This window comes from Lutra lutra, chromosome 7 (genome assembly GCF_902655055.1).
Source record: "Lutra lutra chromosome 7, mLutLut1.2, whole genome shotgun sequence".
In the NCBI taxonomy this organism is placed as follows: Eukaryota; Metazoa; Chordata; class Mammalia; order Carnivora; family Mustelidae; genus Lutra; species Lutra lutra.
The window spans coordinates 123,015,780-123,087,868 of NC_062284.1; positions in this window are offsets into that span (position 1 = coordinate 123,015,780).

Here is a 72,089-nt window from a genome sequence, read left to right on the forward strand (position 1 = left end):
ATGATGTAAAATATTAGATTTTAAACTCTTTATGGTCCAGCAATTTAAAGCTCTTATGTTGTCCTACTCTCAGGAATCTGATATACACATTTCTGTTTATAGAGGTGTTCTATTTGGGACATAAAGAAGTCAGAAGGATTTTCAATATGGGTTTATGCATGCAAACACTGGAATAATATATGAGCAAAGTAATTTTCCCTGCTAGTCATGAGTTTGAGGGAGAAAAGCTCCTCTAAGAATTTTGTAGTTGTTCCCAAAGATGCTGTGTCATCTACTGGAAGTAGGATGAGTTTTAACATAACACAAATTTTGACTCAGAGTTACCTCAGTGAGCATCTTGGTTAATTGACATCAATGATATGAAGTTTTTTAACTACCTCTGGCACATAGAACAATGATAGTGATCGTCATAATAATTTTACAATCAAGAAGTGATTTATCTCTACTGAAAGCAATTTGTTTTGCAGAAAATTAAGATTGTAACCATTCTGAAAAGTCAGGTCCCCAAAACCAACATTTGATATTCATGACATCTCTGTAAAATAGATATTTTGTGCCTATGTTTTATAAAACAAAGTGATTCTTTGGAATCCCAGATCTTAGATAGCAGAACCAACTAGACTGAGGTCTCCTACTTCTTAGTTTTTCTTGTATGTTAGGTATATCCTCAAAAATTTTTATAATAAATAGGTTATCATATTTATCTTTAGAAGCTAAACAATATAATAGTGTAGGAATTTAGCTATCTAACCAATGTAAAGGCAATATGCTGTAGTTTTATTTGTACTTATACAGAAATATAAAGTAAAACCAAATGCTTAACAATCAGACAAAAACTTTCATATTACTAGTTAACCGCAGGTTAATTAAAAAAAAAAAATGAAGCCAGTGAGGTGGTAGCCAAAATCTATATTGGCAGTGATGTTTATATTGGTGAGAGGTTCTGAGAATATTTGCTTGTGTAATCCCATGTCTTAGGGAAAGAAGTATTCTCTGTGGCTTTTATTGGACTTCCCTTTTTAAAAAAACATTAAATTTCCTCAAATTGATTAAGATTGCCTCATTAAAGTACTGGAACCGCAGATTTTCTAAGGGTCATTCAGTCCTAACAATGTATCATTATTTTACTAAACTAATACCTAAGAGAATGTTGGATAGCTTTTGAGTTATTTACTTCTTATAAAAAGGAAAACATGAAATGCAAACATGAATTCAAGTGTTTATTTTAAAAAAATTAGCTTAAAAATTATGTATTGTTTGAAGATCAGTAAAAACAGAAAACTTAATAAGAAGCATGGAATGCTACTCAAGTGGCTCTCATTTATGTAGTTATACTGTATAAAATTGCTTTTCACTTCAGCATCATTTTGTTCATCTAAATTTATTATTATTCTTTGTTTGTAGAATTCATGAATTCGATCTTTCTTCCAACTGTGAGTTAGGACCTTTCTGTTAAACTCATTGTCTCAGTTCAAAATCGGAATGATATTCCCATGTTATTTTGCATTCAAGACTTGCAGGAACCAGACTGCATTAAAAAGGACATAGTGGTGTAAAACTAAGACATAATTATGCTGCTAATAATGGTGCATGCAATAATACTATTAATGATATATGCAGGGTAGCATTTGGAAGCAACATTCCAGATGCAGAAAAGCAGATAGCATGACTCTTTAACCTTGTGATGATTAGCAAGTCCGAGGACAAAATCTTTCACAAGCTGCCAGCTCTGATCTTTAAATGGAGAGTCATTTATGTGGCATCAACAAGTGATGACTGTGGTTTTGCTTTCTACTGGGAAGGATGAAAGGGTTGTGCTTAGCTTGTTGATTAAATCAACAAAGAAACCTGCCTCTTAGAATTCAAAACACTCAAATACAAGCAATCTCACACGCATCCCTAAGTATCCAGAGTCACTTCTTCATGGAGGAAAAAAAAAGTATATGGTGTTTTGTTTGTTTGTTTTTTTTTTTAAACATAAAGTAATGATTAAGTGGACTAGGGAAGCATTATTTCGACAAATAATAGACTAGATGCTTAATTTTGGTGCTTTTTGCAATAAGCCACATTCACATTATAATTTTTGTTTCCATGTTCTCTGTTAAGTTGGATTCTAGAGTGTTTAAATGAGGCTGATGTAGACTAATTTCCCTGCAGGGGTCTGTGGCTTTGGCTTAATTTCCAATGGGACATACTTTATCTGATTACATGTATTTCTTTTGCATTTAAAGAAAACATGGAATCTTTCACTTCCTGTTTTGTTGTATTGCAAATCTCTGAACAGCCATAGAAGGCCTACTTAGAGCTGGCTGGTTGTGATGCATGTGAGTTAATACCTGTAATCATAGGCATTCTGAGACCTTTCAGCGTAAGATGCAATTATTAAGGTTGATTTGAAATGAAAATCATGAGAAATATTTTAAGCACACTGCATGATTTCTCAGAATTGAGAATAAAGTGAGTTTGTAAGTTCCAAAACCTATTGGAAAAAAAAAAAATAAAGGAGAATATACCTTTTAACTATTACCCTAAAATAATTATAATGATAATTACAAAAATTACAAAACCCCAACTCTCTGTATTCTTTGCATATAAGACATAAAAGAGGATGAATTTCTGGTGAGGTTGGAGCTTACCTACTCTGTAGACAAAAATATATATATATATATCTATATATAGATATATATATATATGGAAAAGGAAAAATAAATTACATATTTGAGATTTTCTAAAATGTATTATGTACTATTCTTATTTCTTAATTTATATTTATTAACACTGTGTTCTGCTGTAATATTATTAAGACTTGTATGCTGTATTTATTCATAGGCTCTGTCATTCAAAAACCACATTAGTTAAATGCATTGCTCTCAGCACTGGGGATATAATGGTGACCCAGGTAACATGGATTCATCCTCCTGATCCTGTACTCTAGTAGGAGGTTGGATATTAATTATATAAATTTAGTAATCATATATCTTTAGTAATCACATATATGATTAATAACAAAGAAACAAAAAAGTTTGATTTCTCTGTTTTTGAAATAGCTTGTCCATTATTCACGTTTTTTTTCTTTCCTGCCTATAGTGTGTCTTTTTCCTCTGAATTTTAAGATGGGATTCTTCTGTGCTTAGACAGATAGAAAGCAAAGGTTCTAGGCAGGTTTTGCTAGGCAATGAAAGTAAAACATAAACCCAATTGTGTTACTGTCATATATAAGAACACTCACGAGTTTTCCATTATTCTCAGTATATATTCAAAATTCTTAATGTAGATCATAAGGGCTTCACGATGTGGACCCAGCTTCTTTTTCCAGATTCAGTTTTCAACAATTCTTGTATTCTGTGCTTCCAATTTACTGACTTGCTTTCATCTATTGGTGTGCTTTGCTCTCTTGTCATTTAATGATCTTTGACCATAATCTTCTTTTGCTGAAATTCTTCCACTATTCCACATCCCTACCCTCTCCTCACCTTACAAGTTCCCTCTTTTCCTTCCTGGCTTTCTGTTTCCTTTATCCTTCATATCCTCAGATCACGATCTTAATGTCACATTTTTCATAAAGCCTTTGACTCAGCCCCTGTTGTTCATGTCCAGTTAGTGGGTTCTCCTGTGGGTTTCCTTGCACCTGATTACTAAGCTTTCATGGTCTCTTCAACTTACACAGCACTATTACCACTACTAGATTGAAAGTTATATGGATAGAAGTACCAAATCTTGTTCAAAGTCCTACCTCCATCCTTTGTCATGTGCTTAGCAATAATGGCACTCAATAAACTGCTTATAGGATTGAAATGTCAGACAATCTCAGATGATACTCTCTTATTTATAGTTTCCAATGCCAAGCAGAGGTAGATATTAAATTAATATTTATTGAATGTAGGAATAGACAAGTCTATTGGGAGTAAGGATCTTTGGGAGTTCTCTTAGAATAATTTATAAGAAATCTGGTGCCTATTCTTCTGTGGTGGTCAGAAACTTGGGTACATTTTTTATATATCTCTGCATTCCAGGCTATGTTATATTATAGATGGGGAAGAAAGGGGATATAGGAAGAAAACTTGATTTTTTTCATACTTATTAATGACACATATTTGATGTATGATTTTGCAAATGTTAAGCTCATGTAATCTTCAGAATAGCCCTGTGAGGTAGGAGCTCAGTTTTATAGGTGAAGACATTAAGGTCCAGTTAGATTAAATGGCATAGCTGGGATTCTTATCCATATTCTCTCACTAAAAATGCAGAACCTCTTTCTGCTGTGTCAAACTGCTGGCTAACTGTGTTTCTTAAAGACAAAGCCATTGTAGAACATTGGCAACAGTGAGGATATTTTCCATTAAGAAAGTTGGTGATCACAATATTTATTCTTCCAATCCAGGAGCATGGAACATTTTTCCATTTCTTTGTGTCTTCCTCGATTTCTTTCATGAGTACTTTATAGTTTTCTGAGTATAGATTCTTAGTCTCTTTGGTTAGGTTTATTCCTATGTATCTTATAGTTTTGGGTGCAATTGTAAATGGGATGGACTCCTTAATTTCTCTTTCTTCTGTCTTGTTGTTGGTGTAGAGAAATGCAACTGATTTCTGTGCATTGATTTTATATCCTGACACTTTACTGAATTCCTGTACAAGTTCTAGCAGTTTTGGAGTGGAGTCTTTTGGGTTTTCCACAAATAGTATCATATCATCTGCGAAGAGTGATAGTTTGACTTCTTCTTTGCCAATTTGGATGCCTTTAATTTCCTTTTGTTGTCTGATTGCTGAGGCTAGGACTTCTAGTACTATGTTGAATAGCAGTGGTGATAACGGACATCCCTGCCGTGTTCCTGACCTTAGCGGAAAAGCTTTCAGTTTTTCTCCATTGAGAATGATATTTGCGGTGGGTTTTTCATAGATGGCTTTGATAATATTGAGGTATGTGCCGTCTATCCCTACACTTTGAAGAGTTTTGATCAGGAAGGGATGCTGTACTTTGTCAAATGCTTTTTCAGCATCTATGGAGAGTATCATATGGTTCTTGTTCTTTCTTTTATTAATGTGTTGTATCACATTGATTGATTTGCGGATGTTGAACCAGCCTTGCAGCCCTGGAATAAATCCCACTTGGTCGTGGTGAATAATCCTTTTAATGTACTGTTGAATCCTATTGGCTAGTATTTTGGCGAGAATTTTTGCATCTGTGTTCATCAAGGATATGGGTCTGTAGTTCTCTTTTTTGTTGGGATCCTTGTCTGGTTTTGGGATCAAGGTGATGCTGGCCTCATAAAATGAGTTTGGAAGTTTTCCTTCTATTGCTATTTTTTGGAACAGTTTCAGGAGAATAGGAATTAGTTCTTCTTTAAATGTTTGGTAGAATTCCCCCAGGAAGCCGTCTGGCCCTGGGCTTTTGTTTGTTTGGAGATTTTTGATGACTGTTTCAATCTCCTTACTGGTTATGGGTCTGTTCAGGCTTTCCATTTCTTCCTGGTTCAGTTGTGGTAGTTTATATGTCTCTAGGAATGCATCCATTTCTTCCAGATTGTCAAATTTGTTGGCGTAGAGTTGCTCATAGTATGTTCTTATAATTGTCTGTATTTCTTTGGTGTTTGTTGTGATCTCTCCTCTTTCAGCAATCTACACATTTAGTGCAATTCCTATCAAAGTAACATCCATTTTTTTCAAAGAAATGGAACAAATAATCCTAAAATTTATATGGAACCAGAAAAGACCTCGAATAGCCAAAGGAATATTGAAAAAGAAAGCCAAAGTTGGTGGCATCACAATTCCGGACTTCAAGCTCTATTACAAAGCTGTCATCATCAAGACAGCATGGTACTGGCACAAAAACAGACACATAGATCAATGGAACAGAATAGAGAGCCCAGAAATGGACCCTCAACTCTATGGTCAACTCATCTTCGACAAAGCAGGAAAAAATGTCCAATGGAACAAAGACAGCCTCTTCAATAAATGGTGTTGGGAAAATTGGACAGCCACATGCAGAAAAATGAAATTGGATCATTTCCTTACACCACACACGAAAATAGACTCAAAATGGATGAAGGAACTCAATGTGAGAAAGGAATCCATCAAAATCCTCGAGGAGAACACAGGCAGCAACCTCTTCGACCTCAGCCGCAGCAACATCTTCCTAGGAACATCACCAAAGGCAAGGGAAGCAAGGGCAAAAATGAACTTTTGGGATTTCATCAAGATCAAAACCTTTTGCACAGCAAAGGAAACAGTGAACAAAACCAAAAGACAACTGACAGAATGGGAGAAGATATTTGCAAATGACATATCAGATAAAGGGCTAGTGTCCAAAATCTATAAAGAACTTAGCAAACTCAACACCCAAAGAACAAAGAATCCAATCAAGAAATGGGCAGAGGACATGAACAGACATTTCTGCAAAGAAGACATCCAGATGGCCAACAGACACATGAAAAAGTGCTCCATATCACTCGGCATCAGGGAAATACAAATCAAAACCACAATGAGATATCACCTCACACCAGTCAGAATGGCTAAAATTAACAAGTCAGGAAATGACAGATGCTGGCGAGGATGCGGAGAAAGGGGAACCCTCCTACACTGTTGGTGGGAATGCAAGCTGGTGCAACCACTCTGGAAAACAGCATGGAGGTTCCTCAAAATGTTGAAAATAGAACTACCCTATGACCCTGCAATTGCACTGCTGGGTATTTACCCTAAAGATACAAACATAGTGATCCGAAGGGGCACATGCACCCAAATGTTTATAGCAGCAATGTCTACAATAGCCAAACTATGGAAAGAACCTAGATGTCCATCTACAGACGAATGGATAAAGAAGATGTGGTATATATACACAATGGAATACTATGCAGCCATCAAAAGAAATGAAATCTTGCCATTTGCGACGACGTGGATGGAACTAGAGGGTATCATGCTTAGCGAAATCAGTCAATCGGAGAAAGACAACTATCATATGATCTCCCTGATATGAGGGAGAGGAGATGCAACATGGGGGGTTGAGGGGGTAGGAGAAGAGTAATTGAAACAAGATGGGATTGGGAGGGAGACAAACCATAAGTGACTCTTAATCTCACAAAACAAACTGAGGGTTGATGGGGGGAGGGGGTTGGGAGAGGGGGTGGAGTTATGGATATTGGGGAGGGTATGTGCTATGGTGAGTGTTGTGAAGTGTGTAAACCTGGCGATTCGCAGACCTGTACCCCTGGGGATAAAAATATATGTTTATAAAGCTGTAAAAAAAAAAAAAAAAGAAAGTTGGTGATCAGAGAATAGTCTTAAGAATAAAATTTAATGATGTATTTTAGTGTACCGTGGTTGTCTTAGTCCGTTCAGACGGTTATAACAAAATACCATGGACTGGATGGCTTATAAACAAAAATATGTCTCACAGTTCTGATGACTGGGTAGTTCAGGATCCGTGTGCCAGAAGATTTGGTATCTGGAGAGGGGTTGTTTCCTGACTCACCCATGATGGTCTTCTCATTGTAACTTCACATGACAGAAGGGAGAAAGAACTCTCTGTGGTCTCCTTTATGAAGATAATAATCCTATTCATTAGGGCCCTGCTCTCATGACTTAATCACCTCCCCACTGCCTCACTCCCAAATATCATCTTAATAGGAGTCAGTATTCAACACACGGATTCTGAGGAGACCCGAACACTGAGTCTATGCCCGTGGTCATTTGAGATTCTGTGATGGAGAAGGTTAAGGAGCTCTCCCAAACTATCACAACATGAAAAGAGCAATGGGTTCAGAGTTGGAAAACCAAAGTTCCAGTCTCAGTTGTACATGTTCTAGTAACTTCCATGAGCTCTTTTCTGTAGTTTCTCAATGATAATTATTAATGGACTTGTGTGTGTGTGTGTGTCCCAAGTAAATTCCTGGTACGTAGGAGCTGAAGGGAACTCGTGTGAGTATTATCTGACCCCTGCATCATGCCTAATTTCTGTTGAACGAAGTAAAATTCTGAAAAGTCCAATTCTTACAGAAGCTATTCTCCATGTCCCAATTACATAGGCAGGTGTTCAGATCCCAGGTTACTACTTGGAGAAGCACAGAAACTGAGTTAAGTGACTTTGTTAAAGCCCAGAGCTTTCACCAGGGCAGGATGAATTCCCGAAAAATTTTGCATACTTTCCCAAGATTTCCCCACTGTGCTTTAAAAAAAAATAAATAAATAAAACAAAAAATGGTTTCTAGTCTGAAACATTAAGAAAGTAAATGCATTTTATTTGGGACAGAAATATTAAAAGTGTAGTTGATCTATATCACATCACTTGGGGGTATGGATGTTTTAAAGACTTTGCCAGCTAAGGAAGGAAGGAAGAGAGAGGAAGGAAGGAAGGAAGGAAGGAAGGAAGAAGGAAAGGAAGGAAGGAAGAAAGAAAAGAAAGAAAGGAAGGAAGCACTGCATTCAAACAATCAGCTACAGGTTCTTCCTTCCCAAAGGCCATTTTAGAGATAGAACTGTCTTTCATAGGCATCCTGAAAATTACTAGCCCCATAATCTAACAAGTACTCTTAGTAAATGCAGAGTTTTCTTTGGACACTGTAGGAGCTTTAGATATCAATAAAACTGATATGTCAGAATGAAAGTTACCTTTCTAGATAAAAGGACCCCACAGTCCCGTATCTCAATCTTTTGGATGCAAAGCAGAGTAAGGAAAGTCATGCTATATTTGAACATCTTCAAAACTACTAAGGAATTCCAGCATCCTTTAATGGCTGCTGGATATGAAGGCTAAAAAAGAAAAAAAAATAATAATAACCACTAACCTGAAAACTCAGAAGGCCTTTTTTACTAGATTTTGAAAAATTTTTCAATAGATTTTCTATGAATGCCAGGCCTGAGTAAGCAGAGGGCAACATGTTTCACTCCTTCTGTACAACATGCTTGGTTTTATTTCATTCAGTGTAAGAAATGAAATGACAGAAGCTAGAGCAATATGGGTTTCCCAATACCTTGTTTCATCAGAGAGGAATACGTTCAGTTAACAATAAGAAAGACGTGGATACTTTGCACGCTAGAAATGCTGTGGCCCAAGGCTGCTGTGCTGGACGTCGCATTGCCAGAGTTTGCAGGCTTAGAGTACACTGGGAGGAGAAAAGGGTAGCAAAGGAGTCTTGTAGCAGAACAGGAGTCTCTTATCGGTGGCCTCTTTGTTTCTTATCTAATTTTACTGCTACTTGATACCAAATAATAAAGACTTTAAAACTTTTAAAGCTACTGGGGTATCGATACTTAGACTTTCCTGTCATTCTCAAGACCTTTCCGTGTCTAAGCTTGCGAAACATGGCATTGGGGATTTGGGAAGCTTTTTTCCCTAGCCTTCTGCCATCCTTTTGTGAAGGTTTTCAGTCTGATCCAAAGTGAGCGGTTATTTTTGGTATCAACCCTCTCTTTCCAAAGTAACTTTCTAAAGATTTTAAATGTAAATGAATCACATGGGCTGACATAAGCATATAGATTACATTTTTGTCCAAAATAAATAACACAAATGAGATTAAAGGATAAAAGTGTTTGGTTTACATTTAATGTGGATGACATCTGGTCCAAAATGCTTAAAACTAATCCCAGCCACCAGCCATCTGACAAATTCTCACAAGTTCTTCTCTCTTAATTCAAAATTTCCCTTTATTGGCACGAACTTTGGAAACAACTCTTTGGAATGAATTTCTATGAACGGTTTGGCGTGTTTGTGAATGGTGTCTAGTGAATGGGGAAACTATATGAGTATAATACACTGCACCTGTTATGAACAGGCTTAAAAATATCACCAAGAACAGCATGTGATATAAAAAGGCAATTTTACTGAATAGGACTGAATCTGGATAAGAGATATTAATATTTACAATAAGGAAAACTTGAATCAAGCAGGTGTTAGTATATTAAATGGAGCTAATTCATCCACATGTAGCAATAGATCATCTTGGAATGTATCAATTCAGATAAAATGGAGTCTTTTCCTAAGGCCAGAAGCCAATTAATGCCCTATGGTTGGATTTTAGATCTAATATTGCCAAATAATTCTGGTAGCGTTTGTAAATAAATGAGAATAGTTAACTTTTATTTTCTTTCTTTTTTTAAAAAGATTTTATTTATTTATTTGACAGAGATCACAAGTAGGCAGAGAGGCAGGCAGAGAGAGAGGAGGAAGCAGGCTCCCCACTGAGCAGAGAGCCTGATGCAGGGCTCAATCCCAGGACCCTGAGATCATGACCTGAGAAGAAGGCAGAGGCTTAACCCACTGAGCCACCCAGGCATCCCCTAACTTTTATTTTCAATTAAGGATAGGTGATTGATATATTCCACAGGAAATGAATACATCAGCAGGATTCTGCCCCATGGCTATGTTACATGGTGTCTTCTATGTTGTTCTAAAGTAAAGACGTGATGAAGATGCATTCTGTTGAAAGCTTAAAACCCTTTTATATGATACAGCATTTATCACTTATAGATATTGAGGTGCAGCTCCAAAGGAAAATGATTTACTTGTGGACAATTTCACTGTGTCCTAGTTGACCCTGATTTCTAAATGTTCTTCAGATCACTGCCCTTCTCTCTATCACTTCCACTGTATGAACTCAGTCTTTGAATCATTTCAAAAAAATTACACCAATAGCTTTCCTTTTCAAGCCTACCAAAATACTCTTTCTGAAATCAAATTGTGTCCCTGCCTGTATTACATCCTTCAATGGCTCCTCCAGTGTCTCTGGGGTAATATCTGGACTTTTTACCCTTTGATTTTTGGACAATAATGTACCCTTAAAGACTCTGTATTCTAATCCCAACAACCTGTGAAGAACCTGTGAATATGTAATTAGACCAAAAAAAAAAAAAAAAAGTGACAATGAGACATGAGACCAGGGTTTGGAGTGATGCACTTTAAAGATGGAGGAGGAAAGAAACAGACTCCAAGGAATGCAGGAGGCAAGGAAATAAATTTTCTTCTGACACCTTCAGAAAAAATGAAGCCTAGCTTACATCTTGATTTTAGACTTCTGACCTCCAGAACTGTAAAATCATAAATTCATGTAGTTTTAAGCCACTAATTTGGGAGTAATTTGTTGCAGCATCAATAGGAAACTAATACAATGCCTAACGGCTGGTGCATAATAAGTGTTTGATAATTAATATAGAAAATAATATTCATAAAGTCTTGTTTCTTTATGTGTTTTGCATCCATCATTGTGTATTGGATGGTAATCTTGTGACCAGGATTACAATGATATAGATTTCCATCATTGGGAAAATATGCTTCCGAATTGCAATGTGAATATTTGATATGGAAAAGTCTAGATTTTTTATTCTCCACCGAGGTGTACAAATCTAATCAGTGCCATGCTGTGGTTAAGGACACACCCTCTGGAGTCGGTCTTCAATTCAAATCCTGGCTCCACTGCTAACTGACTATATGACACAACACGAAATTTTTAACCAAATTATATCTCAGTTTCCTTATCTACTTAATTCCTACTTAAGGATTTTGTAAAGAGTAAGTGAAATAAAATATATAAAGAACATGGACATGTGTCTGGCCTATGTTAAGTACTTAATAAATTTTAACCGTTATCATTAGTGTTGTTATTATTATATGTTAGGATTTGTTCTATAAGACTCTCATTACATATATAAATATATTGAAACCTTTTGTTTGTTAAAAGTGTTAAGAGCTCACTTGGACTTGCTCAGCAAACACTTCAACTGGGTTTGCTCTCATGTAATGTCTTGGCAGTTGCTTGTATGTAAGTCATATTCTGATACATTTTTTCAGAAATAAAAGGTATATCAGTTTAACTTTTACAATTTACCAGTTGCATGCAGCAAAACAGAAATATTTTCTCAGTAATTTATTTATAGTTTTTGTGGTTTGAATTATTCAAAGAAGAAAAATTTCGGTAAATACTCAACCTAGCATTTGTATCTAGCCTTATTATCTCTGACCAAACATATTGACAATGCAGGATTTTTAAATAAGTAACAGACTCTTTAAATGGAAAATGAAAACCTTGATAATCACAATGATTTCCAGCAAGGAATTTTCTATAGACAGCTTTTCTTTTTATGAATACTGTGAGACAATATTTTTATTATTGTTTTGACCTAGTGTTTATGAGTTTGGAGCTTGGCAGGTTTCCTGACTATTGTTCTGATTCTGACTGAAAACCTGAAATTCATCTGCCTTACACAAATTGTTCTATTCAAATACAATGGGCTCTAAAATGTTTGATTTTACTAGCTTAGGTCATTCACAGTGCTGCTGGTGGTGCTGTGTATGGCAACATAAAATGAACACACGATTAACTTTCACAAAGTTATAGATATTGAGAATGAAATGGAAACCATCATATATATTACTCAGGTTCAGTTGGTTAAAGAAGACCTCATAAAAAGAGCTTGAGGTTGTCTGTTCTGTTTTATTTTATTTATCTCTCATAAAATACTTTTAAGAAATATATCGGAAGATCTGTTACATATGGATATTTTATGTGTGCATATTGATGTTCTTGTTAAAAAGTGACTATTCCCCCACCACCTTGTCAAGTAAGAAGTAGCTCTTTCTAAAGTTTCCGTATTTTTCTAGAACAAAATACATTTTTAAACTTCGTGCATGGAAGACTTAGGTAGGTCTGATATTTGATACAATATCATATTTGCAATGGTTACTATATCTTTATATGTATCTGTTTATTAGTAGTTTATTATTCCCAAATATTTTTTATCAACACATTTACTTATTTCTCATTCATTCATTCATTCAATCAGACATTCAGTTGTTGATTGAACAATTTGGAGGCACTATTTTTTCCAGGTTCACACCAGATGTTAGTTATATACTGACATGATATACAACCCTGAACTCAGAGATTAGGATGCAATATATAGTTTCCTTTTTACTTCATTACCAAAAATAACAAATTGTCGTTGCCATGTCAAATCTACCTTTGCTGTCCTGAGACTGTGTGGGTCCAAGAAAACCATTTAGGAAAAATTTGGATTAGAGTAATTTTAGGTTTTGTGATCTATTGGAGATCAAACTACAAACAACATTTAACTACTTTCTTACATATTGTGAGAAAATATTTATATTAAAAAAGGCAAGATGCTTAAAGAAGCAAATATTATTCCAGTTATCACATTAATTAGCTTGAAATATATTTTGTTCATACTTTTCTCAGCATAAAAATATTCAATTTCCTATTATTTCATAGAAGATAAAATCAATTAAATTCAGTAAGCATTTATGTATGTAATATGTGTATAATATGTGCTAAGTGTCATATGCCAAAACACATTAAGTCATAGCAGAACTTACAATGCATACATAAAGATTTGATAGGAGTAGCATAAAAATCCTTTGTGTTTTCAAATTATTTTTGACTGGGAGAATCTGGAAAATCATCTTAGTAACATGGGCCACTCTGAGTATTAGCATTTTGATATTGGAGATAGAGAAGTGTTGTAGATGGTATTATAGTAGAACGATTCACTGCCTCTCCCTGATGGGACCATTTGTAGAGAATAATACTTCTAAGCCCATTGGTCAAATTTCATCAAATAACTTTTTCTGGTTAATAAAGTGTGCACCATTTTCAAGGGAAGGTTTTTTTTTTTTTTTAAATAAAGATTTATTTATTTATTTGAGAGAGAAAATAAACATGCATGGGGCAGGAGCCAGGGAGGTGGTAGAAAGACATTCTCAAGCAGACTCTCGACTGAGTGTGCAGCCCAGTGTGGGGCTTGATCCCAGGACCCCCAGCTCATGACCTGAGCCAGAATCAAGAGTCAGTTGCTCAGCTGACTGAATCACCCAGGCACCCCTCCAAGGAGAAGCTTTAAGAGTCAACACATGATCCCACTATCTTTCTTTTCCTTCTGCCTAGAGACTGTTTACCCTACATAGCAGTTGATCCCTTATCTTTCTTCTGAGGATGAAGAGAACATGAAGCAAAACCACAGGCAAAACTTTATTAGCAAGAATGTGAATGGGAAATAAACCTTTATTGTTTTAAGGCACTAGAATTTGGAGCTTTTTGTTTCTAGAGTGGAAATGTAGTTAAACCAACTGATATAGAGACAAGACATTCTGGATAATAGCACCAAACACACACACGACACAAAGGCAGAAAATTAGGCAGGGGTTGTAACTGGTTACAGAAATAATATATTTGCTTTGAAGACAAAGTGGATAAGGGAAGATATGGACAGAAATGCAATTTGTATCAATATTATAGAGGACCTTATTATCCTCTAGAATTTTTAAGAAGAAGGTAAGATTAGGTGCCAGTTTTTGTGAACTTAGAATGCAAATATGATGGAGAGGCAGAAATGTCCAATGGACATGTGGAAATCCAGGTCTGGAACTGAGGAGAGGTCCTGCTTCTAAAAATAGTGACTTGAAAGTTGAAATATTAGGTAATATCAAATTTCTGAGGTAGATATTTGAGGTAAAAGTTTGCAGGTAAAAGTTTGGTGGATTAGGATCATATGGGGAAGAAGTCTATCTAAAAGGTTGTCAGAGAAGCAAAAAGAAAAACCTAGACAATTGAAAAAAGGCTCATTTCTGTTCTCCTGTCATTTGGGAAGCCAAGTAATAGAGCTTAAAGAGCATGGCTTGCTATCATGTGGGTTCTGACATTCACCACCTCGTGATCTCAGTGAGATATTTTACTTTTTATTCAGTTTCATCATCTGTAAAATGGAGAAAATAAATTGCACCTTGGTTGAGATTGGGGAGAATTAAATGGCATGATTTATCGAAGCATATCTCACTGTGCTTGGCACATAGAAGGGATCCACTGCTAGTTCCCATATCTGGCATTATTACCCAGGACTGACCTATGTCAACCTATTGTCCCAACAGCAATCTAGTGATCTTACATATATATCTGAATCTGGTTGAAATGCCCCCCCTTTTTAAAGAATGTTTATTTATTTATTTGACAGAGGGAGAGAGAGAGAGAGAGCACAAGCAGGTGGAGCAGCAGGTAGAGGGAGAGGGAGAAGCGGGCTCCCTGCTGAGCAAGGAGCCCTTCTCGGGGGCTCGATCCCAGGACCCTGGGGTCATGACCTGAGCCAAAGGCAGACACTAAACTGACTGAGCCACCCAGGTGCTCCTGAGATCCCTTTATAAGACCCGGTTCAAATCTCATCTGCCCTACAAGATATTTCCAGTCATCCTAACCTTTTTGAAATGCTGCATCATATATTGTCTTAGTCATAAGGCTCAGAATTTATCCTTAATGTCCTGATTTCTTTCCAGACTACAGGTTACTTGAGAACAGATATTGTATCATATATTTTGATTTCCAGTACATTTCACAGTGTTCCACTTACAGAAGGAACTTGAAAAATAAATATCTATATTGACATTTTAATACACTGGAAGTTCTCTCATCTGACCCAAAGGGGATCTGTAGTTAAAGAATTAAAACAAAAACAAAAACAAAAACAAAAACAAAACAAAAAAACCTGTTACAGATGAAACTTCTATAAAATGTAACACATAGGGGGCACCCAGGTATCCCAGTTGGTTAAGCAGCTGAATCTTGATTTTGGATCAGGTCATGATCTTGGGGTCTGGGATCAAGCCCCACATGGGGCTCTGTGCTGAGCAGAGGATCTGCTTCAGGATTCTGTCTTCCTTTGCCCCTCACCCCATTTGCTTACTTTCTCTAAACTAAAAAAAAAAATAAATAAATAAATAAAAGTTTTTTTTTTTAAATGTAACATATAGATCTTACAATTTATCTCAACTTTAAAGAACACATACAGAGAGTATCAAAAAAGTAGCCCTGAGCAAATAAACCCTAGCATGGGTGGTATTAATCTCCCCAGCGTGGTGCCTAATAGTGCCCGGCTGAGTTTAAGCAGCTAGGACTGAAGTATATGGAGATGACATCTTCCATGTCACTTGGGCTCCAAACTTCAGCATGCTATTGACTCCTCACTTTTTCCCAAGCCCTGCCACATACACAATCCTCACACGCTTCTTTATTTTCCAAGTTAGCTTTCATTATCCTAATATAGAAACTTGTTGCCTAACTCTAAGACCATCACCACTGCAAAGTGACTGGTCTCCCCAATTCCAGTATCCCCTTTTTCATTGTCAACATTGAGGCTTTTTTAAACTTTTCAGTATTAGAGTTGATGTATCTTCCTAGCTCTTCATCATCTTTTCTGCTTTGAGAATTGGCCCTGATACACTGACATGCACCTACTGTCTAATTGTGAAGTTAGAACCGGAGATGGTAGATTGTTCAAGTGTGGACTCCTGACCCAAGCTAGGGCTACCAAGTAACCTCCCCAACATATTCAAAATTAGACAAAGACCTCAAAATAGTGAGTCAATGGTGGTTGTCATTTTTAATAACTCCTTTCTTGATGAGAAGTTTCACCAATGCAGACCTTCACCAGAGATGACCAAACCTATCTAGTTCTTATTCATTCCCAGCTTAGTTATTCAAATCTTCTTTTTTTCCCTTAAGGTAGCTAGAGCCAGTGTCTGTTATTTGCAACCAAAAGAATATTAAGCATTTATTATACTGAATTATATTAACATAATTTAGTTATGTTATTCTCAACAAGAGTGTTAAATGATTTATTGTCATCTAGTTTTAAGATTTCAGATTCTTGGCCTGAATAGTGAGCACTTCCATCCTCTTTTTAAAGTATATTGTGACCTTATTCCCTTCACTCTCCTTCACATATTTCCTATAATTATTACCATGTGTTAGTTCAATACTACCACATAGAAATGTTGCTAAGAGCGTGGGTTTTGGCGTCACACTGCTTAAATCCAAAACTTGGTTTTCCAACTTACTGAGTGACATTTATAAGCCACTTAAATTTCCTGTTCCACTTTCTTAACTTGTAAATTAGGGATAATAATGATGCTACATATTCATCGTGTCATTATAAGGATCAAGTAGTTGATATTCACAGATAATTCAGATTAATCCTAGTACAACATTCAAGATTAAATAAATGTTACTAGGATTATTATTTGTTGTTCCTGAATTATACTTGGTATGTTACCAATCTCTGAATTACCTCCCATTACTCCTTATTTTCACAAAACTTAGTAATATCTATTGATTAAACCCAGCTCAAATGACACATTCTCCTAAGAATCTCTCCAAGGCCCTGAAGCTAAGTGAACTTCCTTCCTAGTTATTCCCATCATATACCGTTTTAGTGCACTCTCATCGCCTGCCCCAGAACCATGCCCACATTCTACCTTGTTTCATCGGTATAAATGTATATGCCTTATTTTTTGCTAATATAAACTCAGAGGAAACCATCTGTATGAGTGAAATGTCTTATGTTCTCCATGATTAGCATAATGCACAAACTTAGTCTCAGAATAAATGTTTGCTAAGAAAAATAACAAGAACTATTTCATATTTTACCCTCATTTTCACCATGTAAGAAGAAAAAGTATATAAATAGCATCCACTTTTGACAAAGGAAGGAAATGGTTTGCTCAAATATATCCAGTGATTTGGTATAGACTAGGGGTTGGAGATACGATGCTGATGCCATCTCCCAGTCCCTTTTGCTCTGACTCATTCCATTTCTGAGCTTGGCCTTCTGGCCAGCCAGCAGCAGATATACTTAGACAGTGAGGAATTGAGAAAGCAGTAGTTAATTGTGATTGGTATTCACTCTTGAGTATAAATTTGCAATTTTAAGTGTGAATTAGAATATACTCTTCAGAAGACTTGGAGACTGAGGTGTTCTAGAAAGAGGAAGTGAAAAAAAGTTTGATTTTTTTTTTTTTTTTTTTTCATGGAGAAAGCTCAAGTAGTTGTTCAAGTTGTTCAAGTTGTTCCTCCTTAGCCCTGCTTGCTACTGTGTCTCAAGTTTGGACATGTGGTGAAGGGCATGGTCACATCAATGGGAGATCAACAGAAGCTGTGCCGACTGGTATAGCTGTGTCCCTTAGTACAGTGGCTTAGTAACTCAGATGCAAAGAGATTCACAGGGCAAAACTGAAACTCAGGAACAGGATAATAACGGGGATGCATAGTTGGTACCCACTCTACATTCAAATTGCTGAAATACTTTCTTTGGTTTAGTACTAAAATCAGTCCAATTTAATAAGAAAATCACTAAATTTACAATCTCGTTGTCTCCCCAGCTGATGTTTCTTCTAATAAATCTTCTCAGTGTTTGTTTTGGGCAAAACAAAAGTCTGAAAGGAGTACTCCATTCTCTTCTTTTGCATTTGATTTAAATATTGCTGAGGATATGTTTTGAAATAATGGGAAACATGATATATACATATCTTACTGCTCCCAGAATGAAGGCATGGTTTAAACAAAGAGGAAATTAAAACAATTAAGTGAGGGGCTGAATTAAATTTTATAATCTCATTAAATATTAATAGACTATCACATTGAACTTTGCCCTTCATTGACCCACTTCAATAGGAAGATGACTTGTTTCTTCAGGGTTTATTATTATTATTAATCGAGTGGCCAGAAATTTTTCCTTTTAGAGTTCCACTAACTTTATGTAAGATAAGATTTTAAAATCTTTCTCTTTCCTTTCTTTTTCATAATCCCCAATTTATTATGACCAAAACATCATCATACCAGGGCATCTCTATGCTGATGGCATTTTATAGGTCACTCTGTTATGAAGGCAAGAATATTAGCTGGACAACTCTGTACGCAATGAGAAGGTTGAGTTATTTGTTGTGACAGAGCCCTGACTTGCTTCTTAAATTATGATTGAACACTTTCATATTCCATGTTACTGGATAGTAATGCGATAGTCATTTCTAATTGATACAGATTAGAACTGGAACTCCCCAATTCTTGGGTAGAGGGGCTCCCGATGAGAGGAAACAGGGAAATCCAACTAGAGCAGATACAGACCAGGGAAACTATGAAGGATATAAACCTTCTACCTCTTGTTCACTCACTGCTGTACCTCCTTAGGGTTCTGTTTCCTAGTTCACCATAAGTTAGAATCAATCACCTCCATTTTTTCTAGTCTTGGAATGAATAAGAATCCAATTTCCTCCTTTCCACCTTGCAACAGTACTTTATAAGGATAACTATTTGCATTCTCACTGAATAAACAGTTTTATGATTACCAGCTTTAACTGTCACCCTAAAGTCAAGAGACAATATATAGACATAGAGAAAATGCAACACAAAGGTCCTAAGCCTAAGAAGTGTCAAACAGAAACGATGTATTTAATTCACTGTATTTCATCAAGAAGATGTATGTGTCAATGTGCATGCCACGATCACAGTCATGTCCGTGTTCCTTGACAGATAACAATTTGGCATGTGGTCTATGGCAAGATAAAGAGTAACATGGAATGACATGGGTAAATATAGACAAAGCCAACGCAGGTTTCTCAGGCTAGATGACATATTTATTGGCAAAATTCATTTGGAAAACTATTTGTCAGGCAAGATCTATAAGATTTTAAATTTTTGGATCTCTAAGCTAGGAGATCATTTCAGAAGACTCTGAAACCAGCAACATATGTTTTTTAATTCTGTCTTTAAAAAAGACCACTCTATCTATGCTTCTCAGAAACACACACCCACACACTCAACAAATAGGTCTTGGATTTGTTCTGTTAATACTGACAGAAGAATGAAATTGCATAAATAAACCAAAGCATCCCGATCTCAGGCAACATAAACTAACCATGGTCGCTGCTAGATCCAGTATACAAATAAATAAAAGCCAATGGGACAGCAAGCTAATGTTCAGGGAGAAATAATCAACCTTGGAATTAAGGTTTAAGAAGAAATTGCATTGCCCTTAGGCAGATTTATAAGAAAAAAATAGATTTCCTTCAGGCAAATTTATAAAGGGGAAAAAAAAGAAGAATCCTTTTAGAACTGCATGGTGGGAGTCACCACATTTAGGAATTTGCTGCAACCATGGTTCCTAAACCACGGGGACTTTTTAAAAATCCAGATTTCTTGTGCACTCTCAAGACTAAGTAGCTCAGTCCCGAACTCCACATTCCTCTCTAAATAGCCTATTTGACAGCTCTGTGTGCAACTCCCATAAACATCTCAGCCTTAGCACCTCCAGGAGAGAATTCTCTCTCACACTCCAGTCCCTGTTACCAAATACACCTCCCAAAACTGTCTCTTACTCAGGGTGTCTGTCTCAGTTAAAACGCACAAGCATTGACCTTGTTGCATATTCTGATAAGTTGCAAATTACCTCCTGTATGTTTTCCTAACCTCACATACGATGCACCACCTTAATTTGTACCTCTACCTTCAAAACATATTCAAGCATAATCATTTTTCACCATCTCCATTGCCACCACCCTCGTTGAAGCCACCATTTTATCTTTCCTGGAATGCCAAAATCCTAACTGGTCTCTCTCCTTCCACAGTCTAGCACAGAAGGCCCCAAAGGATCTATCTGTCCATCCCTCCAATCTCACTTCCTAAAAAACTCCTCTTCACTCTTGAGATTCCAGGAAAAAAAAGGACCACCTTGCCCATCCCCAACCAGGCCAAGAAAAAGCCTTTTCAGTGGCTGCTCTCTCTTCTTGGAATGTCTTTCCTGAGATGTGTACATGGCTTGGTCCTTCCTTCATTCAGTTCTCTGCTCAAAGATCAGTCAAAGTTGCTTTATCTTCTTGTCTCTTCCCCATTTTCTACTTCTTGGTCTGATTTATTAACACTATACTAGTTATTACTACTTGAAATGTTTTTATGTGTTGTTTTTTTTCCCCCCTTTTGGCTTGTTGTTTTGATCTCTCTCAAAATTTAAGCATGATGAGGTCTAGCCCTTTGTCTCATGAAGTGTTGTAATCACAGAATCCAGAATGGTGCTTCAGTTATAGCAGAAGCAAATACCTACTTTATTTTATAAAAATCCTCCAAGTGATCTGCTTTTCATAAGATTACAAAGCACTGATGTATAGTCACTAAATCATTATTTTGTGTCTTCAAGAGTCATCTGGAAAACATAGGATACTGTTTTGTATGATATACTTAATGCATATATTGCTTGAGATTGTCTTAGAAGAGGATGCTAGTTTTTATTTCATCTCTATGATCCAAAGGCTTCCTCTCATCTAGAGCATAACATAAATATTTTATTTTCTCTTACTGTAATATTAATTGCTGGGAAGGAGAGACACAGACCTTAATTGAGTTACTGTTGGCCAAACATCTCTTTTTTTCAGCTAATCGACAAAATAACTCACTCGAGTGTTTTTGAGATATTGTGGGTAGAGGGATAAGGTGGACTCAGACCACTAGGGGTTTACATGTTAATTCTATTCTTTGGTCTCTGTCATGTGGTCTTGTTTTTACAATCCTCAGTTTATTAATCTATACAGTGGGACTATTAAACTGAGCTCTCAGGGTTATTCTGATGGTTAAAAAATATGTAAACATTCATTTATTTATTTTAAGTGGAAGATTCCTGGTCAACATTCCTGACCCCACTTACATGCAGAAACAGACAGATACACTCACACACACACACACACACACACACACACGAACTTCAAGTAACACCAGAAAAGCATGCCACATTTGGGTTCCTCTAGTCCTTCCCCTCATTTCTCCTCTAAAAACACCATTTTGAAAGTAATTTACTAATGAACAGGGTAGGATAAAGTCCTTTTACTTCTTCTGCCTTGCTTTCTTTCACTTTCTTGTTTTGTAGAGCTTCTGGTTTCCCAGGGCTTTTCAGAGACCTTGGCTAGGAAAGTGGTGGTTATTTTCCAAAAGTCAAAATATTTAAATATGAAAGTTAACTTGGAGAGGCGCATGATGGATTTCTTGGCAAGGCAAGTCTGTAATACTGCCTTTGTTTTGGGAGGTGTTACTGGCTTTTTCCTCAGATTTGCCTGGTACCATTTGATAAAGTGAAACCTCCAATGGGCAGTTGGAATGCAGACTGAGACCTGGCATTACACGACTTTTCACAGGTTGCTGGTGCTGAGGTGTTTCCCTGTGGGCACCCAGGGAGGGATAGAGAGTTGTTGATGTCACCTTCAGAGTGAAGGATAGCACTCAGTTTTGTTGTTAACAGGAGTCATTTATAATAGCTTCATACCTCAGTTGGAACAGTGAGACCCTCATAATTGTGGGGTATTTTAGCTAAGCAGATGTGCCTCTTCAGCATAGAGATCAGTCGATTTGAAAGCTCAAGAGAAGAAACAACTTTCTCATAACACTAGACTTGGGAAATCAAGGTGGTCCATCAGCATTTCTGTCCTGAAAACTTGATGCCTGCTTGTTCGTCTGCATTGGGAGAATTATTCAGAACTCATGGTAGCACGTTATTCACAGAGAAGAAAATGGTCTGGAAAATGGGAAGGATGACAGGGGAGGGCTGGCTCTGTCTGGGGTGTCTTCCAGAGGGGTAGCATTTGAACTACCTACTTACAAGGGGCACCATAGCCTGTAATTCCAAAGCATGGGTTCTGGGGAGACAACCATTTCTGCAAATATGCTAGAGCACTGGGAGAGTTTTGTTTCTATAAGAATGGTGCTAGAGTCTAATGCACTTTCTGGGATGCAAGATTTCCACTGGAGTTTGATACTAAAACTTTGCTAAGACCTTAGAGGTGACCTAGTATCTACCGTTTCTTTTGTGTATGACAAAAGAAAGACTGTGGCTTTCCCAGTCTTTTTTTTTTTTTTTTAAAGATTTTATTTATTTGACAGACAAAGATCACAAGTAGGCAGAGAGGCAGGCAGGGAGAGAGGAGGAAGCAGGCTCCCCGCTGAGCAGAGAGCCCGATGTGGGGCTCGATCCCAGGACTCCGAGATCATGACCTGAGCCGAAGGCAGAGGCTTTAACCCACTGAGCCACCCAGGCACCCCGCTTTCCCAGTCTTTAACAATTAGCACCAAAGGCCTGTGCTTCCCATCTGTCTCCATATACAGAAAAAAGCCCATTGGCTGATAGATTTCTCTCCTGAAGTCCATGGACCACAGAACGCAGGCCCTACTTGATGAGCTTTTGTTTTGAAACCAGAATACACAATTTCCAACTTAATTTATGCTTAGGCTCACAGTGCTCTCTCTGCATTTCATGTAGATATGATTCACGCTCTGAGTTGATAATTATTATTAGGAATTAGGAATTGTGGGCTCCTACTTAAAAACTAATGGTTTTCTCATGAGGAAGGAGAAATGTTTTCAAACTAATTTTGTTCCTTCATCATCATTGTTCAGTGGAAATGTGTCTGAAGCACTTAGTCTGTTAGTTTAGAATAAATTAAGAATATGTTTGCCTCCAAAGCTTGGCAAAAATTTTGCTCCTAAAGCAGAATTATTTGAGATAAGATAATAAATTCCCAGGCATTACTCTCTATTTTCATCTTCAGTAACCCTTCTCTTTAACTGGATGTCTATGAATTTTAGCAACTACTGTGATAGTCAAACTTGGGGAAGAGTCCATGAATCAATAGTCACAACAGAGAGATCTGTTTGTACACAGATGTATTTATACATGTATAAATTCATTCATTCAAAAATAAACAAATTTATCAGTGGCTCCTATATACTGGGCACTGTTCTAGGCATCAGGGAAACAATGGATAAAATATAAAATTTCACATTCTGATAGGATTTACATCTTAACAGATCTGTTCGAGAAGAGTCTGCACCTATGTTCATTGGTTCTCCAATGTTTAGTTTTTCCAACAGAAATGTTGAGCTAGGGACAGATTTTATTTTCTTTTTGTTGAAGATACAGACTCCTTGAAACTGAGAACAGGAAGGGATGTTGTTGATTATTTATTTGAAGCTCTTCAAATCACTTTTGAGGTGAATGCAAGAAGGCTCCAGAAAATGGCAGAACTTTCCCAAGGTCCCAGTGTTACTCAGTAGCAGATACCTTAATAGAGGCTAGGGTTTTCTACTGTTCGCTGCCTAGGGCTTCCATAACAAAATACCACAGATGGAGTGGGTTAAAAGAGCAGAAATGTATTCTCTCACACTTCTGGCAATTAGAAGTCCACAATCAGGGAGTGAGCAGTGTTGGTTCCTTCTAGACGTTCCAAGAGAGAATCTCTTCCTTGCCTCTCTCCTAGCTTCTGAAGATGGCCATCATTCCTTGGCATTCCTTGGCTTGAAGATGCCTCATTTCAATCTCTACCTCTGTCATCCCTATCACTCTCCCTTTTCAGAGACACAATCCATCCACAACATATACTTAGTCCTGTGTTCTTTATATAGCGCCAAGCTGCTTCCATCTTTGAGGAAGTGTCTACTGTCATTGTTACAAGGATTTTGTTGTTGATATTAGAAAGGACTTAGAGTTGGAGGAAATAATATAGATTTTAAAAATCACCTATTATCTCAGTTTTCAAAAAAACATACATAAAGCTAATTATGATTTTGAGCACAGCATGCGCAATGTGTTTTAAAAAAGTAGACAAGTGAAATAAAAGCATCATTCCGCCATACTGCATTTTGCTTGCTTACATACCTAACTCTAGTTTCTTAAATGACTAACCTCTGCAAACTAAAAAAAAGAAAGGAAGAAAAAAAACCCATAAGGCTAATTGAGATGTGGTGTTCACTTCCAGACCCCAAAGGGAAATGTGTCTTGGTTGCCAATTCCCAAGTACTTCCTCACTTTTATAAATTTTAGGACAACTAACTTCCTGTCCTGGGAAGATAGACCTCACTCTTGAGGTCCTAGCTCATTTGTAAGGTATTTCCAGAATGGAGTAAAAGTTGTGCCAAGTGTTGCAAATCTTATATGATCTGTGCCAAGAGACCCTCAAATGATTTCATTTACAAGCACATAAAACCTACTGTAATTTGAACTGCAGTTCTGGAAGGAAGGGATCAGGGTGCCGTTCACTCTGCTAGGGATGCTGATCTGGCATGTCTTCCTTAAATTTTGCTGGCTGCATTTGCTAAGACGTTTTACTTTCTTCTCTTTTTACTTGAAAAAGAGTCATTTGCAATGTTTAATCAAGATGACACAACTGACTATCATATTAACCTTCAATTGCCATGGAAAATAAGCTTTAACTGTCTCTATTGTAGTTTGATTTACCATAAATTAGGCAAAAAAAAAAAAAGAAAAAAAAGGTTCATGTCAATTGAAGAAGGGCATAAAGAAATTATTAATATATTATGGATTAAGAATCTGATTGTTCTGGGGGGAATAAAACAAGAAAGGTAGATTTTCATAAAATAAGATGTATTAAAATCAGACTATATTATTCAATGGTTGAATCAATTTTCTGAGAGAAACTAAAATACCATTTTAGACATCTTTTATGTGTTATTTTATAGCTTCTTAGCCTTGCAGTCTTTGTTCTAGCTGCCAGTGAGATGACTAGATCTCCGATTAACTACACACAAACACAACCTGATAATGTCTCTATTCAAATACCTCTCCTCTCGCACCTGGGTGGAGTGACCAACTTGTCTTGGTTTGCCCTGGACTTTCTTCCTCTTGGCACTTCCTCAAATTCTCTCATCCTGGGAAAACCTTCAGTGCTGGACACACCAGATCAGTCTGTCACCTAACTGGACCCCACAAAGCTTGGGTCACCATGGAAGGCCAGACAATTCAGTGTTCATGTATATGCAACCTGCAAGTGTGGGGGATTAAGATTCCTTGGGGTTAACTTTTGTCCAGCAGAAGTTGGGAGCTGATGGATAGATCCTTCCTTTTCTCCCTGGGGCTGATTGCTCTAACATCACGTGTATATGGCTTCACAGAGGACTATCCCGTGGGATTAAGCAATTACTTGCATGTATTAGCAGCTACCTGGCATTGACTTTCCCTTTTTCCCCACTTGACTATCTTGCTTCTTACTTCCATTCTCTGGATTTTCACAACAGGATAAAGTAATAACACAGGAGACTGTTGCCTCAGGCTTCTCTTTTAGTGAACACAGGCTTCAAAAGGCACACAGAAGTGATTCCAGAAGGTAAACCTTCATCATCAGATTTGGGGGCTGGATTACTCACAGCAGTAACCATTTCACTGCTGTGGGGAATAGGATATCTGTAACCCCCAACATGCATGGCAGTTACTTAGGTTTTCGTCTATGGTGAGTTGGGAAAAGGTTCAGGAGGAAAGTGAGACACTGGATAAGTGCGGCAGTGGTGCTTAGAATACAGGAGGACAATGATAATGGGAAGGATCACAGAGTGATCTGGTCTCTATTAACTGCATTAGCAATAATTATAGGTTCAGAGAAGTCAGTTGTCAGCTCATGCTCTGCTGTGAAAGCCAATATTCCTCTAAGGCAGCTTTTAAAAACATTTTTATCTCCTGCAGTTGCTGGGTACACTATGTTAAAAATCAAGATCTGGATATAATTTTAAGAGAGGCAGAGTTGCAAAAGAAACAGAATGCCCATACTTGACAAATCTTCTGTGCCAAAGTCAGGAACCAGAGGAGTGGTTGAGATGGAAAATCTTGAAACCTAGATGCTCCTAAGTCCTCTGGGCTGACAATCAGTTCCTTTTCCTTGGCAGAGGAAAGCAGCCTGCCCTTACTTTGAAGCTTGCCCTCCCTTGAAGCTGTTGATTTGCAGGATTAAGCTTATCCATCTCAAGACCTAACCTTGTTGTTCTGTCCCTCTTTGACATCAGTCTGCTAACCAGTGTTAGGTCTGTCTACCACACCATCCCTTTGTTATCTCTTGGTGTTTCTGTGCCCAGTGACAAGGATAAAGGGTCAAACATAGCAACGATCCCATGACAAAAGCAAGGCATTGGAAGAATCATAACCCTTAGGGATGAATCACTGGATCACACTATCAGGTAAGCAACTCAGTCAAGGCAAAGTGCTGGCTGAGGGTGAGATAAATCTAGAATGGACGGCACAGAAAGAAGAAATAAAAACTGGGGCGCCTGGGTGGCTCAGTGGGTTAAGCCGCTGCCTTCGGCTCAGGTCATGATCCCAGGTCCTGGGTTCGAGCCCCACATCGGGCTTTCTGCTCAGCAGGGAGCCTGCTTCCTCCTCTCTCTCTGCCTGCCTCTCTGCTTACTTGTGATTTCTCTCTGTCAAATAAATAAATAAAATCTTTAAAAAAAAAAAAAAAGAAGAAGAAATAAAAACTGCTAATTAATGCCTGTGAACCAGGATCAGGGGTGGAGATTTTGGACAGTTACCTCACTTCACTCAGTTTTTTCAGAGATTGCTACTGCCTTAAAGAAGATACTGTGGTAGATTGGGTTTGTAGGTTACCCCTTAGAAAAGAAGGGAAGACATCCTTTTTTCACACACACACACAAAATAGAGAGCCATGTCTTATTATGGGAGGGCAATATACTCTGACCAACACGAATGGCTAGAAGGACTCGAAAGAGAATGCTGGGGTTCTAGAACTCCTACCAAGCTAGCAGAGCATAATTCTCTCTGGGTCAGGGGTCACAATGTGGAGCAGACACTGTTGATGTCTCACAGCCATATCCTCTGAGCCCACCTCAATTCATCTGCCTCTGTGGATAGTTCTAGCATGTTGGCAGATTTCCAATCCCAGGCTGACTGCTCTCTTTTCTGTCAAATGCCCTTCTCCAGTGCTGACGGAGTTGGGCACAGATATAACCCAGAAGGTCAGGGTACTTTGCACCTAGAGGCCATCTCCACTAATGAAGAATGAAATTTGGTGGATGAAATACTCAGTCCCTCATCCTCTGCCCGGGTCTGTTCCACACAGCTTCTCCAAGCATGCTCAAGTACAATGATGCCCAGGTGCCCACAGTGGTAAGTTATTCACAAAGACATAGCTGACCTGCCTCTCTCCCTCCTCTGATTCATACTACTTCATTACTTAGTTTTGTTTCTGGAACAACCCAAATTAAGACGTGTGTGGTTTGCCTACACTCTAATCCACAATAGTAAGTACTCTGTTCCTGATGATAATAATGGTCATTAAATTTATTTAGCAATTTGATCTGCGTCAGAAACTGCAAGATGTTTTATATGCATTATTCTAGAAAATTCCCATGACAACTCTGTGAGCTAGATTCCATTAAGATCCTAGTTTCAGGGGCGCATGGGTGGCTCAGTGGGTTCAGCCTCTGCCTTCGGCTCAGGTCATGGTCTCAGGGTCCTGGGTTCGAGCCCCCCATCGGGCTCTCTGCTCAGCACGGAGCCTGCTTCCTCCTCTCTCTGCCTGCCTCTCTGCTTACTTGTGATCTCTGTCTGTCAAATAAATAAAATCTTAAAAAAAAAAAAATCCTAGTTTCAGAAATGAATAAGCTAAGCTTAGAGAATCTGTAGCTGTACTAAAAAATTAGATGAGTGAAAGAGTGTGATATCTTACACTAACACTCATTTTCAATAAGGAGTAGTTTGACTTGCCTTCAGGGTCTAAAGGAAATAGGCATTTTTCATCATATGCATATTGCAGGAGAGGAAACAAGTTCAGAGAGTCTTAGTAAATTACCAAGGCACATGCACTGGAGGGCATATTGAAGGCTCCAGGACCTGATCATGCCACCGCCCATGTTGCAGTCTCTGCCATTCTATTTACTCAAAAAGCCAGCCTTGCTACCACATTTTTACTGCTTTTCTTTCTTGATATATGTACATGGTAGGGAAAAAAAAGTTAAATATAAAAGGATATGAGGGCATCCAGGTGGCTCAGTCCATTAAGCATTGGACTCTTGGTTTCAACTCAGGTGATGATCTCAGGGGCATGGGATCAAGCCCCACATCAGCCTTTGCGCTCAGCACAGAGTCTGCTTCAGATTCTCTCTCCCTTTCCCTCCCACTGTCTCTTTCTCAAATATGTAAATAAAAACTTAAAAAAAAACCTATAAAAGGGTATGAAATTTTTTAAAAAATGTAAATTCTCATTTTAATGTTATCCTCGTCGTAGAGGCCACAATTTTTTTTAAAATATTTTATTTATTTTTTTGACAGAGAGGACACAAGCAGGGGGAGTGAGCAAGGGAGAAGCAGGCTTCCTGCCAAGTAGGAAGCCCAATGCAGGGCTCAATCTCTGAACCCTGGGATCATCACCTGAGCTGAAGGCAGACACTTAACCACTGAGCCACCCAGGCACCCCTAGAGGCCACAATAATTAACTTATGTTTGGTCCTTCCAGAAAATTTCCATGTACATATATATGTATAGCCTTATATATTATGCATACTTTTTTTTAAACTTATGCTCTTCAAGATTATTCTTTTAGCAGCAGCTGTGGCACTTCTGTTGCCTGTTTAATGGCTTCATAATACTCCACTCTACACGAGGTACTATATTTTAATTAAGCCTCCTGCTGATGGTCCTTTTTTGCTTTTCAGTCTTTTGCTATTGCAAACAATGTTGCAATAAACATCCTGAACATATTTTTTGAGCATGTGTATGAGCATATCAGTTGGATCATTTCCTGGGAAGTAATATCTGATGATCAAAGGGTATTCCATTTTTTTCAAATAATTATCAGTTGATGTATTAAACACACTAATTCCCAGGGAACATTTCTGTGACTAATAGGTTGTGACAGTATTTCCTTCTTCAAAAAGGACAGGGGGACATTTTCAGGTGGCAATGGTTTGTAGGGTGTTTGCAGATAAGCACTGCTTCTGGGGATGATGGCTCCTTGACCCTGGCTCAGAACCTGTTGGTCCCCTGCTCATTGTTCCTTTTTGAGCTCTGCCTGAGCTGCCCCAGGTACAGGAGGCCGTCACGTAAACAGACATTCCAAATACCACAGCATCTCCATAGTGTGCAGAGGACCACTGCCAAGGACGAGATCAATCCAGGAACTGGGCACATTCTTGCTGGAGGAACGTTTGACCTTAAATCCACAGCTTAGCATGGGGTTAAAAATTCAAATATCCGATTTGTGTTGAGAGAGGGACTCTGAAAGCAGGCTGGGAGAATTTCTTCTTCCCAGACACCCTCTAATTAAAGCAAACAAAAACAAAATTTGGCAAGTTTCAATAGATTTCTTGGAATGTTCAGAATGGAGTGCTAAAAACAAACAAACATTCAATGAGTTTTGACACTTAAAAATGCAGTGGTATAGGTTTTTAACTTTGAATTTATGTACAGGACAAAAATTAGTGCACTTGGCAATCTCAGTTTCTCCTGTCGGTCTATCTCTGTCACTAACTCTGTCTCAGCATCTGTCTCTCTCTCTCATCTCTCTTAAATTCAGTGCCCTCATGCCCAAATAGTTTTGAAATCCCAAGGCTTGTTTATGTGCTCCTTTCCTCTCTGACCCTTCTCCACAGTCTGTAGGTGAAACCATTTTCAGGAACATCCCACTCCTTCCCTCCCCTGGGGGCATTTTTGTGAGTTCTTCAAAAAATCCAAAATGAAGTCTTTCAGGAATTATAAAACTCTCCCTTGACCTTCTCTTTTTCAGTTACTAGCTCCTATTCCACAACTGTTCCAGAGGATGCCGGACAGCCCACTCCTAAGTCCACTAATGAATTAGCCATTTATTCTGGTGAATTATTCTCTCAATGTAAGTGGAGTTTTCTAAAATTGCCTTTACTGGGTTGGAGTCTCTTTTGTCGTTGTTGCTGTTCCTTCCTTTCCTTGAAACACACACTCATTTGATCTCTGGCTACTGATGAATACCTACCTTTCTGCAGGGATCAAGTGTGAACTGGGCAGAAGGACAGGTACCAAGCAAGTGTCCCCCACACCCGCTGCCAGTGCACCTCCGACACTCTTCCTTCCACAGCTGCCACCACAATTCTGCCAAAGTGTCTCTGGGCTGAAATACGTCTCCAGCTTAACCATGCCAGTTCTGAGGGGGCTTAGGAATTCAGAGGACCATCAAAGACATAGGTGTAGACAAAGCTGTATTTCTTTCAAGGGATCTGGACAACTCGAACTTGGCAAAAACATCTGGGCTGACGTGCCTCTTAGGATTCCAACCCTGGGGTGACAGTCTTAAATGTTTAAATTAAAATAGAATACTATAGGTATGCAATTATAACACCAAAGCATGCTCTTATAGAGGTTTACCACCTAGATACATTCCTTGTCTATTAATTTAGATATTCATCAAACGTTTCTTATAATCTGCAAGTCATGTGTTAGGTGCTCAGGATACAGAGAGGCTTCTGCTCTTCAGCACTTAGAGGGCCTAACCTGGAACCGAAAATTAAATCTGGTACTTGAAGTTCATTGCAAGGAAATTTGGGTATTAACTTTGAAAAGAGATAAGCCACAGTAAGAATGCCTATAAATACCAAATTATATTTGGCATATGCCATCTTAGTCTTAAACAGGTTTTGTAAACGAGTCATTGAGAAAACGCTATTCATGCATCCATTCACGTAGCTTGCATGTCTTAAAATTATTCCAGATTGATGTCACATCATGGTGCTACACAAGTCACCTCAAATCTCTGGAGATGTTGCTGTAATTGATCAACTTGTCAAGGTGGAAAATGAAATAACTCACAGTTGCTGAAAGGAAGATACTCTTAAAATACTTCTCAAGCTTGTGATGGGGCCATCCAGTGACTTGATGAGTACCAGGCTGGTGGGACTGTGCAGACAGGAGCTATGTCAGCACCGTTGGCTTTGGGCTTCTTTTTCTAAAAACTCAGAGGTTCAGAAGTCATTAATAACTTCAACTTTCAAGTGTATCATTCCAGTTCTTCACAAATAGGGATCACTGCTGCTAACCAAAATAAAACAATGTGGAAACAAAATAAAGCAAAGACAGGAAATTTCCTTGTCCGTGCCCTCAAGGAAAATTAGCTCAGGAAAAGAAAAGAGACATGTTTAGCTGTAGCACTCATCTAAAAACATTGCTCAACCTCTTTTCCTCCCTCAGCTTCAAAAGAATCCTGGGGCACTCTACAATCCTTGATATGAAAGGGAGAGGGGATGCAGTGTCCAAAAATAACATAAAATAAATTACCAAGAAGAGTTGAGAAAAAATATGGAACTCTAAAATGTAAATGAACAAAAACTAGATAATTGCCTTTCCCTCACTCCCCAAATTTACAAGCCCTTGGGTGATACTTCAGCGCTTGGGGGCCCGCTAATTTCTTTGTGTGGAATTGGGCAGGCATTTGCCATTGGAGACCTGCTGTCAGCCAATCAGGGTGAGCGATCCAGGCTGCTTTGATGTAACATAAGTTACAGAGTAGCAGGTGGCCTTCCCTGCTGTTTATAGTGCAGTTTGGGGAGTTGTGTCAGATGTAGCAGCTCCTCTTTATCTGCATGGAATCTGTGTAAATCACAAAAGAACAGATGGAAAAATAGTCACATAGCCCTGTTCACCTCTTAGAAGCAGCTCATAAACCTTCGTACACCACCCGACCTGTTTCAAAAAACAACCATGGATGGGTTGGTCACCCAACTGCTACAGGGTAATCATTTTGTTTACGAAAACATCTAAATACATGAATTAGGCAGAGAAAACAAAAACAGCGAATGGTTTAAATGATCACAGCTGCTATCTATATGTATTTTACCATTATATTCCAAATTTAGGTTAAGTAAGCACAGAGAAATTAGAAATTATCTTTCACCTACCAGTTCTAAACATCTGTAGAACCTCTTAGTAATGTCAAACGATGCCAGTGGTTTACCATGTATGTTTTTTTGTTGTTGTTTCAGTAAAATTATGAAATTACCTTTCAATTTTTCCCCCTGAAAACTCTAAATAATTTTCTAGGAATCAACAGCATGTAATTTCACATTGGAAACCATCAAAGAAAAAAGGTTGAAAAGCTGATTGAGAAAGCATGACACTTGAATTTTACATAATTGAAGGGACTATTTTACTACTTGCTTTTGTGTTGTTTGCTTAAGGCAGTATGTTTTCATATATATATAAATGGGATATATATATCCCATTTATATATATATATATATATATATATATATATATATATATATATATAGAGAGAGAGAGAGAGAGAGAGAGAGGGAATGAATTTAGCCAGGGAATAGAAAAAGGACAAAAATATTGGTTCTAAAAGAGAAAATGGCAGGAACAAAGGCACCAAGGTATGAGGAAGAATAGTGCATGATGTGAATGACACTGCACTGTTTTAGGATGTGATTTGTAAGACAAGGCATTGAAAGAGATGAAGCTATAGGTTAGCTAGGTCTGGACCATAATAGAATTGAAAGGTCTAATGACAAAACATGGGCTTTGACATCGATGTGATCAAAGTTGATTACTAAATGTTGACTTTATTCTATTTATAACTTTAAAATCAGTAGAAATGATACATTAAAAAATATTAATTGTTCAAAGACTCAGAGGTCAGAAGTTACCTATTATCTGCATTGTTATTCAGAAAAGAAACAATTTCTATTTTCTTACAAATCACTATGAAGTGCAGGAAAGTTGTTACAGAAAATTCTCATTGTGCTGTGATGAACTTACAAAACTTGTACTACAAAGGCTTGAAAATAATGTAATAATGAAGTTCAATTTGGGTAGAAGTCAACGACCTAACAAGTGTGTTCCAAGAGTCTTCTTTTCCGAGAATTCCAAGAGGTGAGAAAGCACATAGGAATTGTTTCTAGCTCTCCTTAAATGACTTCTCTATAAATTCGTGTCTGGGGAAACATAAACATATTAGACTGGTAGTTCTCAATCTTGGGTAATTTTTCCTTCAAGGGGACACTCGGTAATGTCTAGAGACATTTCTTTTGGCACAGTTGGTGGGAGATAGTGTTATTAACATCTACTGGGTAGAGGCCAAGGATGTTGCTAAGCAGGACATCCACCAACAACAAATAATATCTGGCCAAAAATGTTAATAGCTTTAAAATTGAGACCCCTATTTTTGATATCTCAAGCATTTGACCTTATTCCCTATTCTTAAGAGAATGAGACTCAAAATATTTTTCATGTCTCATATGTAAACTTGGACATATGAGAGAGAAGTTAAGAGGTTGTTCTTAAGGTCACTAAATATATGAGGGGCTCATGAAATGAATTCTTCAAACAGAATCTACAGAATTCTAATGTTTGTGGTTTTGATTTTTAGGATTTATTTCTTTTAGAAAGTTGTTAATGTAAAATAACTGCTGTATTAAGCTAAATTAAGCTTGAAATAAAAGTGCTATTTTCCATAAAATTCCAAAAAAGAGCTCTCCCCTTTTAAATCTTTGTTTTGAGTTCAAGATTGGTCAAATCATTTCATTGGAGTTAGTCTGAAGCAATTAAACATTGTATTTCCAGATAGTCATATTAAAATACCTTTTATATCAAAATGGCAATGAGGATGGACAGTCTGGGCTGTCGTTATTTGAGATTAAGAGTCTCTAAATAATTGATGTTTTTTTGTTTTGTTTTGTTTTGTTTGTTTTGTTGTTGTTTTGGTAGTCAGTTGTGTTTCCCTGAGGCAACATTAGGGATACTTATTTTGTTAGTTCCTTGCAATGCAAAGTTAAAAGGAAATTTTTAAAATGAAAATTTCTTTCCCTTTAGGCATTTGTTCACTTTAGATAATGTCTGTTGATTAAAACTCTCTTTTGTCACAGAGAAGATTACTACAGAGAAACCTAGTTATTCCCTATTTCTATTGCAACATTTTACTCAAGATAGCTTTTACTTTTTGTTCATTATGCCAAAAAGTAAAAATAAAAAAAGACAGGAATCTATATTTTCTGTTCATCTAAAATGCTGTCCGATAACTTGGGAAGGACCAAATCAACTATTAAAATTTATCATCGGGGGATGCCTGGGTGGCTCAGTTGGTTAAGCAGCTGCCTTCCGCTCAGGTCATGATCCCAGCGTCCTGGGATCGAGTCCCACATCTGGCTCCTTGCTTGGTGGGGAGCCTGCTTCTCCCTCTGCCTCTGCCTGCCATTCTGTCTGCCTGTGCTCGCTCACTCTCCTCTCTCTCTGACAAATAAATAAAATCTTTAAAAAAAAAAAAAATAAAAAAAAAATAAAATTTATCATCGGGTGCCTGGGTGGCTCAGTGGGTTAAGCCGCTGCCTTCGGCTCAGGTCATGATCTCAGGGTCCTGGGATCGAGTCCCGCATCGGGCTCTCTGCTCAGTAGGGAGCCTGCTTCCCTTCCTCTCTCTCTGCCTGCCTCTCTGCCTACTTGTGATCTCTGTCTGTCAAATAAATAAATAAAAATCTTAAAAAAAATTTATCATCAAAGATCATATGAGCTAAAATAATGTAGCAATGGCATTTTGGATTATCTTTTTTTACTTTTATTATTAGTAAATGGGATTGGTGAATTTCTGATGTCCACTCTACCTCCCCACTCGGACTTCTAACTGCATCTCTCAGATTTAATTCTGAATTTTGATCTTCTAAAAATGCCTCCTTGAAACAATATTGAATAACTAAAAAGTGAAGAACTTTTCTTAATATTGGTCTCTTAGGGTTTTACAAATATGGGTGTCTTTAAAACATAGCTATGTGGAAATAAGATGACTACCCTAGAATCCTTGAAAGTTGATTATCCTTAAAACTTGGTTATCCTTTCTATCCTTAAAACTTGGCTTATTAGTTTTGCAAGATGAGCCCAGTATGGGGCGCGGGGGGCGGTGGCGGTGGAGAGATTCTCCGGACATATAATATTTGGGAAATGAACCCAGTTTATCACTCTTTTGCAGGGTCCCAATGCACTTTGGAAAAATAAACCAACAAAGACCAGCTTGGTTTTATTTATCCCACCACATCTCAAAGCTATTAAGATATAATGAATCTTAATGTTCCAAGTAGCAAATTTTAGGAAAAAAAAAATAGTATAGAGCCTCTGCTCTTATACTTTTACTTGATTTTTGTTTTGGTCTAATTGTATCTCAAGTCTCTTTCCCTAACTAGTATCTACTTTATTTCTTTTTAGCACTTCTCTTGGTGGTGTGAATAGGTCAGGAGAGTAAAGAAAGATATTTCTCTAGTATTTTCTATAAATGGCTGAGTGAGAATAGGTCCCTGTTGAGTTTTTGTTGTTGTTGTTGTTGTTTGTTTGTTTGTTTTAACTACCCCAGAACCCATATCCTGAAGCAAAAATAATTAAGAATAATAAAAAAATGAGGAATAAGCACATATAGAAACGTCATCCAACACAACATTTCTTCTACTTTTGTTTAAAAAAAAACACAAAACACCACATTTAAGATGTGAGTTCCATGTCTCTTTTGAGAACTTAGCACACCTTCCACCAAATATAGGGAACATTTGTTGAACACACGTTTGTGACCAAACTAAACGTTCACTTATAGTCACATCATTGTCCTTGGTGAATGATGATGATGTTGTTTCATTTTGTTCAAACTTGATTGTCAAACTTAGTCCTTCCTCAGCTGTCTTTCCTAAACATTCTTCTGAAGACCACATTTTAGGGCTCTGCCTCTTTGTCTAAAGAAGCATTGTGGGGAATTGAGTTTCTTAGGGCAAAGTCAGGAATAGGAATTTTTCTAAATCCAAACCCTATAACCCTGCTATCTACGTTGCTTCCATTGGAAATGGATGAACATGTTCAGATCTGAGTGTAAATTGGCATGAACCTTCATCTGAAATGCAATAAAGTTAGAGGAGACTGGATGATTTTTAAAAATGTATCATTATTCATATTCAATGCTTCCTCTGCACTTCTGTGTACCATCTGGTCCTGATGGTTGAAGTGCCAAAATACCATAAGGAAAGTTGTTTTTTGTGGTATTTCCAGTCCAACCAGAATCAGAAAGTACCAGAAATCTCTTGAGAAAAGCTGTTGTCATAGGACACAAAGCCCAGTTTGTCAAACCAAAGAGTTTAAGAAGAAAAGTAGCTAAAATAAATCTACCATCCAAATTTAAAAATACTGAACGAAAGGAGGATGTTTTGGGGTTAGGGTTTACCGGATATCTTGTACAATAATAATAAAAAATAACCCTACCAACTTGTATCCTATTTCTTTATAAACTACAATTCCCTTTTTACCCCTTAATTTGTTCATCTTTATTCTGTTTATACATTGATTTTTAAAGAGAATATTTGTGGACAACTGAAGTCATGAAATTCTCAGGGAAAAATGAGGGAAGGAAGCATTGAATGAATGACACCAAACGTAAAGGTCTTTATAGATTACATGTAATATGTACAAAAATACCTGATTTGATTTTATTTATGAGCCCTTTGACGTCCAAAGAATTCTTTTACATGACTTTCTACTTCTATATAGGACATCACAGCTTGTCAAATACAGGGAATCTTGAATCTTAAAAGACTCAATCTGTGCTGTAAACTTACTGTCCAGAAGGTTTAGAGTGGGCTGTTAAACTTGGCAAGATTTCTACTTCCATTCAATCCCCAAACCTTCTGAGATTTATTTGACACTGAGTTTTATTCAGCTTAATTTAGTTCAATTAAAAAAAATTCTAAGAGAATAGTTTAAATGATGTTACTATCGTATGACAATTAGTATGTTAAGGAGAGAAAATTAGCATATATATATATGTATATATATATTTTTTAAGTAGGTTCCACACCCAGAATATAGGGCAACTCGGGGCTTAAACTCATGACCCTGAGATCAAGACCTGAGCTGAGATCAAGAGTCAGACACAACTGACTGGCCACATATTTTCTACTGAAGCAGTGTCTCATAATGCATAGAACATAACCTTTTGGGTCAGATAAGAGATTCCAATCTTGGTTCAACACCTGTCAGTTGTGATCTAGGGATACTAACTACTCTGATCTTAAGTTTCCTTACCTAAAAATAGAAAATCAATTATTTTACCAGGTTGAGAAGATCCATGAGCTATTGAATATAAGGTCTTATAGCATAGCAGGTGCTCAGTTTGCTCACCAATGCTAGCTGTATGTGGGGATCATAAAATGATAGACAGCTGCAGGGCAGATGCTCAAAAGTCTGGCTATTACAAGAGCATATTGCGATTTCTACTGAAGTTCTTGTTTACACACTAAAAGAGAAAAGGATAACTCTGGGCTTGTTACTCATATAAGCTTGGGAGGTAATGGTGATATTTTTCCATTAGGGATATTACATACTTAGTTCCCATAGGCAATGTTCTGAAATTATTTTATTGCATGAAATAGCAGTGCTTCCAGAGAGGCATGGTCTGACCTGTGATATTCTGAATCCATGGAAAACTACATCTCTTATACAGGTATTACTGAATCACTAGCTATACTCTTGACCACATCCCAAAGAGAATCTTCTCCCAAAGACAACTAAGGGAAGTCAAAATGATTCCAGCCAATTTTTAACTGAAAATAAAATCTCTGTCTTTGAATTTTAGGTCTATGTTATCTGTTTCTGGTACATACCATATAACACAGTTTGCTAGAAAATGATGTCTAATACAAGTAGATCAACTATTTTTTCTTGGGTCATTCACTCTGTTTTTAAATTCTAGTCCCCGGGCGCCTGGGTGGCTCAGTGGGTTAAAGCCTCTGCCTTCGGCTCAGGTCATGATCTCAGGGTCCTGGGATCGAGTCCCGCATCGGGCTCTCTGCTCAGCAGGGAGCCTGCTTCCTCCTCTCTCTCTCTCTGCCTGCCTCTCTGTCTACTTGTGATCTCTGTCTGTCAAATAAATAAATAAAATCTTTAAAAAAAAAAATTCTAGTCCCAACTGAAACATAATACAAGCATGAGTGTATTGACATACCTGGGGGCTGGTCCTTAAGCCTAAAGCCTTTGGATTCCAAAGCAGTAGGATCTAACCTCCAGGTTCTTCCTATCTTGGTTCTGACTCCTTTAGTTTGTGTAATTTAACTTATCTGCTTTCTTACTCCCTTAAATCACTTGAATTGAACTGAATCACTTAAATCACTCACATTCCCTTGAAACCATTTTTTCTTTATATCATTCCCACATAACCCACTTAGAAGAGTAATTAAGGTGTCATTCTATGAAGCTCCAAAGGAGTTCCAAAAGCTGCCTTTTGGAGAACTTTGCCTGAACTTTTCCCCTTCAGCATTGTGCACTGCAGCAGCTGGCACTTGGTTTCTTAACTCCTGTCACCCAGCACTGGGGTTCATTGCTCAAGCAAAACTAATATGAGTGTGTGTTTTTTTTTTTTTTTTTTTTTGAATGATAAAACATGTATACTGTTTCTGCCTTGAGCATTGAGATGCTGTCCTATTAGGAATGCAATCTGTCAAGAAAAGCAAAGTGCATCCAAAGAGAACTCCATTGTCTCTGTGTTATGTTACAATACTTTTATTAGATGGTGACATTCCCGAGACAGCACCTGCTGCGTGGCTTTGGGCGGCTGGCCAGAAATGAAAGGGAAAAGCAATGTGTGGTTTAAATCCAAACAGGGCAGGCTTGCATTGGTGTAACAAATAACAGGGACTGAACAGTTGGGAGGGTTGAGGGAAACTCAGTCTGTAGACACTTAAGTTCAGAGTGTGTATGAATGGCCCATCATTGTCAGAAATGTATAGACAAGCAGATAGAAGAAATGTTTTTGTTGGTGGTGGATTTTTTTTTTTTACTGAGTACATATATTTGACATAACTGTGTAAAATGTTTTCTCTTCTATGCTTTTGGGGAGATGGGGTTTTAGAAATTTGGAGAAGCACCTATACTTAGTGGTTTCAAGTATAGACTCTTACTAGTGTAAAACAAGTACTAAAATGTTGGTATTTCTGAAACTTTGCAATGAATAAACACAATTAAAGGCAAAAATTTTTAAATATATATGTAATTCTAATTGATGGGCCAACATGGATCTTTTTCCATAGAGAAATATCTTGATTTTTTTTAATGCTCCCCTTTGTCAGGTTTTGTTGCAAACATTGTAGAATATACAGAAGTTAATATTTCTTGAATTTAGAGTTGTTTTTGAGATGACCAGATGGTCAAATTCCATAAATTTAACTCACTGTTCTCTTTAGACTCCTTAATGCTACATGGTGGAGAAACAGAAAAAAAAAAAAAAAAAGGTGAGCTGAAAAACTAATCCAGTGATGATGGTAGTAGGTAAAATTGTAAACTGTTATTTCTTGATAATTAATTAAAGTTCAGAGAAATAATACCTGCTTGGGAAAATCAATGGCATCTATTAAAAGAAAAAAAGAACTATAAATCCAATTAAGCAATGCTCTCTTTTCATTAAAGCAAGGCTTAATTCAGTGGAAACCATTGTTCAGAAATTAGACACTAAAGTCATTCTTTTTTTTTTTTTTTCCTTCTCTTAATTGATGGTGTGTTACTATTGACTTTCTGGTTAAAGGCTTCAGTCAAAAGGCTTCTTGGCCTTTCCTCCATATATCTGATGACCTTAGAAAGTGATGACTTTATAGGATGTGACCACAGGGCTCACACTACTGTGAGGTAAGTGCAGAGTTCCCAAAAGTCCCAGTGGGGGAGCAGAAAGCACCATCATTCAGAAAGAGTTATTGGGTCCCCTTGAACACTATCCCGTAACATTTCTTTTCAGACTCAAATGAAAATTTAACTTGTTTTAGGCAAATTATTGAATATGTTTCAGTCCCTACACATTTGTTTCTTGTTTTGTGTGTGTGCATGTGTGTTTGTGATTTTTATGGAAGAACAGAGACTTTATGCAATTTGAACATGCAAACTTCATTATATTCTGTTCTGCATAATTTACCCTTTGTCCTCAATAGGTCAGGACCAAGGTTACAAAAAAAGCAGGATGTCATCATGAATGTAGAATTCTGAGCACATTAATGCTGTGTTTCATTTCTTCTGGGAATTCTTATCAATCTGATGGGTTTGTTTATGGAGCTGAGTTAGAGTCTTAAAAGCCTCTATATGCTTTACTGAAATGTGGAGTGCTTCTGAACTTTAAAATCAATTGTGTCGATTCAATTATAGAACATAAGTAAAGACTAATGGTTTTCATGTTCATTAACTGCTAATTTACATAAGATAGAAGATGTTAATATGGTCTCAGAGTCTTTGTGAGAAACCATTTTAGTTGAGCTAGAGAAAATGGGACTTCCATTTTCATTTGCAATGAATCGATATTCCAAAAATTAAAATATATCATTTTCAGCTTAAATTCCATGATTTTCTCATCTTCTCAGTTGCCTAAAAGAATTTGTGGACTCTGGGTCAAATCAGTTTAACCTCTGTATTAGCTACTCAGTTATATATACACACATATAGGTTTTTCTTAAGTTTTACCAGAAATTAAAAATAATTGGCATCAAGTTGTGATTTTTCTGAAGTGCAGAAAAGTCAAACAACCAAAATCAGACTTATGATAAGACAAATCTTGAAATATTTCCAATTTGAATTGCATTCAAATAAATCCTGAATATTTCTGTTCTTTTTCTATGAATTAATGGTTGCTTTGTTTCTGACTTTTTTTAAACCTTTATTGAATTCCAGCAATGATATTAATGTGATCTATAAATAGAAATAATGCACTTTGAGGAAGGACCATATAAGCCTTATGGACAGTTTGGCCTGGGAATTAGAAAAATCTTGAATGATTTCTTAAGTCCTAGATGTGATTTTTCTTCCAATGTGTTTGTATACTTTGGAAAACAAGATAGGAATTATCCCCATTCTCTAAGTCAGTGTTTATTTGAAAAGTGCTATATAGTTGCTTTGTAGATCATATTCCTTTTTTTATTCAACATTTCTATTACTCTTATTGTTGTTGATGGTAGTATCTGATAGTATCTTTTCCAAGTAAAATTTTGTTTATGGAATAGTTTCATATATGCTTCAAAATGGTTCCTAAACTAGTTTGGATTCAAAGTAAAACTCCCACAGTTTTGGTGCCTGAAGGCTCTTTAAACATTCTGAGATTCAAAATTCACACCTATAAAATGAGAACAATATTTCTACATCTTGTTTTATTTGGGGGAGGCTTATATAAGATAATATTTGTAAATAAGCTAGTTCAATAACTGATATATAAAGGTATTTAATAAATAATGGGATCTCATTTTTTACCTTGCTTGTACCTACTTTTGCCCTGAACTCTGGTGTTCTCTACCTCAGACATTTTCCCCTCCATGGGAAGACAAGTGCTTTCTCTTATTTTCTATTTTGGTTCCATTCTATCTTCTGCAATACTTAGGATTAGATTTGCATCCGTAAGATACAATACTATTCAATGGAATTATAACATATAGTGAGGCATAAAATAATGAGCTAGAAATGAATCAGTCTATAAAATGGAGGTTAGGAGTGAAATAAACATTCTCTAAAAGGTTTCAGTTATAGGAAGGGAAAAAAAAGGAACAAACAAAATTCACTGTTTAAGTCACATGTATCATATTTGACTTTAAAGGGGGAATTGAAATTTTAAATATCCCATGATAAATAGAGTAACCCAGTTCTTTACTTGTTCAAAAGCTATCTCATCCATCACAGAAAGTGATATACTTTCATATTTTTGAATGTTTATGTAATTTTTCTTTGCCAACTCTCACACAATTGCTTTGATAGATTATAATCAAGCTGCTTAAAAGCATTTGAGCTCATTACTTACAGACACAAGGTTGCTGTCTGAAAATAAACCTTAATGTCAAATAATAAAGAAATATTAACTTTGTTCACTTTGCTTTTGATATGCATGATCAGAGTCAAGCTGAGAAAGGTCACATTTTCCAGTCTCCAATACATTTGCTCATAAGAATATTCTGATTAGAGAGGTTTCTGGGGAATGGAGAGATATCCTTAGGACAAAGGAAATTAAGAAAAAAGATTCAAGAAAGGATTATGGGCTTGGGTACATAAGATGGTATGGGAGACTTCCAAAACTGACAAAGAAAGGGAAGAAAACAAACAAACAAACAAGAACAGAGAAAATTAAATTAGGTGAAAGTATGTATTTGGCATATTTATTATGTGTATATCTAGGTAAGGGGATTGCTGAATTGCATGACTATAAATTTTGTAGTTGAAGAAAGAAGTTCCCCTATTAATATGGCTAACCTGTGACCATGTTTCCTATTTCTACTAGCTGCTGTTACATCAGCTAATCCCAATTACCAGCACTTCATGCATTTTATCTTTGACATCTCTGAAAAAGACTGAGGTAGGTATTATCACCTTAATTTATTGATGAAGAAATGGAGACTTAGAGAAATAAAGCAGGGGTGCCTGGGTGACTCATTTGGTTGAACATCTGCCTTCAGCTCAGGTCATGATCTTGGGGTCCTAGGATCAAACCCTTCCTGGGGCTCCCTGCTCAGTGGGAGAGTCTGTTTCTCCCTCTCTCTGCCTCTTCTTCCCTCCCCCAGTTCATGCTCTCTCTTTCTCCCTCTCAAATAAATAAATAAAATCTTAAAACAAAGAAAATAAATAAAAAAACAGTTATCATAGATAATGCAATCATGGGGTTATTTTCATACAGGTTCCTTTGAGCTCAGAAGGTCATGTTCTTATAGGAAAGAAGAGAGAGAGAGAGAGAGAGAGGGAGAATACAATTAGGGGAAAAGTACAGATTGGGATTTTAGGCTTAGGTTCAATGGCACATAGTAGATAATCCAAAATAACAGTGCTTAAGAGTAGAAGGGATTATTCTTTTATGTAAAAGAACTATAACAATAGATAATCAATTGTCAACAAGCACCCTCATTCTGTAGTTTTATTTATCTTTTACATATGGGACTTTTATCCTTCAAGATTGACGCTTGGTACAAGCAGAAGAAAATAAAACAAAAGGGATCTCCAGGGAAAACAGAAATTTATATAAAAAATAAATAAAGTTAGAGTATATTATTTGGCTCTGCAGTGGACAATATTTACATAATTAGAATAGGACAGACACCAAATATTGATTTAACCAACAACTGTGATTTAAATATTAGGAGGCTGGTGTGTGTGTGCTCACGTAGGAGGCATGCACACACACACACACACACACACACACACACATTTAGGTGTTTATTTATTTATTTATTTTTAAAGATTTTATTTATTTACTTGAGAGAGTGAGAGAAAGAGAGCATGAACGAGTGGAGTGGCAGAGGAAGAGAGAAGCAGACTTCCCACTGAGCATGGAACCCCAAACAGGGCTGGATCCCAGGACCCTGAGATCATGACCTGGGTTGAAGTTAGTCACTTAACTGATGGGGCCACCCAGGCACCCCTATGGTATTTTAAAAATAGCTATATCTTCTAATATTTTGAGAGATAAATCAAGAAACATCAGTGTAACAGTGTAATAAATATAGCATTGAGGAATATGGAAATAAATACCAGAAGAAACAACTATCAGAGTTGAAAGTAGATGGACAGCAGGGCCATAATAGGAGTTGAAGTAGAGAAATGGATTAGTTTTTCAGCATAAGCCTTTCTTGTTTGTTTTTTTAAGCAATAAAAGTAATATTTTAATAGAAGCATGTGCATTATCTTAATATGATAAAATATTTTTTAAGTACCAAATGGGCATAAATTCACAGTCCAGAAATGAACATTATTTATTTTTTTAGTGTATTATCTTCCAAATTTGCACTATGAATTCTTTTCACATAGTCCATTCATTCATTTACGTATTATTACAAAGCATCAACTGCATGCCAAACACTGGGATGGACATTGCAGACAAAGATGATTAATCACTTGGGGCGCCTGGGTGGCTCAGTGGGTTAAGCCGCTGCCTTCGGCTCAGGTCATGATCTCAGGGTCTTGGGATCGAGCCCCGCATCGGGCTCTCTGCTCAGCAGGGAGCCTGATTCCTCCTCTCTCTCTGCTTGCCTCTCTGCCTGCTTGTGATCTCTCTCTCTGTCAAATAAATAAATAAAATCTTAAAAAAAAAAGTAAATAAAAAAAAAAGATGATTAATCACTCTCTAACCTCGAGTGGATCATATTCTGTGATGGGAGTTGGGAACCAAAGTAGATCACACAACAAGGGAAGAAATGCATCAAAAAGATACAAAAAGGACAAGAGAAGAGCTCAAACTGGAAAACCCCAAAGCATGTGGGGATTAAAGAATACACTTCTAAACAACACATGGACCAAAGAAGAAATGTCAAGAGAAATTAAAAAATATATATATTTTGAACTAAACCAAAACACAACCTATCAAAATGTCTAGGACACAGTGAAAGCAGTTCTCAGAAGGAAATTTATAGCATTGGATGCATATATAAGAAGAAAGAGGGACAGTTGGGTGGCTCAGTCAGTTAAGCATCTGCTTTTGGCTCAGGTCATGATCCCAGAGTCCTGAAATCAAGTCCCAGTCTGGCTTCTTGCTCAGAGGGGAGGCTGCTTCTTCCTCTGCCAGTCGCGCCCCTGCCTATGCTCTCTCTCTCTAACAAATAAATAAATAAAATCTTAAAAAAAAGAAAGATCTAAAATCAATAATGTAAGTTTCCACCTTATAAAACTAAAAAAGAAAGAGCCATGTAAATCCAAAGGAAGCAGAAAAAAAGACATAATAAGAATTAGAGCCAAATCAATGAAACTGAAAACAGGAAATCAATAGGAGAAATCAATAAAACCAAATGCTGATTTCTTGAAAAGATCAATAAAATTGATAAGCCTCCTGTCAGTGTAATTAAAAAGAGAGAGAGAATGTACACAATTTAATCATAAATTTATCTAAATTAATTTTTATTAATGGCTGTGTTTAATGGCTGGCTCAAAAAATTCCTGAAAATTTAATAATCATTACTCATGAGCTCATAAGAGCTGGCGCTAGCACAGACCTGGTTTTCTTATGAGGCACTAACACTTCCTGGAGAAGGTGAAACCTCAGGTGAGTCTTAACAGGTAAGTAGGAATCAGTGCCAAGTGGACTTGCATAGGGAAAGGAAGATAACACGTTAAGGCATGAGGGTCATATAATAATGAGGGGAGTGTGATGTGTGGATGGAAATATAAGCAGTTCTGTGTTTGAGGTTGAGATGAAATTCTCAGAAAGCAAGTGCCATGATAGGAAACATCCTGCAAACTACATTAAGGGACTTGGAATTTATTCTGCAGGCCACAGGGGACCACTGAAGGATTTAAAGGCGGCAAATGAATTACTCAGATTTATGGCTGTGGCATGATCTTCTGACGAATCCTTATAGAAAGAATTTGAGAAGGAACAAGACTAAAGACACGTAAACCAATTAGGAGGCTGTTACCACGGTTCAGGGAAGTGATGATATGAGCTGATTCAAGACAGTCATACTTAAGAAGAAGAGGTGACAGATTCCAGAAATATTTAGGAAGTAAAATCAGCAGAACGGGTGATTGATTAAAAGTGGGCAGGGGTGAAAGAGAGGGATATCAGGGATGGCTTCTAGGTTTCTACCTCAGCTTATGAATTTTGGGGCCACGGCCAAGAAATGGAGTCAAGGAGGAAGATTAGAATTCTGAGGTATGCTGACTAACTCTGAGTTGATAAGTGGGATGTCTCTGTGGAATATCTTGCAGGTCTAGCTGAAGATAAAATTTAGAATATCAATAATACATGGGTGGTAGTTACAAACTTAGCAGTGGCTCAACTCTAGAAAGAAAAGTGTGGGGCAGTCAGGGATACAGAGCGAAGCAAACCCTCAATATATATCTGTATCTAAAGGAATGGCAGAGGACCTAGGGCCAGCTCTGGAAACAGGACTGAGCAGAGAGGTAGGAAGCAAATAGGAGAACGTGAAGCATGTGGTCCAGGAAGAGAGACCATTAAAAAAGCAAGGATTGGGAAATAAAGTCAATAATGTCACATGAAATGCAATTGCTATTTTTTTTGCTTAAAATTAAAATATTTTTCTCATGTTATAAAATATGTTATAAATAGCATCTTAACAGGTGTTCTTACTTTTAGAAAATTTTAGTGCACAAATCATACAGACCTCCTTTGGAATGGTGAAAAAAAAAGAGAAATAAAAAAGAAAGAAACATAATACTTTCATCCCACTTCCCAGGGTTAGTAACTGTCAACATTATAGTTTTATTGATACAGGACTTTTCTGTATGCGTGTGTATGTATATACACATATAAATTAACATACATTTCATTGATAAGGAAATGCACTGGACTACTTGTAAAATAGCATAAATAGTGACCATAATATTCAGCATGTAGCTATATTATAGTCTGTATAATCAATATCTATTATTGGAAACTTTTATTACTATCATTATTCTCATCTATTTTAACAATTGCTATGCTAAACATATTTGTACTTAAAACTTTTGTGGTTTGTCTTTTTTTTTTTTCCCTTTTAGGAACATACTCCAAATGTAAAATTAACTGAGTTACTGGCTATGAACACTTTAAAGGATTGTGACACATTTTGTCCACATGCTTTCCAGAAATTAGGTCTGATGAGATTTCCACCAGTACCCTAAAAGACGCCCACGTCCCAACACCTCCGTAGTCTGCAGGTTTCCCCAATTTTATCTGTATTTTAAGATGGCTTCCGTAGATCGTTCACTTAGAATGAGAAACACATTTTAAAACCAAACATTTTCATATCGAGTTATAAACTAGATGTAAAACCAGAATGAACCAAGAAGAGCAGGTGACCCCTTATTTTGACAGGGTAGATTTTTACAGCTCTGCACGTTTAGCCTCTGTGGTTGGGTCCTGGTCTTGTGCCTTGCTCCGACTGTGCTTACATTCAAACAGCTGTGTGTACCATTGTTCACACAGTCTTCTTCCCTCTCTGCCCCTTGTCCAAACTGTAAATTTCTTAGCTATTTCTGAAAGCTTCAGGACCTGTTATGCAATACACAAGTTAACATTTAGTTATATACTTTCTTGGACTCGGTGTTCATTTACTTTCTTACTTGGGCTGCAATATCTTGAAACTTGAAACTTTGTGGACTACATACATTTTCCATTTTTTACCATTTCTCTTATGGTAAGTTACTTCTCTATATAAATATTGATCTTGTTTTTTCTTTGTGTATTTTCTCTTTCATAAGTACCTTCTTTGAAAAATGTGACTCATTTAAATACCTAGGTAATGTGGCTTTGGGTTATCATTAATAACTATTAAAGCACATGTTTTTCTTTTGAGACAATATATTGCATTTGCTATGGTGTTTCCACAGTGTCTCTTTGTGTAAATAAAACCACAATGATCAGAAAATCTGTTTAAAAAGGAATGTCCACGGCTTCTCTGAGTACAGCCTAATATATCTACGTATGTGTGATGTTTGTGTTTATACCTGTAAACGCTTATGTAGTAGATTATAGAATTAAAAAAAAATTTTAAGATTTTCTTTATTTATTTGACAGACAGAGATCACAAGCAGGCAGAGAGGCAGGCAGAGAGAAGGCGGGGGAAGCAGGATCCCTGCTGAGCAGAGAGCCCTATGCGGGGCTCAATCCCTAAGATCATGACCTGAGCCGAAGGCAGAGCCTTAACCCACTGATCCACACAGACAGCCCAGAATTAAAACTGTTTTAGTGATACTTTGGTGATTAGTGATGTAACTCATTGATCTATTGATTATGATATACGGTCTTGGGTAACTCTATTAAACGTTGGCGCATCTGTATCTTCATGCTTATATGTACCTGTGCATATCAGTATGTGTTTGTATAAGGAACTATGCACACACACACACACACAAATACACACCATGAATCTGTGGATGTATATATGATGCAATTGACAGGAAAACTTTGGAAATTTCTATCCCTTTACTTACCATCAAGTGATACGATCTGCCATCTTTTAAAACCACATTGAGAAATATTTGAATTCTAAGTTTGCCATACAGAGGTATGTTTTTCCATGTTTAATTTTCTCAGCAATTAGACCTCCAGGAGAGTTGCAACAAGTGTATTCAGCTCTGTGGCTGGTGTTTCCCATCCTTAGGAGCTCCGTTCCATCCCTTGGCTTTCTGAGCAGTGTGCACACATGCCCATGGGTGTCCTCGCAGAGATTAGTGTGGGGTGTACATAATAGAGTAAAATCTGGATGTCAAGGGTTTTTCAGGCTGACCTCCAACCCCAGCTCTTTCAGCAGAGAAACACACAACTCCCATCTCCACCTGCCTGCTTGGATACCGTTTCTTTAATGAAGGAGCCCTTGTAATTGCAAGGACTCCTGTTTCAAGCTGTGTTCTGTTTCTTTCTTTATATCCCCAGGATGTAATTATCTCATGATAAGCACCTTTGTGTCTAATGACTTAATTAGGTAATCACATAAGTGCTGTAAGTGATGTTTTGTGTGATGAAAATGTGTAGTATAGAGTAAGTCATCAAAGTTCCCCAATGCTGGACAGGAAAGCATAAATACCCCAGTCTAGGAGTTTAATTTCTCTCCCTGCCACCAGACTTCTTTTTTTTTCCCTTTTGAGGGAAGCGGGAGGTAGGGGGAGAAAACCTTCTTTATACTAAACAGATGGGGGAGGGCATAATAGTGTTTTCCTGAGCTCTGACACTTTTTAATCTGCCCTACACACGTACACACAGAGTTTAATGCAGGATTGCTGCTTTTTCTCAAAATAAGGCCCATTAGCCAGAAAGCAGCAACAGCTATTTGAGTACTGTGGATTCTTTTTTTCTTTTGCTTTCCCTTTTCCTGACTTTATTCCTGTATGTTATGGGTGTGGTTAGCAGGTAAAAATTGGCATTTTGGGAACCATAACATTTCAGTTTTGTTCTGGCATTCAGAAGCACACATTCAGTGAAAGTGACTCAAGATGTTGTTTTGCCAAAGGTCATTAAGCAATTTGATGTGACTTTCTCTACAAGTGTTGTACAATTTTTAGTGAAACAATAGACCCATAACTGTCTTTTTGTCTCCCTCAATTGGTTTATGTATGAAGGGTCTTGTTGTGACCTTTGACAAATGACATTTTTAAAATGCTTACTCTGCCCCAGTGTGTTAACGCAAAAACAAAATTAAGAAAAGAAAACGTAGGTTGAAAAACATTTCCTTGCAATTTTCTAACTCTGCTCAGATCTCCTTATATTCAAATATTGAATGGTTATCTCCCATTTAATGAGAAATTACTTCAAGAAACTGGCCAAACCTTAACCAGCCTCACCATAAATTTGGATAGTTGTATAAGATTTCAAACTATTCTTTCCAAATATTTTACATTTTTTTCCCATTTCAGTTTTGCCTTTTCCAAACACAGTAGTCTAAAATAATATTTTCTTACCCTAAAATTCTGTAGCATTATCCATACCATTGATATACCAATTTACCTCCAATTATTCGTACATTCATGCCTTTACTTATTTTCACTTCTAGACTTATAAAACGCCTATTATATTTCTTATTCTAGTACTTTGTTGGATTGACTGATTTTTTTAATAAAAAATGTGATTTAATTTTTTGTTTACAGATTTATTTCATCACACAGGCTTCTAAACTTCTTGAGGGTCAAGACCTTTAAGGGTCAAGTACTATGCACAATCATCATCGGATTTTTTTGAAAACTTGATTTTGCCAGAGACCAAATATCTGATAGAAATGTTTGTTTACTGTAATGTTACTACAAATAACAAATTTTACACTGAATATGTGTATATTTTGGAAGAAGTCTCACAGTGGGTCCAAATGAAAAGCAGCAAAACATATGGGTCAGAGACAGAGACGTGTTTCTAGTCCAAGAGTTTGCAGACAAGGACTGAGGGTCTCATAACACAGAGAGATGAGAGCACGATGTAAACAGGGATTTACAGGGTGGGATGCAGGAGTGATGAACTCTTCTGTATGCCCAACTGAGTCAGAAGAGCAGTAATTTCCGACATAAGATGCTATAATAAAACATCTATAATAAAACACTATAATAAAACTTTCCAATTTAGTTTTTATTGAGTTGTGGCTAAGAGGGCTCATGATCTATGACAAGTTCCTTAGCATCAGTTTCTTGAATTGTGGTGAACATCAGAATCGCCTACACTTGTTAAGCCTTTGAGCACACCAAATTTCCAGGAGCATGCCTGCAATTGTTGGTTTGTTCTAATGGATTGCCAGAATTAGGAGAGACCTGAGACAATGCAATCCAGGGATTTTTAAGAGGTACTGGGTATTGTCTTACAACTGAAAACTCTACACACGGAACCATCCTCATAGATTTGTCTAAGTTCTCAGGAATGAATGGATGGTGTTAAGACTCAGAAGAGAGGCATCTTTTAGCTATGGTGGCAAAAGGGAAAAAAGAAACCGGACTCTGAACAAGGCGATTAGAGGAGGGGTGGCTTTCAGGGTATAAAGAAGATGGCCCCCTCAAAGCCCCTAATGAGTTATACTTGTGATCATGCCTGGCAACTGTTAGATGGGCACACATTAGACAATCCCCAGTCAAGTTCTAAACTATTTGAACAAATAACCCTTCCTTACAGACACAAACATGTAGAACACAGAACCAAAAGGGATACAGAAAATACTTTTTGATAATGATAGAATCAGATTTTTGTAAAAAAACAAAGCAGGACTTTTGATAGAGGTGAGCAAAGCCTCTCTATATGGTAATGAACTATTCACCACTCTGGCTTGCCTCAGTGAGAGGGACCATTATCTACCTTAGGAATGCTAGAAAAGAATATTAGCATAACAGCCCCATCTACCTCATGGGTGATACTCCTTCAGGTTACTTAAGAAAATAGGTTTTACTGATTTCTGAAAGTTGACTTGATGTAATCTTTATGGATAATTTTGAAGAAGAAATGGACATATATCCAGACTAGTTCTCAGATACCATAGGTGAGAGATATTAGATCACCATATACTCATAAAAAGATTTTCTGAATACACATGAACTGGAGAAAAGCCCTAAAATGAGAGCAGAAAACTAGGTGAGTTGGGGAGTCAGAGAATGTTTCTCTGCAGAGGTTGGGGTTCTACCCAAAAAAGAACTAAGCCCCAAATAAATTCTTATAAATTTATACAGGATACAATTAAGGTGATTAAGGAATGGTACCATGACTTAATACAATTTTATTAGCACTGACAGCACGGTGCTTAACTCCATATGTTTTGCATGGGGATTTTTTGTTTGTTTGTTTTTTTAGTTTTAAGTGAATAAATAGAGTAAAGGATATCTTTCAAATAAATGAATGAAGGATGTGTGACAGCACAATGCTTTCCTTTTAAATGGCTATTTTGTGATATGATACACTTGAACATAAGTCCCATGTTAACTGGCACCAAGAGCAGATACTTTGTCTTGCTTGGCTCTCATAGCCTTAGTGCAAAATTAGTACTAGAAGCAGAAAAAGAAAACAATACTTTGGGGGAGGTATGATAAGATGATGGAGAAATGGGAGGAGCTAAAGGTGAAAGTTGAGAGTGTCCCTGTCAGCTTCAGTCTTCATTCTTATCACCTGGAGAACACATGACCTTTAATACTGTGGCTATGATGAGCCAGTTGAAAACCTGAGTCAAGTGTTCAATATTCCAATTCACCCAAAGAAAATCAAGAGTATGAGATTGAATTCATTTTATCTCATATGTTCTGTTTGTAAGCAAACTGCTGTAAGCTAATTCATCAGGATATTCTTCTTTAATGCCTAACTCTGATCTCTTGTGTTGTAATTGACACTCATACCCACGATTTCTGTCCCCAGTAGAGAGTAAAGATAGCTGGTTGCAATTTGCAGCACTAAGATGCTAACACAACCTTTGGCATAATTGGAGACCATTATTAGGCTGTCTTTCAGGTTTCACTTTCCCAGGCTAGATAATTTGTGTTCTTTAGGCTTTCTTTACATGCCTGTTTTTTAATCTGTGAACTATCTCCATGATTCTCTGAATGTATTCACACAAGGTATGCTATAAGGCAGGACAGGAGCAGGGCTATGTCCATGTGAAGCCTCTGAGTCAAGCTCCCATTTCAGCCAAAAGAGCAAAGCAGTCTCAACCATAAACCTAGGAGTCTTAAGAAAGAGGAGCTGGTATGGGGAACAGAACAAACAATCGGAGTAGTTTATGGCCAGAGGAAATCAATTAGAGTGGTCTAGGTCAGAGAGAACCAATCAGAATGGTCTACACTCAGAAGGAACCAATCAGATTGGTGTAAGGTCAGAGAACCAATTAGAGTGGTCTAAGGCCAGAGAGAACCAATCAAATTAGTCTAAGGCCAGAGGGACCCAATCAAAGTGGTGTAAGGTTGCGGGAACCAATCTCAGTGGCCTCAGTTCAGAAACATTCTGTGGGGAACTTCTGTGGTTTGAGCATGGTGAAGTCTGTACAGCCAACTACAGAGCTCCTGAGGGTAGGAACATGTCACACAACAGTCCATGTACACTTGTTCAGGGCCAAAGAGCACAGCCGTGTAGTCTGAATATCAAAGGATCTGGATGTCCAGCTCAGCTAGCCAAACTTGATTAACAAAATGGCCAGAAAACAAGAGAGACATTCTGAACCCTGAGAACACCCACAGAAGGTGGAAATGCTAATACTGTGTTTCTCTTTGGGAGGTTCTTACCGCTTCCGTTGCAGGAGCCAGTTTTTACGACATTATGCACACTGGCCTTCCCTCTTACAATATAAGGTAAATAAGTTTGCACAAGTAGCGAGGGTAAGAAGTATGAAGAACAGTTGTCAACAGCCATTAAAAAGTACACTAAGCTATTAGCAGTCATTACTGAGTATGTTTTGCACAAATACCTACTGCATGTCTACCATGTACCAGATGCTAAATCATTGTTTGAGTTCCAGACTAACCCCTCAAACTAAGTCCTCCATTCATTTTTTCTGATGAGAGCTGTAAGTAGATATTTTCATGGCAGAATATGAAGGAAATCAAAGGGAAATATAGGTGACTTCACTAACAGAATAGTTTTTCATTTATTTCTCAAATATTGTTGATTACTTTTACAGTTTATTACTAAATAAAACTTGGTAACTGAAATCAAGGAGCTTGCAATTAAAAGGAGCTAGTAAAATTCCACAATGCACAGAGGAATAAAATACAAGTCTTAAATAAAAGTTAATTAATTGAGTTCTCAACCCCTTTTAGGCTAAATATAGACATGGAGATCTTACATAGCCAAACTGAGGACATTTTTGAAAACTTTTTGCTTAACCTTGTACCACTTGAAATGTTCTTTTACATTATTTCTCAGAAAACCTTCAGAGGCTTAGGTTTAGATAAGATAAAAGGAATGAGTTCCTTGAGTGAGAGACATGAGGTAAAGCTGGGTTTTCATAGTTCACATGTAGCCTTCTTATTTTAAACTTTGTTTTAATTTTTAAATTAAGCTATTTCTCAGAATAGCAGTGAAATCAGACAATTTTTGTAGTTTTAAAAACAATTAATCAAGTATATTACCAGAATTTTATAGGATAAAATATGGTTTACTTGCATCTTCTTTTCAACAATGTTCACGAGACTATTATGTTAATAGTGACCTTTTAAAATAAAAGTGTTTAAAATAGCACAGATAAAGAAGACGAGGAACAGTAGGGAGGGAAAAAATTGAAATAAAAACATAGAATATGAACAACAGGCTAAATAGCTTGAAATTTTAAATGCTAGTTGTAAGACCAGACTAAAATTTTTGGTTTAATTTTAGTTGGTTCGGGACCCTTTTCAAATAAATAATAAAAAATAAGTTAATAATATATGAATTTTAAATTGTCAAAGGTAACCATTCTTCCTAGAAAAACATGAAATTCAGAGTAATAGTGTCTGCATTTCACCCAATCCAGGAAAGTTCAGGAATATTGATGCCAAGGGAAAATTTCCTATTTTCCTTTGAGTGACAGAATCAGATATCAACATTGTCATACAAACAGCCAGGTCTGGGATTAATTCCTTAGCAGACATGAACAGACACAAAAGACTTTCAGAAAAGCTGTGCTTTACTCCTCTCCCCATGGTGCTGGTCTTTAAAACAAACAAACCAACCAAAAAGAGGAAGAAGAAAGCATTTTCAAACAAATGAAAACTAAACCAATAAAAGCCTACAAAGATTCATTTTAAAAAGGAAATGGGTAAGCTATTCAGTAATAACATCTGTCTTCTCCATGGCTAAGATTTTCTTTAGTCCATAGGTACTCAGTGCTAATTCATTTGCTTAAATGTAAGCAATTCAAACTTATTAAAGAGCACTGTTTTATATCAAAGAAAGGTATTAGGCTTAGGTCTAATGGTCCAGTGTCCTCTATGAATTGTGGATATAATAATTGACCTGTATTAATTTTTTTAGACAGCCGGTTTCCAGTGTCAACATACAAAGTTATGCATTTTTTGAACAAAATTTAATCTATGGACTGAAAAGCTCCACTTCTCCATATACTCCCATATCCACTGAGACTCTCCCCACTCTTTACACCCTCACCCCCCCGCCCCCAGCCAGTCCAGACCCCATCCTGGCACAGGATGTTTGCTGCTTTGAAACACTTCATTCTCTTTAACTTAATTATTCTACTCTTCAAATTGTTTGTGTGTGTGCATGAATTTAGTTGCCACTTTTTTCCTTGAGAAATATGTATAAACATTTATGTGTGTGTACACATATACACATATGCACACGTATATATGCATGAATCATTTTACTATACAAGTATGTATTTAGAGAATGCCTGTCTTGACTAATATCCTTTCAGAAAAGGCATTTGGACCTTGACAGTTGCTACTCTAATTTCATAATTTAATGTGAAAATCTGTTCCCAAGTTCTATTCAGGTCCCCCCCAAAAAAATAAAAATCAAACATTAAATAATCAAGGGTATACTTGATGTTTTAAACACCGTTAAAATCTTATAGACTTCATTGAAATGCCAAGCTGAGGGAACACCTTCTCCCCCGCCCCCTCAAAAATTAACATGTGCCAGTGAATAAACTATGACCTAATGTTTGGTTATATTTGAATTTTCGGATAGATGACATGTCCAAAATGATACAGATACATTTAGGAGAGACCTACTAATAAATGAAGGCTTTGATGTAGGATAATTTGATTGAATTTTAAGGCTTCCCTTTGTGATAACGTGATTACCATTTCACTTATTAGACTCCCACACGGGCCAAATTCTATAATTAAGAGAAATGATTATGAAGTCAAAGTCATCTGGACTTAAATCCTGGTTCATCAGCTTAGTAGCTCTGTGACTGAGGCCAATTAATTAACCTCTCTGTTCCTTTTCACACGTTCAATGCAGATAACTGTGGTACCCACCATTATAAGTTTGTTATAAAAATTAAATAAACCAGTATGTGTGAAATGCTTAGAAATGTGTCTTTTGCACAGTGTTGTATAAATGTCTGCTGTTATTATTTTTATATTATTGACATATAAGATTATAAATCTAAATATATAAATATTAAAATATGTTTCTAAATACTAGTTCAGAATTTTAACTTAGAATGGAGACAGAGAAATAGACCTTAACAAATAGAAAAACAAAGGTAAAGGATGCAAAATTATATCAAATATTTTTTATTATTTATAATTAATTATATCAAGTAATTATATCAATTTATAATTATATCAAATATATCAAATAATTTATTTATAATTATAAATTATATCAAATAATAAATGGCCATTGCAATCATACAACAAAAGTCCCATTTTATTAAAGTAATAAATATCTTGGAATAATTTTGTAGCAGGAAGACCAATCTTATCTGTGAGTGATTTGAAATAATGATAACAGTATTTGTAATATTTGCCTACCTCTCTTTTTGCCAGGTGTTGGTGATGAGATTCCTTTCTCAGGTGTTTGTGTCTCCTTGATCTTTGAAAAGATCCTTGTTTTGGAAGGAAGGAAGGAGAGAAGGGAAGAAAAAAAAAAAAAAAAAGAAAAGACTTTTATTTTTTCCAGATCTTAATGACCACATTAACAAAGAATCAAGTTTGTGCCAAGGCATTGTGGTTTTGGACGATAATTATATGATGACTCTGTGTAACAGTGAGTAGCCATAACATGTGTGCACATAAGTGATGAAGATCTATGGGCATTCTCAGGCAGTCATCAACTTATATACCCATGGTGCCCTGAGGTACTGATCATTCTCAGTCATCACCTCTTCCAGTCATCACAAACCTCAGCAATACCAGGAAGCTTATTTCAACCACCGTTTTTGTTTTTTTTTTTTTTAAGACTTATTTATTTTAGAGAGAGAGAGAGAGAACAAGTGCCAGTGGCAGGGGGCAGGGGGAGTGGGAAAGAATCCTTACACGAATTCCCTGTGGAACATAAAGCCCAACCTGGGGCTCAATCCCAGGACCCCAGATTCACAACCCAAACCGACATCAAGAGTTGGACACTCAATGGACAGAACCACCCAGGGACCTTTCAACCACCGTGTTTGTTAATGTGCTTTAGTGTTTATGTGTTTATTGGAGAAGTCAATATGTCAAAAAAAAAAAAACATGAACATACATGACTTTCATTTTACATATAAGATAGTTCTTCGACTTTTTTATTTCTGAGTTTCTTATATAAAGTAAAATTTCTCAATTATTATCATAATTTCATTGATACTACTCTCACCAGAGCTTAGTGATATTGTAGCATCATCTAGGGATAAAGTGCACAATACATATGGTTGGGGCTACTTGTTTTTATTTTAATTCAATCCAACTTTACTAAAGTGAGCTTACATTTATTTAGACAAAAACATCTTTCCATAAACAAACCTGATTATGTTATTCTCCTGCTTATAATCCTGGACTAGATTATGCTCAATAACAAATTCCTAAATCTCTGTGACTAGACAAGCAAAATACAGATTTATTAATCACGAATATCACAGTCTAGCATGGTCCAAGAGTTGTCCTCTGTAGCTCGCCTGCTCCAAGCAGTGACTCAGGGTCCTAGATTGTTTCCATTGAGCAATTCCACCTCTGGAGCCCTGTGCTTCCAGTTATATGGCTGGAGGAGGCACACTTGCTCTTAATTGCTTCCGACTTGAATGATGCTACTTGGCATGAATTAGTGGCATGATTCTACCTATGTAGAATATGGAAAATTGCAAGCATATGTTGATAATCTCCAATGGTTTCTGCCATCTTCTCAATATGAAAAGGTAAAATTCAAGTTCTTTTGTTGGGCATATGAAACCATTTGTGACCTAGCACTGATGATTTCTTTCTGATTCAACTGCTCATTGTCCCCAATTCATGCTATGCTGCAGACAGATGGAATTGTTCCATGTTCTTAATACTGTGATGCAGGTGGTTTTGTGTTTCCTTTATTCATTTTCTGTGATAAGGGATATGTTTTAGAGGAGGAATACATTGGAGAGGACTGTGGGTGCCCATAACTTGTACAAGTGCCAACTGAGCCATGGGGAGAAGGTACATTTGGAGTTGATTTCCAATTCAGTTGAGCAATTGGACTAGGTAGCTGTTCTCATTCTGTTCTAGTTATCAAATTATTAACCCCGAGACCAAAATCAATCCTTTCCTTTCCTGCTCTGTGATAGTGGGATGGGTGCTTTACATGTACAGTCTTTGCAAGGAGCACAAGGTAAAACTTACAGTAAAGGCAATGATACAACACTATGGATTCCCGTCCGGGTTCTGGTCCACTCCTCTTTGGTTTTATTCTTGCTTCTGCTTCTGCTGTACTCTTGCCAGATGTCCTCCACTCCAGATCGTGCAATCCCTCAAATAGCTTGTAGCTGGGGCTCCAGCCTGGTGATTGCCTCAGTGGTCCTCCCAGGTCACACACAGTCACACCAGGCCTGGCAACATCCTGCTGGTGAACAGAATTCCAGCACCCCCAGTCCTCCTGTATGCATACCTGTGGGTCTCAGTCTGCTTGTACCCTAGAATTATGTTTTCTACTTGCCTGTTGATTTGACTAGTTCTGGGCTCCAGAACTTCTTCACCATCCAGTGCAACTACAAACCTGCCTTCTGCAATAAATCTCAGCCTTGGGGTTTCCCTCCACCTCCCTTTCTGCCTTCCAAGTTGTTCCTCGTTTGGGTATTCTCCCTGAGCCTTCACATATACTTCCGAGTTTTTTTTTTTCCTTTATAATTTTATGCCACTGTTACAGTTGATAGTTCTTTATATTCAGCTCTTCTTGTTTAAATTGCTGTGTGGTTTCTCTTTTTTGATTGGATCATGACTAATAAAATAACTGCACCCAGTTAAATTGGACCTGAAATTTGGATCCCTTGTTGAATAGAGCCCCTCTGCAAGATTATACAGCATTGAAATAAAATGTTATTTGGTATCTAGAGGTATGTCTTATCACATGCCAAACCATGTAATTAAATGAATGATTATTTTAAATCAGCATTTTCACAGCTGAGAAAGATTGGCATGATCAAGTCATACACTGAAATGGACCATCACTCAGGTATGGAATAGCCATTTGTCTAAAGCTTCTACCTGATTTTCAAGAGAAGCCCTTGAACTTTAACAGATGCATTATTGAATTAAAGAAACAAATATAAGTACACATTTTAACAAACAGGAAAAGAAAGAAAAAAAAAGAACTGACATTCTTCTAAGTGCCTTAAAATCATGCACTGAATCTTGAAAGTGTTAAAGGTGTTATTATCACAAGCAAAAGATTGGGAAGTGGGGCATGATCATTAGGATGTAGATGACTGGAGCTGCCCAAAGTAGGTTTTGGTTTATGAATATGGTGAGAGAGAACACTCTAATGTCGACTGTGATCCTGAATAAGAAGTGAACAATGACTGGATGGACAAATGTATCTGTAGTCCGATATTAAAAAATGAAAAGCAAAAACATACATTTAATGATATCTACTCAGCAGATTATGAATTTACTGTACTTTGTTGTTATTATTGGTAACTTAAAGGTAAAGAAATATGACTTTTGTTTTTCGGGGGTTATTTTTTTGAAATGATTTTTGAAATGCATCACACTCTTTTTTATCTGTGGGTTTTAACATATGTTTGTTCCACCCAGAGATGTTGTTTCCCCTCCCCCACTGGAAGCTTCCGCTGCTAAAAATTAAAAACAAAACATAACAAAAAGCACCACTGAGCGCTCTTTCCTCTTCCTGCTAATCTTTAATGATTCAACTCAGCTGCTACCTCCTTTGCAAAATCTGTGCCAGACCCACCTCTTTCTGACCTCTCCATTCCCCTCCTCTTTCCCCCACCCTCCACAGGCTTAGCTACAAACACACACCAATCAAGTAGAGTAGCTTTTTAGCCTGTTGTTCCCACAGTGCCATGTTCATTTTCATTTAACATTCGTCACCTCCCATTATTTTAATCCATTTTACTTTTGTCTCATCCATTCATTGTGAACTTTACAAGGGCACATATTTTGCATCAGTTTTCTTTGCATTGAAGAACCTGGAACAGAGCTGGCATGTAAGAACTCAATGAATGTTTGTTGCATTGAATGAATGATGCAGTGTTCGACACCAAACAAGAGGTTAAAGGTAAAATAGGGGAAATCCTTCGTTAAATAATCCTCCTAGAGGTTACAGTCTAAATGTGGGATCTGTCTGGTAATTATCTGTTCATGCATCTGTGAGAAAATTGTTCAGAATGCTTCAGGAATTATGGTTAATCCATATAGCATTTATTGCGTGTCATGTATTACTTGGTACATTTTTGCTCTATTAATTCCTTTAATATTTACAGTGATTTGACCTGAACCAAGGTAGCCTAACCCTGGGCTCAATGTGCTTCATGATCACACTGCACAATCTGATATGATGAGGGAAATGAGTAAGAAGAGAGATCACATTCTTGAGGTGGCTTTTCAGCTGAGGCACCGTGTCACATTTGGGGAACAAAAAAGAGAGCAATAAATATACCATTGTTTAATGTGTTTAACTTTGTAAACATTTTCTTAATTGTTTTTTCTATGTGAGGCAAGTTCTTATGCTGAACCAGAATCTCGGAAGAATTATTATTATTTTTTTAATTGGGATAGTTCTTTTCAGGGACTATTTATGTGTGCTCTGAATATTTGCCAAACATTGTACTTTGCATCAAAGAATCACAAACTAATCAACATCAGTCTTGTTCTCTAAGGGCCCAACATCAAATAGGATATTCAGATTCATTTATTGAGTACATATTTTTTTGAGTGCTTTTATGTGTTAGGCACTGGAGGGATTCAGAGCTGAGACATTCTTTTGGGTTCGTGGACCCAGTTCCAATGTGTGTGTGTGTGTGTGTGTGTGTGTAGGCTTCCTCCTCCCAATAAATAATTCTCAGATACCAGCAGGATGTCAATTTTTGACACTATCTACCTGGAGATGGCAGCACATCCTATCAGTGAATGGCTCAGACCCACCAGATCGTTTCCCCCCTTCACTTTAGATGCCAATCACTAGTCCAAGTCATTACTTTTACTCTTGACTGAATGGCTATAAATCAGAGATTCCTGTGACACCCTCTATGCGTTCAATTAATTTGCTAGAATGGACCACAGAACTCAGGAAATGGTTTACTCAGTGGATTACTGAATTTATTACAAGGGATATTAAAGGCCACAATTCAACAACCAGCGAAGAGATACATAGGGCAAAGTCCAGAACTAAGAAGCTTCTGTCTTCCTGGATCTTGGGGCCTGGCATAGTGGCACATGGAAGTATTCTGGTTTCCCAATCTGGAAGTTCTCTGAGCCCCCTTCTTTTGTTTTTGTTTTTTTTTATGGCAACTTCATCACACATTAAATCATTGGCCATTGATGATTGATTCAAACTCTAGCCTCTCTCCCTTTCCCGGAAATTAGGTGGGACTTGAAGTTCCAACCCTGTATTCATGGTTGTTCCCTTGGCAACCAGCCTCCAATCTTTAGGTGCTGACCAAAAAGTCACCTCATTAATATAAACTCAGTTGTGGAGAAAAGAGGCTGGTTATGAATAATAAGACTCATATTTCACCTTTATGGCTCTGAAGCATTTTTAGGAATAGAGGACAAGAGACCAAATATTATAACAAAAAGATGCTCCCATTGCTCTCATCACTCAGGAAATCCCAAGGATTTTGGGAGCTGTGAGCCAGGAACTATGGATGAAGACCAAATGTATATAAGAAATATAATTTGGTCATCTGAATGACAAAATATATTTTTCTGGTAAATCATGGTATCACAGGTATATAATCAGATGTTAATATGTTGTGATAAATAAAACAACCATGTATATATGTATATGTGTATATATGTGTGTGTATGTATATATATATATATATATACACACATGTATATATATGATAAGTCACAAAGTCTCTAGTCAAAATAACCCTTGATACATTTCATAGCAATGTATCCTTATTTTGGTAAGGGCCTCTGACCAATTCTAACACAGTAATTCTTCGATGTATTTGAACATTAGTAAAGTTTTAGAACATAATAAAATTCATGTAAGAGAAAGCATTTAATCCATCTTTAAAGATAACAGGTCAATAAGGATATACACTTTTAACTATGTTTGGACTGTAAATAGATAGATTGTAAATCAATACATACCACAAACTTCTCTGGTTTTGCCAAGTCTAAGATTTTTGGGTCAAGATCCACAATATCAGTGCTTGTGCGTTTCCTGGAATTATTGTGATAGGGAACAGCTTTAGTTCATTATATACTGAGGCAGAATTAATTAAATTATATAAAGCTTTACAAAAAGAAAAGGTCTTAGGAAATTTGAAAACCATAGGAATGCTGGTTTTCCAAAAATTTAGTAACTTCTGCAGAAAACTGCTTACAAATAATTAAGGACAGGTCACTTATTGGGAAAGAGATTAAATAAGTAGACTTATGAGGAGTATGTGTTATAGGTGAAGAATCAATATGTTTGTATAAAGGCTGATCAAAATAAGGCTCAAGTGCAGGTTGTTTACATTCTTTTAAGTAAAAAGCCTGGAGATATTCAGGAATCACTCTCAGAAAAGAAGAGAAAATTCATTCTGCTCTTCTTTCCTTAATTTGTCAAATTGAATTGCATGTGGGGTAATGACAAATAATTTTCCCTCTACCCTTCTAGGATCTTAGTGGATCCTCCTCACGATAAAAGACAGATTAACAGGAGAAAAAAAAACAAAATTAATAACATGTGCACCTACTGTATACATGGGAGAGAACCCAGAAGAACCAAGTAACACCCAGAAATGGCTCAAGCCATCACCCTAAATACCATCTCCAGCTAAAGATAAAAGAAAGATATTGCAGGTGGGATGGGGAAAGCCAGTTGTGGCTTTTGGCAGGTTACCCAAAGGCACAGTACCCAAGGGTCTGTCTGGTTGTTATGTGGCTTTAAGTCATTGCCTTCTTCATCGATAAGAATTTCTAGAGATTTGTTCCTCCTCCTCTTCCTGGAATGAGGGAGACACCCTTAACAAATGGAGATTCCCTTTACATGTGTAAATATTTCTGACAAGAGTCACTTAGTTTTCTGAGCTTCTTCTGTCTGGTATTTCTTAAAAATAATTAGCTTAGAATAATCCTATGCCAAAGAGACAATTTTTTTTTTTTAAGATTTTATTTATTTATTTGACAGAGATCACAACTAGGCAGAGGGGCAGGCAGAGAGAAGTGAACCGGCTCCCCGCTGAGCAGAGAGCCAGATGTGGGGCTGGATCCCAGGACACTGAGATTATGACCTGAGCCTAAGGCAGAGGCTTTAACCCACTGAGCCACCCAGGCGCCCCAAAGAAACAAATTTTGAGGTGAAAATTTTGCTTTCCTTCACCTGGAAGGTGCCTGACTCTAGAAAGGCCCAAATGAAGGAAATCGATGTTGTTCCTGCCTCTTCAGGAGGCTTTTACCTTCATATGATTTTAAGATAATGGAAAGAACAAGGTCACCAAAACCCAGGAAATCCAGATCAGGGGCTAAAATTTTCTGAAACTTCTCACAGTATAATTTTGTAGAGCCGCAACTAACCCAATAAGTAATTCTCATAGTTTTGGGGGCTCCATGCTGGCCAAGTAAGAACGGGTTTGCAGGTTCACATGATGGGGACTGTTGGTCTATTTACCTTCCTTGCACAGAAAGCCAAAAAAGTAGAGATAAAGAAAGAGTAATACTGTGCTTTATGAGAGTTTCCTTAGGAAAAAACCTAGATAATTGACTGAGTATCAATACTCCATACTCCTATAGTCTTGAGAAGGTGAGATTGTTTTTCAATTGACTTTTCTTCCATTTGGGATCAGTTTGTTGTATATATTTTATATGTATCACTGGCTCCAGGCCTGTACCTTAGCCCAATGACCCTTTCTGTGTTCACCATCATGAGATGTTCATGAGAAGCCATCAAGGGCATGTTGAATAACTGCTTCCTTAATTTTTTAAAATGTTTTTAAAAGGCAGGCAAATGTACCAGTTTTAGAGATGCTTAACCAACTGAGAGAACACAACAGAATTCATTCCTTTTGAAAAATATTGAGTGTTATAAGAGAAAATATGAACCAGCCTCAAGAAATAACAAAGCAAAATAGTAGTTCCAAGTATAATATAAAAGAGCACTGGAAAGGGAGGCAAGATAATGTGGGAAACAAAGGCAGAAGAAACGTTATTAAATTTCCTTACTACTTACAGTCCATTGATAAATCCTTAAAACAGGCAGAGTGATGTTTTTTTAGGAATTCAGATGCCTTGATGTTAATACTTTGCTAAAGGTGAAAGGCAATCTTAGTCTGACCCCCAGGATCTTATAAGTCTACTTTAACATATAAAAATTCTTCGGAGACTTCCTTTATCTCTAACCCACCCCCAAGGTATATATTGGCAATCATCCCCCAAGCATATGACCCACCGATATACATCTAAAGAGTCTTATGACTAAGGTTTTATTGGATAATGATAAATTGCCTCTTCCTAGCAATAGCTAACCTCCTCAAGGTCCTGGAAACCTTGCTTCCAAAACTCCTTAGAGACCTATGCTTTCTCTGACCCTCTCCTAATTTGAAAGTTGTAGGTTGCTACTCTTCATGACCCCAGTGGAGCTCTTTCTGCCCACAGGTCCTGTCCACATGCTTTAATAAAAACATCTTTTTGCACCAAAAACATCTCAAGAATTCTTTTTTGGCCATCGGCTTTGAACCCTTGCATCTTTCCTACATCAAAGAGACCAATACTTGGGGCACCTGGTGGCTCAGTGGGTTAAAGCCTCTGCCTTCGGGTCAGGTCATGATCCCAGCATCCTGGGATCAAGCCCCACATCATGTTCTCTGCTCAGCAGGGAGCCTACTCCCCCCACCCCCAAGGCCTGCCTCTCTGCCTACTTGTGATCTCTGTCAAATAAATAAAATCTTTAAACAAAACAAAACAACAACAACAACAAAAAGACAAGGAGACCAGTACTTAAGATTGGGCTCAATGTCAGGGAGCACAACTTAACCCCAATGAGCCTCCGTGCTCTCCTGTATTAAGCGAAATCATTCAGAAGGGTGTCTCAATCTAGGTACTATTGTCAACTGGGGGAAATTCTTTGTTGCAGGGGGCTGTCCTGTGCATTATAGGGTGTTTAACAACATTCCTGGTCTCTACCCAATTGATGTTACGATAATTCCCATTCAGTGGTGACTCCCCTCACATTTGTCAAATGTTCTGTGAGAGACAAAAATCACCACCTCTGGTTGAGAACCACTAAGGCTAACAGTCTCTAAGCCTCCTTGTAGCTCAGAGTTTCTATAATTCTAAATAACTGAACCCCAGCCTGAGAGCACCTGAAAACACTCATTCATATTTTTTTTTTCCTCTTGGGCAAAATGACAAGAAAGTTAGCAGCATATTCCCAGGCTGAATGTTACTGAGGCTGAAGAAAACTGAAGGAAATAGGGATTTTCTACAATAATCTGTAAAGAGAAAGAAAAAAAAATGCCTTTCCAGTTGAGGTGATTTTCGTTTCTGCAGAATTGGAAATGTGGGCATAAATGACAAGCACCTCTGTATCTATTGACCTTCTCTTTAGGTCATCAACCCTAGCAAATGCCTGAGAACTGAGAATGTCTTTTCCCTTGGCTCCCTGGAATCCCGCAAGGATTCATTAAGACCCCAGCCACCAGCTTCGATTCAGAATCTCTTTGGAAGTTCTTTACATTCAGCACCCAATCACATTTGCATACTTTTGACTTCCTCTTAGATAATGTCCCTGCTGTGTCTGGGGAGAAAATCATCCTATTCTAGTTTTTCTCTCTTGTTTTTACAGCCAGGAGCTACCTTTGCATTTTTCTCTGGCTGTGAATATTGTTCCATTTTTTTCTTTCCCTTATTACCCTGATTACTTGATGTATTCATGATGTTAGCTCTTGAATTTTTTTTTTTTTTTTTTTTTTTTTAATAAAACAGAAAGGAGTGAAATCACTAGATAGGGCCTTGGTAGAATAGGGACCATGATTCCTGGTTCCAGACTAGTCAATGAGCCGCTTTTGATTCATGGCCATTTTCTCCTTTAAAGAGGTGATGTGTTTGAACTAAAAGATCTTAGTCTGAGATCATAACACCTCTAGAATTTTCTTGCATAGCCCTATGTTTTCATATTCTGATTGTGAACTTGTAGTTAACAAACCATATATCTTAATTTTGAGTTAGTAAAGAATGGTCACTATGTCACCAATTTATCTTTCCAGCCAACCTTCAGGACATGAGATTCTTCGGAGGCCAGATGTTGGACATTATTTTTGTCTCATTTGAAAACAAAGAGAAGGCATTCTCTTCTTTGGGGAACAGTGCTGGATTTTTGCTTTTGTTTTTGTTTTGTTTGTTTGACCATTACTTTCAGTGCATAGCAGTGCTGGCATTCATGAAAATGTTTTAGGATCTGTCAAGAGGACTTGGGATAGCATTACTCTAGTGCCTCTAAAATTAACGGGATCATAGTCATTACTAGCCAATACTTGTGTGCAAATCCTACTAGATTCAAACATGGAGTTGAGGTCTGGAAAAATTCCATGCACCGTCCATGTTGAGGAAACTCCCTTCTTTTGGATAAAGACTCATTCTGTTAGTTTTAATGGTGAAATCCATATAGTTAATCTACCTGTCTTCTATTCCAGGTAAGGGGATTAATCTGTTTCATAGTAAATGGATGTATTTCTGGGAACCAACAAGGTTAGCCAATAGGTTCATTTTCCAGTTTTAATCATGAAATATGGGCACAGCGATGGAGACCATCTAGTAACATTTGGGGAGCCAAAATGATTTTTCTTTTTAGAAAAAAACAAAAACCAATGCTATTGTTACTCTACCCACCCCCCTCCACTGTTGAAGTTTTAGTCATTTATCATTCTAGTAAACATATCTGTTTATGCTGTAGATGAAAGTAGAAATATCAATCTGTTGAGTTAATCCTTATTTTCTTCCCAGTGTGGGAAAACATATATATGTATATATTTTTTTCTCTGTTTTATCAGCAATAGAACAACCCTAACTTTCAACAATTCCTTCCCAGCACTTATTTCTCTCTACCTCCCTCTTTAATAAATAAATTCAGTGTTGAACACATGGCTTTTGCACCTCTGTTAATCTTGGCAGACTGTGGGACGCTAAAACATGTTGGTGAGTAGGAAGAAGATGCCTTTTCATGTGGCCTTGCAATGCAAACATTTTGGGAGTGTTCAATTTCTCTGCCACATTGGCCTTAAACTCCTTTTATTGGAGCTCCAATGACTTTGTTTCCATGGGGAAATTGGTGCTCTACTGAAAAACTTTGGTAAATGGTAAGAACATATTTTAGGACTTTCTGTGGGTGAAGAGAAATATATATTTTTTCCCCCTTGTCCAGGAAATAGAAAACAAAACCACTTTATTTATTTATTTACTTACTTATTTATTTTTAAAGATTTTATTTATTCATTTGACAGACAGAGATCACAAGTAGGCAGAGAGGCAGGCAGAGAGAGAGGGGAGGAAGCAGGCTCCCTGCTGAGCAGAGAGCCCAATGCTGGGCTCCATCCCAGGATCCTGGGATCATGACCTGAGCCAAAGGCAGAGGCTTTAACCCACTGAGCCACCCAGGTGCCCCAAAACCACTTTAAAAAGGAATTAAAATAACTTGTTAATCCTTTCCATTGAGAGCTAATTATTATTTAGAAAACAGTTTAATGTAGTCACTCAAACCAGAAATGTTCATCATCTGATAGAATTTTAAGGTTGAGAGAAGGAATGAATTTGCTGGAAAAGTGTGAGTATTTTTTAACAAAAATTATGCGAATTTTTCTTAATTAAGGTAATTATAAAAGTTTTCACCCAAACTGGGATTCTTTTGAGCATGTTAGAAGAACCAGAAATAAATATGCTGAAACAACAGGTATAATTCCAGAGGGTCCTTGGGAAACCTGGAGATATGGCAGCTCTGGAACAAGTCACCTGAGGATTGGGCAGAGAGAAAGTCACTATTTACTGCAGTCAGCTGAAAGGCAATCTCAAAGCATGAGAGAATACTTCAGGGTGAAGATAACATATATAATTTGTTCAGTGTATTTTTGTGTTTTGTCATATTCTTTCTTTGAATAGTATCAAACACACAATAAAATAAATCTCTAAAACATAACAACCTCTTACATGTGCACAACACTTTTCAACAGAAAGAATCACAAGGGGTGTGACAAACTTAATAAACTAAAATAACTTTTTTAAAAAAAGATTAAATGCTGTCAAAATCTCTTTAAGCAACATCTGCTTTTATAGAATAACATCTACTTTCCTATATGTCATGTTTTTCTGTGTCAAAATGTAGCTGTAGTTAATGGTTACAGAAAGTTTTAAGAAGAAAGGTTAAGAATGTAATCAGAGATAGAAGTTAGATGATGATATATAGAACCTAGTAAGAAACCTGGTTTCATGTTTAAACATCTCTTTAAACTATAAAGTATATTATCCTCCTACTTTATGAAAGAAAAACTATCCATTCACTCAGTCACACATTCAAGTAGTCAACCATTCATTCAACCCCCCAATTATTTCCATAAGTATTTAGTGAGTACCTATAAGACTCCTAAACCCTAGGAATTTAGGTACAGAATCCCTCTCTTGCAATTCCAAAATCCAAAAAGTTCTGAACACCAAAAACTTTTATAACCTACATGAGGGCAAAAGCTGATATGGCTTGAACTACTTCACGGAAAATCCATCCAGAATTCACATGAGAGTACTGTCAATTTTTATCTATCCTCCTTAGAACAAATGCCCACATATTTTACTGCAGAATTATTAATGTGTTTTATTATATAATTCTGCCCAGAACAATCCCAATTATTATACAACATGCAGTATTTTCAATCTGAGAAATTCTGAATTCTGAATTGCCTTTGACCTCAGAAGTTTTGTGTCAGGGACTATGGATCTTTAGTGTTCATAATGTTAGGAAACTGAGCTCTTAGAACTCACAAGAAGTAATATGTTACCATTCTTTAGTAGGAGAAAATAGCAGAAAACATGCTTCATTCAAAAGTTCTCACTCAGACATGCATCCCTGTGAGGTGTTGTCTGAGTGTGTGTGGCTAACATTGTTTTTTGAGACTCAAAAGAATCCAGTTCTCTCTCTTTGAAGGGCAGTGGACCCCTACCAAGAAGACACAGCAACATCCTGTCAAACAGTGGTGAGCACTCTCTGCCCATGTGGTCTAAAATAAAAATAATTGAAACATGGTGTTCCTGAAGTTTTCGGCTTCCCTTCACAATCACAAAAAGGAAAAGGACAGTGAACTGGGTGGAGTTTCACATTTCAGCCTTCCTGTTCCTTAGACATAAGCTAACTAAGGAATCTAAAATCAGAATAGAAAAAAAAAAAAAAAAAACACACACACACAAAAAAAGCACAAACAGACTCAAGTATGATCAAGTAGAGAAAAATGTGACAGTTGATGGCAGTAAACAAATCATAAATGGTGCTTCATTCATACCTTATTTTCTTTCTAGAATTCTCCAACAGCTCACACATACTAAAGGGCCTCAAGTGGCTGTGGTTGGTAATTTAATACACTAAAAGTGATCATTAGAATCAAAAATGAACTGTTCTTAAGGACATCCATTATGGCTGCATATGTATTTGGCGTTCACAAGTTACAAAAACACCCCTCCCCCCACCTCATCTCAAACCATTACACTACATATGAATCATCTTGTGTAATCTTGTCCAACCTTTGCTTGGTTAGTTTCTACTTCAACTGGCAGAACAAAGAAAGGCAATTGGCATATATAGAACCACATGAAAGCCCAAATGACATATGTGGTGGTACTATTCCAAATAAAAGACCAAAGCTGATTCACTGGGACAACCTCTTGGGTTACAAAGGTAATAGCTATGTACAGATTTATAGAACTACATCAGGGTGAAGTAAATGACTCTAAAGTTGTCTTTCTTGTGAATACTGCAGTAAAAACACACAGTAGTTTAAGTGGTTTTGGAAAAGAAACTTCCTTACAAATGAACTACTATAATCCTTTTTTGGATGTATATTAAAGTAGCTAAAATTAAAAACAAGCCTTCTAGTTTAGGAAATAAAATGACAAAGTAGCCCAATCCTGCATATGGATTACAATAAAGGTACATAAAGTTGAAATAAAGCAAGAAATTGTTTTCCATGTTTTCTTTTTCTTTTTTTTTAAAGATTTTATTTATTTACTTGACAAAGATCACAAGTAGGCAGAGAGAGAGAAGGGAGGAAGCAGGCTCCCTGCTGAGCAGAGAGCCCGATGTGGAGCTTGATCCCTGGACCCTGAGATCATGACCTGAGCCCAAGGCAGAGGCTTAACCCACTGAGCCACCCAGGTACCCCCCATGTTTTCTTATTTAATCATTCTCTTTAATAATTTGAGAAAAAAAAGTGCAGCATAAAAGATCAGTTGAGATGGAAGAAAAACAAAAGACCAAAGACTTTGACAAGACAATCCTTCATCACAGGTATTTTGATAGGATAGTTTAGATATTTTGTGTACCTATAGAAAGCAATCCAAAGAATAATATGAAGCAAACATAGCTGAGCCTGTGTTTGACATTCATGTGGATTTCAACTGACAATGCGAGACTTCATACCCATAATATGGCATAATTCTCCTAAATGATGGTGTTATTGGTGGCACAATAGAGAATCTCATATACCATACTGTGGACCACTACTTTAAGTATTATGCCCAAATCATAAGAGTTCATTCTGTTTGGGGATTGCTCATCCTGCCCATAAAGTTGGGTCTATAGCAGCCATGTATATAAATGTGATTGGGTCACTCTGAGTACAGTAGACAAGTATGGATATAAAACTTAAATTGTCCTCCCTTGGTCTTTCCCCTGGAAAACTGGCATTCAGACTTATACACAGTCCATTTCTTGAGCAGAGGAGATAGCAGCCCAGGGACTATGGGATGGCAGTCTTAACCAGCCAAGAGAAGAAAAATTGACTAACCCAGGGCAGAGAAGGATGAATAAAACAGGTGGACAGAAAGGACAGGACACAGTAGGTGTCATCTGGGATTTTACTGACTTTCTATCTCCAAGTTTAGCTACTGACCTGCCTTCAATTTCTGTAAAAGATTTATGTATACTTAAAATAATTTTTCTTTTTTTTGAAAAATACCTTTCAAGCAAGAGCTTCTCCTTTGATTATGAGTCCAAATGAAATACATTTCATATCCTTGGAACTGACTCTACAGCCTATGCTAATGATTCTTTCCTAGGATGTCATAAGAAAATATTTAGTGTATGTACTTTGTTGTTTCGTCCTCTAATTTTTGGAGTTATCCACCGGGCACACCTTTACTGATGGTAAATGGCATCATAGCTTTCCTAGAGTTCATCTTGCAAATTATAACAAAATATCTGAACCAAGCAAAAAGTCCCCTTATATCTACCATAGTCAAGGAGTGGGTGAGGTGGAGGCCATAAGGTAAAGGAACTCAATTAGTTTCATTGGTCACTTTCATACCTTCATGATTTCTTCACTTACTGCCTGGTGTCTCAACTCTCTCCATTCCTTCTCATGAAAATTCAGTTCTTACTACTATAACTAAATTTATGATCAATTTATTGATACATTCCACCCCTTACATCTGGACACTTGCCTCTTTTTTCCTACCTCAGCCCTTTCTGCATCCCTACAGCGAAATCTACTACTAACTTCCATTTTCAATTCTTCATTCATTCCTTGTAGAATTTACTTTCTTGGTCTGTGGCACTCATCATTATGTTCTCACACCTTGGATTCTTGTATTTTTCATTTGTACTTATCTGTATATGCTTTATTTGATTTAGGATCTAAAGTCTTCTAGGCTAATTAACTGAAAAGAATATACATGTATCCCACAATTAAATGCTTTTCTCCCACAAGGTTGGGCCAAATAGAATTATATTACCAAATTATTTTTACTAGTTCTCTGGTGTCCTCAGTGAGATCTAATGTCCTATCTTTGAGTCCTAGCTCTTGCTGGTTTACTTACCTTATATTCCAACTTTCTGTTACTGCATTTAAAATAGCCCCCAGGCCCCTGGG